Source organism: Physella acuta, unplaced genomic scaffold (assembly GCF_028476545.2).
Source record: "Physella acuta isolate Inbredline_101_S28 unplaced genomic scaffold, ASM2847654v3 ptg000029l, whole genome shotgun sequence".
Taxonomy (NCBI): Eukaryota; Metazoa; Mollusca; class Gastropoda; family Physidae; genus Physella; species Physella acuta.
The window spans coordinates 253,922-326,010 of record NW_026731549.1 but is presented as its reverse complement, the minus strand read 5'-3'; the positions used below and the strand labels follow the sequence as shown (position 1 = coordinate 326,010).

General features: G+C 37.6%; 3 protein-coding genes across 3 annotated transcripts in view; all 3 read left to right on the top strand.

Annotated features, from left to right (window-relative positions):
• LOC131941594 (galactoside alpha-(1,2)-fucosyltransferase 2-like) overlaps window positions 1–13,076 on the top strand; it is a 20,447-nt gene extending 7,371 nt beyond the window's left edge. The window contains exons 2-4 of the mRNA XM_059300914.1: window positions 6,799–7,198; window positions 11,758–11,919; window positions 12,524–13,076. Coding sequence (XP_059156897.1) covers window positions 6,852–7,198; window positions 11,758–11,919; window positions 12,524–12,989 — 975 coding nt within the window. The 5' untranslated portion in view covers window positions 6,799–6,851 and the 3' untranslated portion in view covers window positions 12,990–13,076. The remainder of the gene's footprint in view (window positions 1–6,798; window positions 7,199–11,757; window positions 11,920–12,523) is intronic.
• Window positions 13,077–29,873: 16,797 nt separating this feature from the next.
• LOC131941553 (uncharacterized) lies at window positions 29,874–34,346 on the top strand. The gene is made up of 7 exons (XM_059300848.1): window positions 29,874–29,919; window positions 31,110–31,147; window positions 31,799–31,855; window positions 31,926–32,140; window positions 32,285–32,539; window positions 33,232–33,424; window positions 34,076–34,346. Exons 1-7 carry the CDS (start codon window positions 29,874–29,876, stop codon window positions 34,328–34,330), a joined length of 1,059 nt encoding a protein of 352 aa, XP_059156831.1. The 3' UTR covers window positions 34,331–34,346.
• A 16,475-nt stretch (window positions 34,347–50,821) lies between these two features.
• On the top strand, window positions 50,822–65,632 carry LOC131941546 (uncharacterized). Its single transcript, XM_059300835.1, has 6 exons — window positions 50,822–50,972; window positions 56,920–57,117; window positions 59,899–60,843; window positions 62,422–62,534; window positions 64,438–64,542; window positions 65,446–65,632. The coding sequence occupies exons 2-6, from the start codon at window positions 57,028–57,030 to the stop codon at window positions 65,630–65,632; spliced, it is 1,440 nt and encodes a 479-aa protein (XP_059156818.1). The 5' UTR covers window positions 50,822–50,972; window positions 56,920–57,027.
• The last annotated feature ends 6,457 nt before the right edge of the window (window positions 65,633–72,089 follow it).

Genomic DNA, 72,089 nt, shown 5'->3' with positions numbered 1-72,089 from the left:
TTATTCACATACTTGCATCGGCTGTAAAGAACCAATTGTTGAGTGATATCATGAAAAACAAGTATTACGGTATCTTACTTGACTCAACTTCTTATCTAGGATATCGGGAACAGCTTTCTCAGGTCATTAGATTTGTGGATGAGGATTTTTAAACTAAAAAAGTAACTATCAAAGAAACATTTTTTGGTTATATCGAGATACATTCAAAAGACGCAGCAAACCTAGTGAGAGTCATCGTCGAGATACTGAAATTTGACAGCATACCTCTAGCTGACTGTCGGACACAATGTTATGACAATGCTGAAATCTGACGGCATACTTCTAGCAGACTGTCGGACACAATGTTATGACAATACCGCTGTGATGACTAGGTGTCAAGGACGAACATGTGTCAAAAATGACAATGCATTGTTTGTCAACGGTGATAACCACAACTTAAACTTAGCAGGAGCACACTCAGATAAGCAGGATCCGCTTGTCACATTTTTTAAAAACACTTGAAAGTATAAATTCATGTATCTCTCATTCAACAATTCGGATCCACTTGTCGTCACATTTTTTAAAACACTTGAAACTATAATTCATTTATCTCTCATTTAACAATTCGTTGAGAAGATTTTAAAAAGCTGCGCTTATCACAGTAAAACAGGAGTGTGAAACACCCAGAAGCTGTTAAAAATAGGGATAAAAGACTTGATGATTTAGTTGGGCTGCTGGAAAAAATTATCGGACTCAACTATGACGTATGAAACCAGAAGTGGCGCAGAACAGCTGCAGACGTGGGTATTGAATTTTAACTTCATAGTTTTATTACATTTATGGAAAGTCATTCTTTGAAAAATGAATCGTTTACAGAAGCGCTTAAAGGATCCTACTATCAATTTCAAGGAAGCAGCAACTGATATTTAATCTTTGGAGCAAGAATTGGTCAGGCTTCGTGATGATATAAGCCTAGATGCTGTTGAAAACGCCAAAACAAAATGCACAGCCTGGGGGATTGAGATGGACAGAAAGATTAAACGACGTAGGAAGATGCCTGGAGAACTGGAAAGAGATGCTAAACTTTCATCAGAAGAAGAAATTGTGGCGTTATGAAGGGCATATTTGATCGACTTTAACAAAATGGCGTAGGCCTTTTTACTTCCGGAATTGTTGCCGACTTTCTTTCATAGTTTTTAGTGATTTTCTTCAATTTTAAATCTAAAAAATCTAAGGGAAGTATTACTCATCCAACAGGGTTGAATATGTAGTTTAGTACTAAATAACAAGCCGGTTTTTAATGTAATATTTTATGTTTTTATTTTATGGTCTCTTCCATTGTTAATTAAAATGTAAACCGGATATCGATATTCTTAGTTCTTGTAGATCTTGTAGATCTGCTGATAATTCGTTTTTTCAATTTAATCAATTTCTATTGATGTCAGTATGAGTTTCTAGTTTCACTGGTGGGTGAAAATGTTAGGGACAGGTGTTGTCACCAGAAGCAGCAGAGCTAAGAAGTATCGTTTAAATAAAGAAAAAGCTATATCAAAAAAGATTTCTAACATTTATGCTGCGGATGATATTCATGTTCAAACGAAAGATGGAGGGCAATGCATTATTATTGCTTTCAAAAACTCAATTAGCTATGAAAAAATATAAAAAATTGATAAAAACAAAATATGCTGATGCTGTTGAGGAAAGATGCGATGAAGATGGCGCCAATGTTGAAGATATATACAAATTACCAGGGCTGTCTGTCCATCTTTACCACACAAATAACAAAATCATGGTGCAGGGTAAATCTAACGTTGTATCTGTTTGGGTGGAGACTGATTTGTGTAGTATTTTAAATACTCTCATTACAACCGACACATGTATTGACATGCCTCTACCCATGTCGCCGCCACTATCACTGTCACCACCACCTTCACTGTCCCCACCCAGAGAATTGGAGCTACCCATTTCGCCGCCCTTGATTATGTCACTGTCCCCACCCAGAGAATTTGAGCTACCCATTTCGCCGCCCTTGATTATGTCACTGTCCCCACCCAGAGAATTGGAGCTACCCATTTCGCCGCCCTTGATTATGTCACTGTCCCCACCCAGAGAATTGGAGCTACCCATTTCGCCGCCCTTGATTATGTCACTGTCCCCACCCAGAGAATTGGAGCTACCCATTTCACCGCCCATGATTATGTCACTGTCCCCACCCAGAGAATTGGAGCTACCCATTTCGCCGCCCTTGATTATGTCACTGTCCCCACTCAGAGAATTGGAGCTACCCATTTCACCGCCCTTGATTATGTCACTGTCCCCACTCAGAGAATTGGAGCTACCCATTTCACCGCCCTTGATTATGTCACTGTCCCCACCCAGAGAATTGGAGCTACCCATTTCGCCGCCCTTGATTATGTCACTGTCCCCACCCAAAGAATTGGAGCTACCCATTTCGCCGCCCTTGATTATGTCACTGTCCCCACCCAAAGAATTGGAGCTACCCATTTCACCGCCCTTGATTATGTCCGCTTCCAATAGTGACAAACAATGTGATGAGGTTACGATCACAACCAAATCGTTAGATTGTATAACACCGATCAATAACTATACATTTTCTTCACATCTATCTCAAACAACTGATTTGAATAGACCAAAAACAACACTGAATGAATCCTTTCATCAAACCACACAATTGGAGGACAGTTTAAGATCGTTTATTCTTAATGAGATAACCTGTGTTAAAAAAGCTTTTAAAGCGGAGAAACTGCAGTTTAACAGCCAACTAGAACAACTCCGAGGAGAAAACGCTTTCTTAAGGGACGAAGTCAAGAGACTATCTAATGAAGTGCATAGCTGCAAAGATATACACGTTAACCTTAAGAAGCGTTTGATTGATCAAGAAAATATTTCTGCGTCACTAAAGAAACTCCTCACAACCAAGAAACCCTCTTGCAGCACAATATCCACCTCAACATGTGAGGATAATCAACAACTAATAAATGAAACAAAAATCACATCGGCAGGCATCATGCAAGAAGCTCCGTTCCCAATCCCTGTTAAAATTACACAACGTGAAGACAGATCACATTTATCCAAACCATCGGAACATTCGAGTCCCAGCACCCTGCAACGACCACGCACTAAAAGTGATTCTACACAATACAGCGTCCCAACGGTCAAGGCTGTCCATGTCCCAGTTGTCCAACGCTCTACTCACTACGGCACTAATAGAGATAGCACACAGCATGTCGCCGCCCCCCCCCACACCAACCAAACAACAAAACACCATTTGATCCTTGGTGACTCTACACTTAAAGGTCTCCATCCTGATATAATGGCCACGGATCTTTACGAGCGTGTATCGGTAATAGCGCTGCCTGGGGCTAATTTTGATAAAATTAGTGACGTTATTAGTAGCCGATCACGTGACTCTAATACCACAACTGTAACCTTACATTGTGGTGTCAACGACAGTCTATCAAACGTCAGACTGTCACAAGCTAATAAGCTAGAAATTGTTAGAAGTATCACTCACAAATTTCCCAACGCAACAATCCGATTCTCATCCATCGTACCCCCATGTCGGGGCAAAGGTAGGCACTTGATAGAATTAAATAATAGATTTTTACATTCTTTCTGTATTAGTTATAAATACTGTTTTATAAACAATACACCTTTTTTCACTGCGAAGTCAGGTGCCCCGAGACAACGCTTGTACAGTGACTGTATTCATTTAACTAAAATGGGAAGCAGTATTCTCGCTAAAAATATAAAGTATCCCCAAAGAGCCGTTAGCTTAACAGATAAAGACCATGTGCAACTTTCAAACGTAAAAGGTACAAAGGCTGATTTGGTTTCGACTGTTGATATGCTTCCAACAATATCTTCAGATCAATTGATCTCTAGCCCAGGCTTACATCACTTAATGGGCTTTAGCCCTTTGTTGCTTCATCAAGCTCTAATGTTGTCGCTTAAGCGCCTTCCTGGAACCTAACTTTTTCACTTACTATTTACTGGTTTAGCTCACGGTACTATTTTAATTATAATACATACTGATACTATTATTGATACTCGCTGCTCTTCACACTGCCCTAATATCTTTCTCTCTCTCTCTCTCTCGCTCTCTCTCTCTCTCTCTCTCTCTCTCAAAATAAATACCTATATATATATATATATATATATATATATATATATATATATATATATATATATATATATATAAGAGCAGCGAGTGTTTTTTTTTATTGGGTGACTAAGTGTGTAATTGTAAGACAATTATATTGATTCTGTTTAATTAGTTCATTATATTGATTTTTGTTTATAACGTCTCTTATTCATTGATATTTTATTATCTTTATGTCTATATTCATCATCCTGGCCCTCACAAAGTGGGCTAAAATTGGGTCATTTAAATATTTTCCACATATTTAATAAACACCATGAAGTTCTAAAAATTTTAAACAATTCCAACAATCCTTTCCATATCTTTGGTTTCTCTGAAACTCGATTACAATCTTTTATAAATGATGTTGAGATATCCGTCTCTGATTATAACCTAATACGCCGAGACCCATCCTTACACAAAGAAACTGGCCTTTGTGTCTATGTCCACTCCTCAATTCGTTTCAAGTACAGGAAGGATCTGTCAACGGACAATATAGAATGTATATGGATTGAACTGGAAAAAAGCAAACACCATCCGGCAATTTTAATTTGCTTCCTTTATAGAAATCCCTGCGAAAACATGGATTGGTATGATCGTTTTTGCTCCATGATGGATACCGTTTTATCTACTAACAATGAATATATCATATTGGGAGATTTTAATATAAATTTATTAAAACCTCAAGGATATTGGCAAGATATTATTGATTCTCTGAATCTAAAACAATTTGTGCACACGGCTATCAGGGTAAATGATAAATCAAGTACAATAATTGACCACATATACGCATCACCTGACTGCAACCTAATAGAGGTCTGTGTCCCCTCTTGTGGTGTTAGTGACCACTTCCCTGTTTGTTGTACTTTTTCGACAAAAAGATTATGTGTACCTTCGCGGCAACACATAACTATAAATTATTGCTCTTTTAGAAAATTTAATGAAAATCTTTTTCTTTCGGATTTATTGGCTGCCCCTTCTGCAATGTATACAATTATAATTGTCCCGATCTTGCCATTTCTGAATGGCTGCGTATTTTCTATACTATATATGACAAACATATTCCTAAAAATCTCTAAAAGGGTTGAGACTACATACAAACCTTCTTGGTTTAACAACAATATCGAATCTGCAATTAATAAAAGAGACTGGCTTAAACGTTATGGAACTTCTGAGGACTTTTGTAGGCAACGAAATTATGTCAAACTGCTCGTGCGTAGGTCGAAGAAGGAGTATTTTAATAAGCTGCTGTCAGGCAAACCTAATTCCAAATCTATCTGGACTGCCATGAATCAAATAATTAGAAAAAAATCGCACATGTAATATCAGACCTATTTTCTTTTAACATAAAATTAAATCGTCGTCTTAATTTACCATCTATCTAGATCTGAAAATATATTCAAATCTAAACTAAAACTACACTTATTTAATGACCTCTCTAACTGACTCATTGTAACATTTCTCATTAATCTATTATATTCTCTTTTTTATCTCATTTTGTATTATAACTATGTAACACTATTTCATTATTCCACATCAGTACATTGACTGAGTAGGTCATGTACTATAATTTCTAGACATTTGCTTCTGTAAATACCATGTTTTATTAAAACTTAAATTAATTTTCGTATTTAATGTAATTAAAAATGTGATTAAACGGGGAGGGGGCTGGGGCACCCTCTACCCCTCCCCACCCCCCCCCCCATCTAAGAAAAGCTGCTAAGGGATTTTTGCCTGTCACAGTTTCTTAAGGGTATTTGTGTTGTAGTTACATAGTCAAGGTAGAAAACAGTTAAATCAGTATTTCATGGCTCTTAGCCGTTAGATTTCTAGACTTTCTGCTAAAATTAGCTCAAAATTTTTTTCAACCCGTCCCCCCCTCAGGGTCGGCGCCCGGGGACATATGTACTCCCTGCCCTCTTGCTACGCCTCTGCATTCCATGTCACCAGCAGCACCCACCCCAACCCCTGTGTCAATAGCAACCCCATCTCGTGTCACCACCAACCCCAACCTGTGTCACCACCAACCCCCACCCCGTGTCACCACCAACCCCACCTCGTGTCACCACCAACCCCATCTCGTGTCACCACCAACCCCATCTCGAGTCACCACCAACCCCATCTCGTGTCACCACCAGCCCCATCTCGAGTCACCACCAACCCCATCTCGTGTCACCACCAGCCCCACCCCATGTCACCCCCACGCTGTATTATCTCAACACGGTGTCACCAGTACCTCCACAATTGATCACCACTTCCACAGCTCATGCGCTAAACTATTCCACCATCTGTTCAAGGCGCGCGTTATCACCAGCCCAACATCTGTCGAGTCGCACACACACACACACATATGCACACACACACATATACACACACACACTCATACACACACACACATGACGCTCTATTGATTCATGTTTAATCCATGAAAGTATTAAGCGTTCAGCGCGCATTAATCCTTAAACAGGTCATACGTATTCTAATTTTTTTTAAAGCTTTCTTTTATTTTTTCAAAACGTAAAATTATAGCGTCAATGACCATGAAATTCTTACATTCAATGACCTTAAGATTTTTATCATGTGATTTTCGCTTAAAGTATTTTTTTTCTTACTGTATAGATATATACATATTCAAGTTTATATCACGCATTTTTCAGTATTGGATGTAACAGCCTGGAGCCCCTGAGCCAGAGGATATGACTCAGCCACAATGATTCGACCAGCACTCCGGCATTTTTTCTTCGTGATCACACTCATCACGAGCACGGCTTTCATGCTGTACTGCATGACGGATGTATTTGGTGGCACCGTCATAGAGCACCCGCAAACGGCACGACAACCGGAAGTGAAGTGGGCGTCAACCGACATCTCCAGACTTCCGGTGACGATCAACCACGACCAGGGCAGGCTGGGAAACAAACTCTTCAAGTACGCTTCTCTGCTGGGGATCGCACGGTCCAATGGACGGGTCCCTGTGGTCGGTCCCTACGTCGATGGGGTCAACTTGGCAGGGATTTTTAACCTGTCGCATGTTGACCCCACGCTGAACGCTAAAGAGTGAGTAGAGTTTTGTTTTTTAATTATTTTTTAAAAAGTTGTTATTAGTTACGGTAGGGGGGTGGTCAAGCGTTAGAGTGAGTTGGGGTCGGCGTGGTCGAGTCGTTAAAGCTCATGGTTGCTAAACCGAAAAGTCTCGAGTTCGAACCCTCGGGCAGATGAGGCTCGTTAGCTGGAGACAGCCACTCTTCTAGGAGAGACAACTCCAAAATCAAACAACTGCTGCCTTGTAGCTTGTTCTTGATTGGACAAAGGCTATGGAAGCAAATCCAAAAAGAAAAGCAGGCTGAAATCAGAGTCAATGGCCTCAATGGCGCATAACCAGTTGACACGTAATTCTTAAATGTGTGGGCATGTTTCTTCCCTAGTCCACATTTCTATGTGAGTACCTGTCTATGTGAGTACCTGTCTATGTGAGTACCTGTCTATGTGAGTACCTGTCTATGTGAGTACCTGTCTATGTGAGTACCTGTCTATGTGAGTACCTGTCTATGTGAGTACCTGTCTATGTGAGTACATGTCTATGTGAGTACCTGTCTATGTGAGTACATGTCTATGTGAGTACATGTCTATGTGAGTACCTGTCTATGTGAGTACCTGTCTATGTGAGTACCTGTCTATGTGAGTACCTGTCTATGTGAGTACCTGTCTATGTGAGTACATGTCTATGTGAGTACCTGTCTATGTGAGTACATGTCTATGTGAGTACCTGTCACTGCTATGTGAGTACCTGTCTATGTGAGTACCTGTCACTGCTATGTGAGTACCTGTCTATGTGAGTACCTGTCTATGTGAGTACCTGTCTATGTGAGTACCTGTCTATGTGAGTACCTGTCTATGTGAGTACCTGTCTATGTGAGTACCTGTCTATGTGAGTACCTGTCTATGTGAGTACCTGTCTATGTGAGTACCTGTCTATGTGAGTACCTGTCTATGTGAGTACCTGTCACTGCTATGTGAGTATCTGTCTATGTGAGTACCTGTCTATGTGAGTACCTGTCTATGTGAGTACATGTCTATGTGAGTACCTGTCTATGTGAGTACCTGTCTATGTGAGTACCTGTCTATGTGAGTACCTGTCTATGTGAGTACCTGTCTATGTGAGTACATGTCTATGTGAGTACCTGTCTATGTGAGTACCTGTCTATGTGAGTACCTGTCTATGTGAGTACCTGTCTATGTGAGTACCTGTCACTGCTATGTGAGTACATGTCTATGTGAGTACCTGTCACTGCTATGTGAGTACCTGTCACTGCTATGTGAGTACATGTCTATGTGAGTACCTGTCTATGTGAGTACATGTCTATGTGAGTATATGTCTATGTGAGTACCTGTCTATGTGAGTACATGTCTATGTGAGTACCTGTCTATGTGAGTACATGTCTATGTGAGTACCTGTCACTGCTATGTGAGTACATGTCTATGTGAGTACCTGTCACTGCTATGTGAGTACCTGTCACTGCTATGTGAGTACATGTCTATGTGAGTACCTGTCTATGTGAGTACATGTCTATGTGAGTATATGTCTATGTGAGTACCTGTCTATGTGAGTACATGTCTATGTGAGTATATGTCTATGTGAGTACATGTCACTTCTATGTGAGTACCTGTCTATGTGAGTACCTGTCTATGTGAGTACATGTCTATGTGAGTACATGTCTATGTGAGTACATGTCTATGTGAGTACCTGTCACTGCTATGTGAGTACCTGTCTATGTGAGTACCTGTCTATGTGAGTACCTGTCACTGCTATGTGAGTACCTGTCTATGTGAGTACATGTCTATGTGAGTACCTGTCTATGTGAGTACCTGTCTATGTGAGTACCTGTCTCCCCACTAATCCATACCCTTTTACCACCCCCTCCCCTAACCGCCAAGGCCACATCTTTATGGTGGTTACATATCCCCAATCGGAATAAAGCGGGAGTAATCTCCCCTAAACGTTCTCGAATATTCTTATATAACACTAAGGGGTATGTCAACTCGGGATATAGACATGATTTTTAATCCATTTTTCATTACTTAAACTATTTAAAATAGAATAGAATCTCGTAGAAAAAAGAATTGCACACCAAATGAACAGCAAACAATATGTGTATAACAGTGCGGAATATTATTATTCATTTTCGTTTTTTTGAGAAATCGGTAATAGCGTATAGTACTATTTCCGATAAATGGAAATTTCTCAAAATTTGACAGAAGGCGGAAAATTAGATCTTTTACATGTATGTGAAATTTCGTCAATAAAAGTACAGTTTCTTATCCCGTAAAGTATTGTGTTAACGGTATAAGAAATAAATGTAGTAATATTGGTACCGTATGAATTGTGATGATCAGTAAAATCTGGAATTCAACCGGTAAGAGGGTCTGCGCCGCTTCTTTACCGGGAATATAGATTCTAGTATAGCTTTACTAGAGGTAATAATATCATTAAGGTCTGATGACTAAGGGTCAATTCAATGCCCAAAGTTTACAGCCTTATTAGAATAATAATGGGTTTTACCAGGTCCGATGACCTCTTGTCTCTGGCAAGGGTTTACGGCCGGTGAATAAAATAGCAGGTCCGATGACTACGGGTCAACTCAATGCCCGCAGTTTACGGCCTGTAGTAAAATAGAATGAGGCTGTGTATAATATAATATCTACTGCTCCGTGGCTGACACACGTGCAGGATAAAAGTAGTACAAAAGGTAACTGAAATATCTACTCAACTGCCACGTGGAATTACGTCACAGGCAGGAATAGTTTAGGTCAAATAAGTATTTAAATGCCCTGTGTGCTAAGACACGGATATTGTAAAGTTTAGTTACGTAGATCAGGTAAGTTATCAACTGTCACATGGACTAAGCCACGAACAGGGTAACAGTGTACAGTAACAGTATGTAAGCAATAATGCATAACAGCAAGATAATATATATGATATTTATTGAAACTAGTTTTACAATGCTAATCAACTATGCATATGAAAATTGGTAAAGTAAACGTAAGAAATAATTAAGTAAAACCAAACCCAAAAAACACGTGGAGGTCGGGCCGACGGCCCCAACGCCGCGTGTGACACCACCAGCTGAGCTCAGTGCTGGGAGAGTGCGAGAATCCCTTTGTTGCATCCCCTTATATGCCTTTACATTGGCGGTGTGTCACGTGGACAAACTAGCCAACTAGAGAGGGGCCTGCGAGGGGGACGAAAGATAGGAATGTACGTAGTTGTATAGAGGGGGGGGGGAAAGTATAGAGCAGGTAAGGGGTGGTGTAAGAATAACGTGGAGCTAGGCCTAAACGGTTTTACCGTCACATATTGGTCTAAGCTCTAAGCTCTCTTAAACTTGATCAAGTATTGACGTTTTAGTTGGGAGTTGACTGAGCTCTCTGAACGACATCTGTCACACAACAGATGAAGAGCGAGTATAGAAGTACACAATTTTTAAAATTTATTCACGTCAACTCTGACCCCGGCACAGCCGGAAATAACCGGCAACCGGCTGTTTACGTTATCCGCGTACTAGTGACGGATGTCGGCCTGAGTTGTTTGTGCGTGTGCATATGTGTGTGTGTGTGCGTGTATGTGTGCATGTGTGTGTGTGTGTGAGTGTGTGAGTGCGTGCGTGTGTGTGGGTGTGTGCGTGTGTGTATGTGTGTATGTGTGTGTGTGTTTATCTGATAGCGAGGTCCTGGGAGAGTTGTTACGTGAGACATTGTTTATTTTCATTAGGAAAGGTGTCACATGGGGTGATTAGCCAGGGATATGTGGTGTTATGGTGTGGAACTGTGGTGGGTGGTGAGGGGCGGGGTTAGGGAAGGTGTCACATTAGGTTATTAGCAAGGGATATATGGTGTTATGGTGTGGAACTGTGGTAGGTGGTGAGGGGAGGGGGTTAGGAAAGGTGTCACATTGGGTGATTAGCAAGGGATATGTGGTGTTATGGTGTGCAACTGTAGTGGGTGGTGGGGGGAGGGTTTAGGGAAGGTGTCACTTTGGGTGATTAGCAAGGGATATGTGGTGTTATGGGGGGGGGGGGGGGGTGATGTGGCTGTTTGCGCGTGCTGCAAGATGAACTGGGGAGGGGGGTAGGATAAGTTGAGGACTAGTGTCAGAGCTAAAAGATTATCTAAGCTCTGCAATAGGTGACAGATGTTTTAAAGTTTAGAAAAGTATTTTCTTTTGTTTTTTACTCGAATAAATGCATCGTCTGAATCTCAACATCACAGCTTCAAATTAAATAATGTTTATTTTTGAGAAAAAATCCATTTCTTGTGCTTACCTGTTTGAGTAATTATAAAAATAAAATTTTCCATAAGAATTTATGAGTTTTCACATATAACTCGAAACATAAGGGAGATAACCGAAGTATTCGTTACACCGATTTTTTATTAACTTTGTTACCTCCCTTTATACATTTGATACATTGGTAAAACATGACTCGATCCATCACAATTAGAATTGCGTAGGTCTAAATGTTTATAACCTTGGTGAACTACTAGGCCTATCATGTGTATAAATATTTCAATTAAATTATACACGGATGTAAATTAAAATATTTTTTCTCCCACGATGACAGTTGGATGGAGATAAACGAAACAAACTACGCGGAGAGAGATGACAGATTTATGTCCCTTCCCCCTAGGCCCGTCAAGGTTCACGGGTACGTACAGTCGTGGCGATACTTCTACAACATCAGGGACGAGATCAGAAGAGAGTTTCAGCTGCAGGAGCGGTACAGGTAAATGTTGTGGTGGTGGTGGTGGTGGAGGTTGTAGTTGTGTGTATGGTGTAAATAGTGGCGTGGCTTCACCATTACTTACTGACACAGCAGCTTAAATTATATATGTAACTTATTTTACCAGCGATATATATATATATATATATATATATATATATATATATATATATATATATATATATATATATATATATATATATATATATAATGTAAGCTACATATATAAATATACATATATACATATATATAATTTATACAACATATATGTATATATATGTATATGTATATTTAGTATATAATTTATACGATATATATATACATATATATATATATATATATATATATATATATATATATATATATATATATATATATATATATATATATATATATATATATATTTACAGAGGTTTTTGAATATTGGATGTTTGTTCTCTTGTCTCTGTCTAAAGCCTTGCATAAAAATATAATATTTATAGATGTATTTTAACATATATTTATTGATGGGTGCATGGCTGTTTTATTTAATTTAAATTTTTTTATATTACACACTTAGCATTAATTAAAGTAATGAACTCAATCTATTTTTATCCCCCACCACCAGACAGGAGGCCCAGACCTGGAGGTCGTCCATCCTCGACTCTGCTCGCTACAACGCCGCCACCCTCGTGGCCGTGCACGTGCGCATGCGCGACGAGTTCTCCAACCCCAACACCACCGAGGCGCCCCCCTCCTTCTACACCAACGCCTTCAACACCATGCGGGCGCTGCTGCCCGGCGCCCGACTCCTCTTCATCGTGACCGGCAACAACCTGCAGTGGTGCCAGGACAACCTGCAAGCCGAGGACGTCCTGGTCCTACAGCCGGACACACCGGAAGTACATTTCTCCTTCCTGTCGGTGTGTGACCATGGCATCGTTTCCGCTGGAACTTTCGGCTGGTGGGCGGCGTGGTTGACCGGCGGTCACGTGGTCTACTACAAGAGGTTCCCAATTCCAGAGTCATACGAGGCGATAGGGTTTGTGGCGGAACATTACTACCCGCCATCTTGGATTCCTGTTGACCATTGAAGCGAATCGGAGACTGGTTCTGGTTGATGCATCTCTACAGTTAAACATGGCTGGTTTCATTGGTGGGATGGTTGAGTTGATGATGGGGTGAGGTGATGGTGTGATGAGGTATTGTGATGAGTTTATGACTCTATGAGGTAAAAGAGTGAAAAAAGATCAGGTCATTGGGTGATGTTGTCACGTGATTAGGTCATGAAATAATGAGTTTGTTTAATATATGAGAACAAGGGGAAGCGATCAATTGAATGTTTAAAGATCATCAAAACATTTTAGGATAAAACATGAAATATCACACATTATCAACCGTTGAAAAAAAGAACACCGCGTAAAATTTTATGAATGTATGTGTTTAAGATTTGTGCTAGCATTTTTTGTGACAGCCAGTGGATAGGAAGCATTTTTCGTGTGAAATATGGGACGTAAATTATTTAATGTGAAAAAATATTTAATGTTAACCATTTAATGTGAGAACCTTGGAATGTTAACTATTTAATAGAGAACTATGGAATGTTAACCGTTTAGTGTGAGAACTATAGAATGTTAACCGTTTAATGTGAGTACTATAGAATGTTAACCATTTAATGTAAGAACTATGGAATGTTAACCATTTAATGTAAGAAATATGGAATGTTAACCATTTAATTTGAGAACTATGTAATGTTAACTATTTAATGTGAGAACCTTGGAATGTTAACCATTTAATGTCAGAACTGTGGAATGATAACCATTTGATGTGAGAACTATGGAATGTTAACCATTTAATGTAAAACTAAATAATGTTAACCATTTAATGTAAAACTATAGGATGTTAACCATTTAATGTAAAACTATAGGATGTTAACCATTTAATGTAAAACTATAGAATGTTAACCATTTAATGTAAAACTATAGAATGTTAACCATTTACTGTAAAACTATAGGATGTTAACCATTTAATGTAAAACTATAGAATGTTAACCATTTAATGTAAAACTATAGAATTTAACCATTTAATGTAAAACTAAATAATGTTAACCATTTAATGTAAAACTATAGGATGTTAACCATTTAATGTAAAACTATAGAATGTTAACCATTTAATGTAAAACTATAGAATGTTAACCATTTAATGTAAAACTATAGAATGTTAACCATTTAATGTAAAACTATAGAATGTTAACCATTTAATGTAAAACTAAATAATGTTAACCATTTAATGTAAAACTAAATAATGTTAACCATTTAATGTAAAACTATAGAATGTTAACCATTTAATGTAAAACTAAATAATGTTAACCATTTAATGTAAAACTATAGAATGTTAACCATTTAATGTAAAACTAAATAACGTTAACCATTTAATGTAAAACTATAGAATGTTAACCATTTAATGTAAAACTATAGAATGTTAACCATTTAACAAGAAAACTTAGAGATGTTAACAGCATACAATGGTAAAAAGTTTGAAACTCTGACCCACATCTCACGCCTTGTCAGTGATATCTCTACACCACCTTCCACCATAACTTTCATGATGTGAATCTTGCACGAAGATGACACTTGGGCTAAGCAATAGATCGCACTTGTACGTCGGTTAATCCAGGATTATGAGAGCATGTAGGTTAGTTCACGAATATAACAAAAATCATCTACCCCTAATGAACTTGTTAATATATTTTGTTTTGCATAATGCTGTGATGTAGTGGTCTGTGGCGTTACGTCGGTTGTATGTCTGTGTGTCTATTTTATGTGTGTCTAGATATCTGTTATGTGCTTTTATATATATATATATATATATATATATATATATATATATATATATATATATATATATATATATATATATATATTATATATATATATGTCTGTTTTATAAATGTCTGTTTATATCTTCTTATGTGTGTCAGCATGTATGTACTTTGAATGTATGTCTCTCTCTATACTTGATTCATTTGTCCCTATGAAACCCATAGAAAAACGTGTATTCCAATGTGCCTGAACATAAAAGGGTTTTATATTTATGATGACAATACAACAGTTTCTAAGTGGCATCTTTGATTGCTAGCCTGAAGATCTCGAGTTCACACTTGTGATTTACGACGTACCTGAGTCCACCCAGCTCTATTGGGTACCTGACTTACGTTGGGGAAAGTAAAGGCGGCTGATCTCTACTTTATCTGCCCAATGGATCGTTAGGTCTAAAAATGAGCTTCACTTTCAGGCAACAACGTTTTTAACAATCTGTTTTACACATTTGACACGTCATTTTACATACTAGTGTAATGTTAAAAAAAATTAAATAATTAATAATTGCAGATATATGTTGTGGTTGTGTTTCACGAGTGACAAAAAGCACATTTAACTTTCTAAAAAAAGTTACTGGTACACATTTATTAATCACATGCATTGTTATAAAATAATATTATATGTTTTATTTATAAAGTGTATATAGGAGCTCCTTATTTTAAAACAATTTTTTATTGTTTAAATCTGTTTAATAACTTTATTTATACATATTAATCTGTTCGTGTTTATGCAACATTTTTCATGTAAAATGTTTGGAAGTGGTGGCCTAATATCTCAGCACCTTCATGTTTAGAAAAATTTGTCTGCAATGTGTTCATTCCCGAAAATTGGATCTCATATGTATTCATTTTATCAATTACTTATTATAGATCAATTAATTTTTTTAATTACTTATACATCAATTTATTTTTTAATGGAGTTGCCTTGTTGATGTATTTAGACATCTATACTTAAATAAAGCACACATAATGAACTATAATATATATGCTTTCTGTCTCTAAAATAAACTCAGCAGTTGTTTGAAAGTATTACAGATATTTTAGTTTGGTGGAGTGTTTGAAAGTATTACAGATATTTTAGTTTGGTGGAGTGTTTGAAAGTATTACAGATATTTTAGTTTGGTGGAGTGTTTGAAAGTATTACAGATATTTTAGTTTGGTGGAGTGTTTGAAAGTATTACAGATATTTTAGTTTGGTGGAGTATTTGAAAGTACTACATATATTTTAGTTTGGTGGAGTGTTTGAAAGTATTACAGATATTTTAGTTTGGTGTAGTGTTTGAAAGTATTACAGATATTTTAGTTTGGTGGAGAGTTTGAAAGTATTACAGATGTTTTAGTTTGGTGGAGAGGTTGTAATTATACCAACAGTGTTATATTTTGGTCAGGGTGTTAGCCAGTCTCATACACTCACCAACATACGTTTTGGTCAGGGTGTTAGCCATACACTTCCCAACATACAGTTTGGTCAAGGTGTTAACCATACACTTCCCAACATACAGTTTGGTCAGGGTGTTAGCCATACACTTCCCAACATACAGTTTGGTCAGGGTGTTAGCCATACACTTCCCAACATACATTTTGGTCAGGGTGTTAGCCATACACTTCCCAACATACAGTTTGGTCAGGGTGTTAGCCATACACTTCCCAACATACAGTTTGGTCAGGGTGTTAGCCATACACTTCCCAACATACAGTTTGGTCAGGGTGTTAGCCATACACTTCCCAACATACAGTTTGGTCAGGGTGTTAGCCATACACTTCCCAACATACAGTTTGGTCAGGGTGTTAGCCATACACTTCCCAACATACAGTTTGGTCAGGGTGTTAGCCATACACTTCCCAACATACAGTTTGATGTCTCGCCCACCCTTGACTACAATCTTAATCCAACCCCGAGTGAGCATTTATTTGTACTTTTAGCTACAAGAATAAATAAACCGGGAGTGATCTCCCCTAAACTTTCTCGAATATTCTAATATAACACTACGTGGGATGTCAACTCGGAATATAGACATGATTTTTGTTTACTTAAACTTTTAAAAATAGAATAAAATCTAGTAGAAAAAAAAATTGCGCACCAAGCGGGCACCAAAAACCGAATGTGCGTAATAGTGCGCAATATTATTAGTACTTTATAAATTTACATGCGTTTTTTGAGAAATCGGAAATAGCGTAAATTAGTACTTCCGGTCAACGGAAATTACTCAAAATTTGATAGAATGTAGATAATTAGATCTTTTACTTGCATGTGAAATTTCATTTATCTATCTGAATTAGTACTCAAGTTATAGGCTTTTGAAAAATTCAAAGTAGAAAAAGTACCACTTCCGGTTATCGGAAATCGCTCAAAAGTTGATACGGATCTACGATTTTGATATAATACTTATATATGAAATTTTATCAACCTAGCTGTAACGGTACTCAAGTAATCGTGTTTACACACAGACAGACACACAGACACACACACACACACAGACATACGGACAAGATTGCAAAATTATGTTTTTCCGTATCAGTGAGGTGTAAAACGTCGAGATTTGTAAAAATCTCGATTTTTTTTTGCACGATTACAATACTTTCTCTATACTACGTATATACGAGAAAGTAAAAAAAGACCAACATTGCAAAAAATAAAAAAAATGTGTGATTAAAAAATATTGATAGATTAAAATTAAATTTATTTTTAACATTTTAACAATTAATAGATCTACTTCAAGATATTTTTCGGCATCGTGTTAAACTCACTTGATAGGGGGGAGGGGGGCGCTTTTTCGCCAATGAGATTCACTTACTCGCTACACTGTTAATGCTAAGTTCTGTATAGAACGTTTATCTACCAACTTACTTCTTACACTCCTAATGCTACTATTTGTTCACAAACTTAAAGTAGCTTTCTTTTACTTAACTTAACTCAATTAAACTAAAATGCGGCTGTACAATAAAGTTGTTTACAACTTTTGCATAATTTATTTTATTCCCATTGCTCTTCTCTTCCCTGGTCCCCGCCCTTGTCACCATGTTTTTCTCACCTCCACCTGCGTATTGTTCAAAAAAACCGGTCAGGCGGTTTGTTTCGTCCCTCCCCCCTCCCTATTAGAATGTTACAGCATGTTAGATATGCATGTTTCATTTAAACGCTCTAAAGCGCGACTAAGTAACATGCGTTTTGAAGTGTTTTTGTCCACATGTGTGAAGCCAACTGTACTTCCTGTACCTTTTATCATTTGATCGACAACATGAATGTAAAATTTCTCATTTGTTAGGGTGATCGGTCGTTGAGTTACATCTCTTTCTCTCTCTCTCTCTCTCTCTCTCTCTCTCTCTCTCTTTCTCTCTCTTTCTCTTTCTCTCTCTTTTTCTCTCTCTCTCTCTATATATAAATATATATATATATATATATATATATATATATATATATATATATATATATATATATATATATATATATATATATATATATATATATATAAATATTTATGCAAGCACATACATACATCTACCTATCGTACACATATATACAAATACAAATTAGCAGCAGTGATTTGCCATAATTTCATGCTGTGCACTGGTTCAACTAGACGAGCCTAGTAATTAACCAACTTCCTGACAAACCAATGGATGTAGGCCCTATTTCTCGCAGGGTGAAACAGTTAGTGTCTGGTTTTCATGTATTGCATTAGTAATATCACATAGAGATCTATGAGTCTACATTTCTTCATCGTTCTTAAATTTATCTTTGGAAGTGGTTCTCCTAAACACAATTAAGGATACGTGTTAACTGGTTATACGTCATATATGCTGTTTACTCCGATTTCAGCCTGCTTTTCTTTTTGGATTTGCTTCCATAGCCATTGTCCAACCAAGAACAAACTACAAGTCAGCAGTTGTTCGATTTTGGAGTTGTCTCTCCTAGAAGAGTTACCATCACCCACTTCATCAGCCCGAGGGTTTGAACTCGAGACTTTAGATTAGTAACCATGAGCTTTACTGACTCGACCACGCATACCAATAACTGACATTTTTATTAACTGACATTATTATATTTACGATAGATTAGTTGTATTAGAATTGGATATCAAATACAAGATCACATATTGTCACCTACTAAATCACACAAAATGTCGTCTACTAAATCACACAAAATGTCATCTACTAAATCACACAAATGTCACCTACTAAATCACACAAAATGTCACCTACTAAATCACACAAAATGTCATTTACTAAATCAAACAAATGTCGTTTACTAAATCACACAAAATGTCACCTACTAAATCACACAAAATGTCACCTACTAAATCACACAAAATGTCATTTACTAAATCACACAAATGTCACCTACTAAGTCACACAAATGTCACCTACTAAATCACACAACATGTCACCTACTAAATCACACAAAATGTCATTTACTAAATCAAACAAATGTCACCTACTAAATCACACAAAATGTCACCTACTAAATCACACAAAATGTCACCTACTAAATCACGCAAAATGTTATATTAAATCACACAAAATGTCATCTACTAAATCACACAAAATGTCATCTACTAAATCACACAAAATGTCACCTACTAAATTACGCAAAATGTTATATTAAATCACACAAAATGTCACCTACTAAATCACACAAAATGTCACCTACTAAATCACACAAAATGTCACCTACTAAATCACACAAATGTCACCTACTAAATCACACAAATGTCACCTACTAAATCACACAAAATGTCACCTACTAAATCACACAAAATGTCACCTACTAAATCACACAAAATGTCACCTACTAAATCACACAAATGTCACCTACTAAATCACACAAAATGTCACCTACTAAATCACACAAATGTCACCTACTAAATCACACAAAATGTCACCTACTAAATCACACAAAATGTCACCTACTAAATCACACAAATGTCATCCACTTCCAGGTCGGGTGTTACCCAGTGCGGCACCTTTTTTTTGTCCGTGTCAATTTTCCTGTGGTTTACACCACCCCCCCCCCCCCCCCCCACCCCCACCTCCTGGTAAAAGCTTTCAAGTTTTCACATTTAATCTACTGATGTTATCTATAGTCGGTTGTTAATACAGCTGGGTGTAGCATTTTCTCTATAGTAAGCAGGTTACGTCATGCTGTCACCCCCCCCCCCCCCCCAATAAAGATAAAGATAAGAGATAAAGCAAGAGGTGAGATTTTAGACAACAGGTAAGGTAAGAAGTGAGACAACATGCAAGGTAAGTTGTGAGGTAAGAGATGAGATTTTAGACAACAGGTGAGCTAAGAAGTGAGACAAACATACGAGGTAAGTGGTGAGGTAAGAGGTGAGGTAAGAGGTGAGATGATAGTGAGACAATTAGTGAGGTAAGAAATGAGGTATGAGGTGAGGTAAGAGGTGAGGTAAGAGGTGAGGTAAGAGGTGAGGTAAGAGGTGAGGTAAGAGGTGAGGTAAGAGGTGAGGTAAGAGGTGAGGTAAGAGGTGAGGTAAGAGGTGAGGTAAGAGGTGAGGTAAGAGGTAAGGTAAGAGATGAGGTAAGAGATGAGGTAAGAGGTGATGTAAGAGGCGAGGTAAAGGTTGAGGTTAGAAGTGAGGTAAGAGGTGAGGTAAGAGATGAGGTAAGAGGTGAGGTAAGAGTCGAGGCAAGAGATGAGGTAAGAGGTGAGGTAAGAGTCGAGGCAAGAGGTGAGGTAAGAGGTGAGGTAAGAGGTGAGGTAAGAGGTGAGGTAAGAGGTGAGGTAAGAGGTGAGGTAAGAGGTGAGGTAAGAGGTGAGGTAAGAGGTGAGGTAAGAGGTGAGGTAAGAGGTGAGGTAAGAGGTGAGGTAAGAGGTGAGGTAAGAGGTGAGGTAAGAGGTGAGGTAAGAGGTGAGGTAAGAGGTGAGGTAAGAGGTGAGGTAAGAGGTGAGGTAAGAGGTGAGGTAAGAGGTGAGGTAAGAGGTGAGGTAAAGGTTGAGGTTAGAAGTGAGGTAAGAGGTGAGGTAAGAGATAAGGTAAGAGGTGAGGTAAGAGTCGAGGCAAGAGATGAGGTAAGAGGTGAGGTAAGAGTCGAGGCAAGAGGTGAGATAAGAGGTGAGGTAAGAGGTGAGGTAAGAGGTGAGGTAAAAGGTGAGGTAAGAGGTGAGGTAAGAGTTGAGGCAAGAGGTGAGGTAAGAGGTGAGGTAAGAGGTGAGGTAAGAGGTGAGGTAAGAGGTGAGGTAAGAGGTGAGGTAAGAGGTGAGGTAAGAGGTAAGGTAAGAGGTAAGGTAAGAGGTGAGGTAAGAGGTGAGGTAAGAGTCGAGGCAAGAGATGAGGTAAGAGGTGAGGTAAGAGTCGAGGCAAGAGGTGAGGTAAGAGGTGAGGTAAGAGGTGAGGTAAGAGGTGAGGTAAGAGGTGAGGTAAAAGGTGAGGTAAGAGGTGAGGTAAGAGGTGAGGTAAGAGGTGAGGTAAGAGGTGAGGTAAGAGGTGAGGTAAGAGGTGAGGTAAGAGATGAGGTAAGTGGTGAGGTAATAGGTGAGGTAATAGGTGAGGTAAGAGGTGAGGTAAGAGGTGAGGTAAGAGGTGAGGTAAGAGGTGAGATAAGAGGTGAGGTAAGAGGTGAGGTAAGAGGTAAGAGGTGAGGTAAGAGGTGAGGTAAGAGGTGAGGTAAGAGGTGAGGTAAGAGGTGAGACAACAGGTGAGACAACAGATGATGTATACAAATACAAATACCAATAAAGAGAAACTAGAGAAGCTTTTAACGAAAATATTTTTTTAGGTTAACACTTCATAAAATTTTCTTAAGCCTTTGAAAGCAATTTTATTATGTCTGGTGAATTTAGCTGCAGGGGACAGCCGAGATCCGGTTAGCGCATGTGAATCAACGGTCCCGCCCCTCTCCCCACATGCCTCCCCACTCCCTCACACACACACAATTAGAAATAAGAGTACAGTTGATTTATATCTAGGACATGGTGGGCTCGAACGTGTCTTGGAAAATTTATTCTGGACACACCCACACCCCACATTTAGACTGAATACACCCCCACCCCACACTTACACTGAACACACCCGCACCCACACTTTGAACATACCCCCACCCCAAATTTAGACTAAACACATCCCCACCCCACGCTGAAACTGAACACCTCCATCCCCACCCTCACTTTGAACACAACTCCACCCCAAACTTAGACTGAACACACCCCCACCCCACACGTAGACTGAACACACACCCACCCCACACTTAGACTGAACACACACCCACCCCACACTTAGACTTAACAACCCCACCCCCACCCACACTTTGAACATACCCCCATCCCAAATTTAGACTGAACACACCCCCACCCCAGACTTAGACTGAACTAACCCCACCCCCACAGTTAGACTGAACTAACACCACCACAAAGTTAGACTGAACACACCCACCCCACACTTAAACTGAACACCCACACCCCCACCCTCACTTTGAATACACCACCACCCCAAATATAGACTGAACACACCCCCACCCCAAACTTAGACTGAACACACCTCCCACCCCACACTTAGACTGAACACACCTCCCACCCCCACACTTAAACTGAACACCCACACCCCCACCCTCACTTTGAATACACCACCACCCCAAATATAGACTGAACACACCCCTACCCCAAACTTAGACTGAACACACCTCCCACCCCACACTTAGACCGAACATTGATACTTGAAATGCGTACAAAAAATATATTAAATCGTTAAATCTATATAAAATAAAAAAAAAAAAACTTAATACATTTTTTTTACATCAGCGGCGTGTAGACCAAACAAAAGCACTGGAGCATTTAACAATTTGCATTTGTACCTGCTTAGCTACATGTATAAAATGAGGAACATTTTTATAACCAGCCATTAAAAAAAACCTACAGAAATAAACAACTTATTCATAGCCTAAATTAAAGAGAAGGCTCGCATAAGAAATCCATTACATAAACACAGTGGCGTAGCGAGGTCGGGTGTCACCTGGTGCGGCACTTAATGGTGTCACACACCAGAGGCGCAGCGACCCCTCCCGGCGCCCGGGGACAAACTTTCAATTTTCGATTTGCGCCCCCCCCTTCAATCTTTCGCTTTGCAACCCCCCCCCCTCTCCCCACCCTCCACCCTTGTCGGGATTTGTAAATTTAGCTCTTTTCAACACTCGAATTAATCACTTAATTAAGTGGAATTATCATTTTTCTCTATATATTTAGCTATTTTTTGCCTTGGTGTCACCCCACTAAAAGTGTCACCCGGTACGGTACGCACCCCCGCCCCCCCCCCCCCCCTCGCTACGCCACTGCATAAACACATTTTTAAAGATTTTTTAAATGATAAAAGCTTTTAAGGAAATGCATGTTAATTTTCTAATTTTAGGTCTGTTTTCTAGTATTTGGATATTGAACAAATATTAAAGTCTATATTTAAATTTGGACAGCAGTATATACTTGATAATTTCTAAAGCCCCATCTTTGTTAGTTTGTCCCCTAGTCTCTATAATTCTGTTATTTATATTCGTTACATCAATGTATAATGATACATGATGTCATTAATAATATTCCTTATAAAAGACGTTTAAGCGAGAAAGATTTAGATACTTTTTGAATCATTAAATGGATTGATTGAATGAATATAGCAATAATTCTGTTAACTTTTATGAACTAAATAATTAATTAATGAATTTGAATAATTATTACCATAATCTTGCATTGTGTTTGAAATTTTTTTTAAGTCGCTAATTTGAAATGGGTGAAAATATGGATACAATGTTTAATCCCAATCCAATATTAAATAGACAAAAAAATTATTTTACTGATCCATTGGTAAGGTGCGTGCATTATTTTAGTAATTAAAAACTCAGTCTAGCATTTTGGGGGAAAAAAAGTATTTTAAAACATCTGAGTGTAAACATATTTTTAGAGCAATTTCCATTCTGGAGAATTGCGTTTATTAACTCGTCTTTTCTGGGAATGGATGGATGGATGGATGTGTGTCCGCAGCTTTAAGTCGTATCTCATCCTCAACGAAGCAATATCGAGGACTAGTTCCAAAAGCAATTATGTTAAGCAAGTTACGAGGATGAACATAGGCTATAAAAATTCCGGGTTTCTTTCATGGATTTCCCGGAAAAGCCAAAAAAACTTAAAAAAAAAATCAGTTTTTGGCCCATAACTCGGCAACCAGACCACTTAGCGACTTGAAACATGTACCAATCGATTTCTGCCATAATTTAGAACAATATTGCTGAAGAAAGTTTTCAAAAATATCCTTTCGTTCGGTCACAAAATTTTTTTTGAATTAATTAAAATTTGGACCGAATTAGTAGGCATTTTATGCAACCACACCACACGCGTCATCACGTTCAATAGCTGCGCCATCACGTTCAATGGCTGCGACGTCACGTTTGGTAGCTGGGCGCGCAATGGTTTTTAGTCATGTTACTCTATTGTAAATAAAACATGTAAAATACTGAAAAAAAATTAATAAAAAACGTTTTAATAACTAACCAATGGTTTTACTAACCCTGCTCTTGATTTACGCTACGACAGAGCTATTTTTAGATAACACAAGGAAATTGCGCTAAAATTGTCACTAGACTTTTTTTAATTACTTGTTTTCATAAAGTGTCTTGTAAGACGTCGATTAAGAAATGCACCAAACCAATACGTTTCAAAGTAATACTTACATTTTATTACGTAGCTATTGAAAACAGTAGCGTATATCACATGAGCGTATATGAAGTAAAAAACAGACCAACGGATTGTTTTACAGGTAAGGATTGATTGGGAAGAATATAAGCTGGCTCAGTGCATTTAAAACTTATGTTTTTAGTTGTGAAAGTTCATTGAAAGTTTTGGGTTATCAAAATTCTGGTAAAAGGTATGTTTTGGGTAGTCCAAGTTTGTTAAAAAATATGTTTTGTGTTGTTATTTCTGCTGCGTTATGATGTGTTGTGTTAAAACTGACCAAAGGTCGTATTTCCTTAAATAAATACCAAACGTGTGTGAAAAACCGAGGCACATTGTCAAAAATACTTTTAAAGGGTACTTAGGCTCAGTACACATGGCAAACTGTTTTCTCATCGGCAATCCACTTGTCCATATGGGGAAACTATCAGCCAGCCCCTACGCGTTCTTCACTACAGATTCACCGATTTACCAAGTAACGGTGGGCGTGTTTTGAAATTTTGCCGATCCTTTTTTTAATAGTTCATTAGTAAATGCATAACCCCAAAAAACGAATCATAAACAGCCAATGGGAGATTGTAAAGCTCTTGCAGATTGCCCTCATTTTTTTAGGGTTTCTTTCAAAGACGGCTGTTACGTCATGTTCTGTGTCTGTATATTAGCGGCCTTCCTTTTGAAAATAAATTGCATTACAGTTTCAACAAGTTGATTATAAAAATTGTTAAGGCTAAGTGGGGCGTGTGTTTTTATGTTTTGGAAGTTATCATTTTAAGGTAGTGTTTTATTATTTGGCGTGACTGTGGTTGCGCATTGCAATTCTTGTCCGTATTGAAACATTGGGGATTCATGTGACCGTCTAAATATAAGAAGCGATAACGTCTTTGTGTTACGGGCCAGAATGACAAACAAGATAGTAAGTACAAATGTGTAGACCAGGGGTCGGCAACCTTTTGAGACGGAAGAGCCAAAAGTTGCAATTTACAAAATTTACCAGTTTTCAAAGAGCCACTAACATTTTTTTTTTCAATATTTAAGATTAGGTATATATATATATATATATATATATATATATATATATATATATATATATATATATATATATATATATATATATATATATATATATATATATATATATATATATATAATTTAAATAAATAGCTTTAAATATGAAATAATATTTATTCATATTTTTTTTTTAAATACACATGTTTCACACAAAACATATTATAGTATTTTAGCTAGCTCTGCTAGAATAATGAAATTAGTAATCATAAAATATAACTATAATCATTGAATATTTGCATTAGTTACATCAATGTGAGCATTGACCTTGCATGCCGTGGAAGTTTGTATAAATCTGGCTCATCAATTCTTGTTTTTGAGGTTTCAAGCACGCCTCTAGATTTGTATTTGTTAGTTGGCTTCTTACTTAACTTTGTATTATATTCATGTAAAAGAACTCTTTCTAGCACGAATATGTTGACATAAAGATCGTCAGCACTCCAGATGTCAACTTCTCCACGTTACTGTACTATCCTGCGAATCTATTCTATGTGTCACGTATCAGTGCCTCAACTCGCGATATTTCTTTTACAGCTGTCCAGATGTGCAGCGTAACGTGCGTGTTTTACCGGACCTTCAACTATTTTTACTTGCTCTTGAGTTCTGTGAATTTTCCGTTCCACAAATGCTGAAGCAATTCATGCTAATAGTTACATTGGTTTCTAGATATATTTTTCTAATTTTTCGAAATCAAGTAATCTTGATTGTCTTCAATGAAAAAAAGTAATTTTTTTTTGGAAACATCTACTTCTCAAACAAGACATAGGCTGAGTTTTCATTTCCTTGCAGTTTTTATATTTTCTTTGTGATATCCACCATGAAGTTGAATGTTTCAATTTGGGATGAACAGTTTAATAGGAAGTACATTGAAAATAGGGATAATCTAAATATTCTAATATAATAGCGAGTGTTTAATGTTTATTAATATATAATTCATTGCCGAGTGTTGCAGAACAATATTTTATGATATTTGAAAATACAATAAAATAATTATTAATATTTGTGCATGGAGCCGAAGAGCCGCAACTTGACATCAAAAGAGCCGCATGCGGCTCGTGAGCCGCAGGTTGCCGACCCCTGGTGTAGACTGTAGACTAAAGTTGTTAACATGCACTTGTGCCGATGTAGATTTAGTGAAACAAAAATGCAATACCAGATTTGAAATATCGCATACATTTTTAGACCGGCTATAGATCGTAATATATATATATATAAATATATATATATTTATATATATATATATATATATATATATATATATATATATATATATATATATATATATATGAGCGGGTGAATGGATAATTTTTTTGTATTATATTTATTGGTGCGAATCTGTGCATGAATGGTCAACTGGACAGCGGCTACGGGTTTTTCCCCCTTCCGGCTGAACGGGTATAAAAGCCGACTGACCGCTCGGATATTTTTTTCTTTTTACCCGAGTCGAAAATGTAGATCTGGTCAGTTTCTGTGGGCGCTTGGCGCACCTCGTGCATGGGGCGATGTTGTTTTTGCAACTTGGCTGGGTGTTTTGTATGTTTTGAGTGTTTTGTTTTGTCTAGTTTTGTTTGTGGTCTAATTTATTTAGATCTTTATCTTTTCATTAAATTTTGGTTCCACATTTTTGTAAAATAAATTCTATAAATTGTTAAGCATTATTTTTGTTTTATTTTTAGCATAAGATTAAGATTAGGGCTTAACCTCCGTGGGTTTTACCACGGTTGCACTGACCGAACAGTAACTAGATAAGCCTAGAGAAGTAGATAGTATAGTTATCCCCCCCCCCCTAGCAGATATTGTGTGTTTGATTTGTTTGTTTGTTAATCACACCTATTGAAGGTAAGTAGCAGGGAAATTACTTTTGACAAAGTGTGCTGTTCACTCTCTTTTTAACGGGAAACTTTGAGTCAGCGCAATAATCGAGTTTCAAGTGACCGAAAACTGACCAAGAGTGACCGCGGCCATATATGTTCTATACATTTTTAAAAGTGCTTGAATTAAATCCACCACTTGCAGATGCTACAAAAAGTTGATATTTGGTAAGGAGATAGCTCTGGTTTTGTAGGCACCTGGAAATATACCAGATTCTCAGAAATGTTATACTAAGGGTTTAATAATTAAATGCTTTTACCCCTCAATTTTAAATGTTAAAAGGGCGTAAGCGCTTCAGGAATTCAAACTTTTAATTTCCTCCGTTCTTCAAGTACACGCAAAAATAAATGAAGAAAATATTTGGATAAAAGAAAAATCCTTTAAAATTTATACTAAACGGGTACCAAATAGATGTGAAAATAAATACAAATTAAAAATCTTTCCTCTCAATTATTCCCAGATAAAGTAATATATAACCTCGTTAAGAATAAAATTTTATTTTCCCCAGTTATTTGATTACACACAAAAAGAAACAATAATAACGTGTGGATGAAAGTATAAATCCTTAAATATTTGTTTTACACAATTTTCAAATAGGCGTGACAGTTTAACGAGCTCTAGTAGCTGCTATTTTAGGCTACTTGCAAAACCTGCTGTCTACTTTTTGAAAAAAAAAAGTTGCTCTTATACATTTCTTTATTACGTGACAATTTATGTAGTATCAGGCAAAATTGTATAACCACTATTATGATCAAACTAATATATTTTTGTACATTAAGAATGCCTTTAATTGAATTTTTTAATTAAATTCCCAAACATTAGGCAGCGCAGGGTATATAAAGCTTAATGAACATGTAAATTATGTAAAGTAACTTTTACCTCACACGCCAGTGCATGGCCTGGCCGGTACGGCTGGTATCTCTAACTGTAGACATACTAGCCGTACCGGCACTGACATTTGAGATAAACATTTGTAAACTTGTGTTCTCACGACGTTCGGAAATTTTTCAATTACGGAACATTGACGGCTGGGCACAGTGCTGACCATATTATCTCATCGTATGCCGAGGTCATTGGGCACAAATGGGAAAGATTTATATATATATATATATATATATATATATATATATATATATATATATATATATATATATATATATATATATATATATATATATATATATATATATACTAGCCGTCCCGCCAGGCCCTGCTCTGGCTTCTGTGAAAAACCTTTCTGTTAAAGACCATTACCTGTGTGTTTAGTAATCATCATAAACCCGGCATTGCCCACCCGGCATCGCCCACTCAAACCACAACCAACCAAAACAACAAAACGCAAACATAACGCTAACACAATTAGAAATACAAACGAAAACAAAAACCTGACAACAAACCCAACAAAAACCACAAACACCAATACGAACACAAAGAAAAAAACAAACGAAAAAGCAAACGAAAACAAACCAAATCCAAACGCAAAACCAACCACAAACACAAACCCAAAGAAAAAAACACAAACGAAAAAGCAAATGAAAACAAACCAAATCCAAACGCAAAACCAACAACAAACACAAATACAAACACAAACCCAAAGAAAAAAACACAAACTAAAACGAAAAAAGAAAGAACAAAAACGAACCAAATCAAAACGCAACCACTAACGCAAACCCAACCTAAACACAAAGAAAACACTAACGCGAACATAAACGCAAAGTGCTCACAGTCTTGCCCGGGGCAGAATCGCCTGTTTCAGCTTAATAATCGACTATAGTACCCCAACTTATTCATAGTCTTTTGCACTCACTTAAACGAACGTAGGTGCCAAACCAAACCAAATGAACAATTATAATACTCCAAGCTTATTCGTAAAATACATACAACATTTGCACTTGATCAATCCCGGCTAATTATGTAATTATTTTTTTCCCAACACCAAAACAAAGTAATAAAAATTAAATTCTTTTCCACTAATGTAATGTTTTATAAAGGGAAGTAATTGTGTTTTCCTAATTTATCAAAGGGAAGTAAGTGCTAAAGGACTAAATATAAATAATTTTCAGACATAATTGGAACTTTTGTTAATTTTTTTAAAAAATTGTGTTTAATGAACATGCCGACAATCATTACTATCAGTTTGAAAAATTAAAATTATTTCCCAACACTTTCAATAATAATTTTTTAACTCATACATTTAGACTATGAGCACGATAATAGTCTAACACTTAAATCCATATAAGTATGTCAACGACAAACAAACTTATTACATGTTACATACAGAATTGAGCTTTATATATATATATATATATATATATATATATATATATATATATATATATATATATATATATATATATATATATATATATATATGCATGTACACGTATACGTACACGTTCACGTATTGAAATAGATATATATGTTTAAAGATTTTTCTTAAAATCGCTGCTTCAGATTAGGGTTATGATCAGATTGTCTCTTATCGCCATAGTGATGGGCCTGAGCTTCATGTTGGTCAACTATTGCTTCACTGCTGCCGGTAAGTTCATGTTGAGTTATGGTAGATAGACGGTAACCAAGCAACAACAGTTGACTTAACGGTCATCTTGACCTCTCGTTTACATCTAGGCGAAGGCAGTTTTACAGTAATGTTATAGTTACATAAAATAAATTAAATTAATTTAAAATATAAGCAAAAAAGATATTAAATTGTTATATTTAGCATTTTCTTGTAGTCTTAGGGCTATCTTGTGTAACATTGTGTTACAATCTTTGCTACATGTACATTTCTATTTTCTCCTCTCCTATCTTAGCATTCTATTTCCCCTGCACCATAAGAATCTTCATTTTAAGGATTCAGTCAATTACCAAATGCGCAGAATTCTTATATTTCGGCATCGTCGTAGCTTGATGTTGGGACATTAGCCTGCACAATGGTGATGATGAAGGGCTAAGATCTCAAGCAAATGGTGATTTGTCTGCGGGAGAGCCCTGCAGCTCATGATGCAGTTGATATCATTTTTTTTGGATGAAAAAAACCGACTCCTTGCCCTTGTCTGTCATCTGGAACAGTTTGAGATCTTCCAATATGGATGTCTGCCCGATGTGTTTCCATCACACTTTACAGAGTCTGATGACATTCCATCATTCTTTGTTCGTTTTGTATAAGAGTTCTTCAAATTTACCTGTTTCTCTTAGAAATCGCAAATGCCGATTGAGATTTTTTTTATTGCGTTGATCTTAAATCTGGGTAGACCAGTGGTATATTTTCTATGTTCTACGAGGGTAATCGCGGGCCTTGTAACCCGGGCGTTGGATTTGGTTATGTGTCGTTTTATGAGATATGTCTCGGGTTAAGTGTCGCATGACGTCGCCCACCCCTCTCCTTGTCTGCCCACAACCGGATCTATCCATTTAGGTGGCTCGACTAGGTCAAGAACACGTAAGCGTTCAGGTTCATCTAGGAACTCTTGCGACTCGGCCGATGACATTTTTTTCGAAGCTCGTACGTCATGTGATGCCGTGTTAGCATCACTCCCCACATGGTTCGGTCTGCTATTGAAACGGTTGCCAGGATACGGCTGTTGCAGCCACACAATTGTAATATGAAAAGTCATAGTGGCTTCACAATACGCCAAACTATGTTTACGATACAGTCACAGTGTGATCGAGTAGAACACAGTTTGCGATTCACTTAACTTTTAACTCACTGTTGTTTATATTTGACAGACAGATTTAGATGGGAAAAGAAAGTAGTCAACAGAAAGGTTTGTGGTTTTTTTTTAAATCTTGTTATATGAAGTCTTAACCAGCACGGTTAAATACAATTTCATTTTGGGTTTGGGTTGATATGGCTAACCACTTTCTATCAAACCTAACACCTATTTACTACTTGTATTTAACAACATAAAGAATATGGTCAAGCACATATTCTGTTTATATTCAATTGCAGTTTCTTAAGACATATTTCTTGTACAATAATCATCATTATTGTCAACATCAGCATCATCATTCCTACGTACAATAGCAACACAACATCAACTCACCTTACTACTCTGTTTTGGGCGATTCCTCCAATTAGGGTCCCTAACATTTGGGATACTCGTGCTTCATTGACAACTAATATTTTCATATTTGTTTTGTTTTGGTCTTCTTACTTTCCTCTTTACTCGGGGATCCCAATTTAAGCCTGTTATGTGCTTAGTACAAGGTGAGATAATTCCTTCATAATTTGCGCTTTTTAAATTATTTAGTTTATTTATGTTGTTTTCATAGTTAGGTGTTGGTAATTATCTCAAATGCTCAAACACCTTGAAGATTTCACTTCTCGTACACATCCATTGTCTCTCCTATTTCTGTACAGTCTAAATGTCTGAATTTTGTCTTGTGTTGTGTTTGACTGGTTTCATCTCCCACAGATTGCCGAGCTACAGAAGTCTCTGTCACATCCTGATACAGGAGCCGCATCTATTTCAGTACAAATGTTGTCTGTGTGTTGTCTGCATTTTGTCTTGTGTTGTGTTTGACTTGTTTCATCTCCCACAGGTTGCCGAGCTCCAGAAGTCTCTGTACGACGAAGACAAGGACGCCCCCTCCATCACCATCGTGACCTTGTTCATCAACCTGGGCAGTTTACAGAAGGGCGGCGGCTCCAACTACAACACCCCGGACAAATATAAAAAATGGATGATCACGTGGGGCTGGTTGACCAATCACGTCGTAGCTTTTTTCGAAGATGATGAAACAATAGAGTATTTTAAGTAGGTTATTTTTTTTTTCAGTTGTCATTTTAAATTAAGTGATAAGGTTTGAGGTTGAGATATTTATAAATTAATATGTCGATTAAAAAAAATAATTTAGTTATTGTTATTTTATTAACTTTGAAACAATTTTCTCTATCCAAGACAAATCCGTTCTCAGCAGCCCGCCCACAGGACTGTGATTGTGAAAGTCAACAGGTCCCAGCTGGACGCCTTCAAGAACCTGGAGAGGATCAAACAAATTTACAGCAACAGCTCATACCCCAAACATTCACCCAACACCATCAACGCCAACTACAGCTGCACCATGAGTGCTAAATATGACGTCATGACCATGGCACTGGACATGGGACTGGTCAAGACAAAATATCTGGCATGGATGGATATTGGTCTGTTTAGGTATGGACATTGGTCTGTTTAGGTATGGACATTGATCTGTTTAGGTATGGATATTGTTTAGGTCTGGACATTGGTCTGTTTAGGTATGGACATTGGTCTGTTTAGGTATGGACATTGGTCTGTTTAGGTATGGACATTGATCTGTTTAGGTATGGATATTGTTTAGGTCTGGACATTGGTCTGTTTAGGTATGGACATTGGTCTGTTTAGGTATGGACATTGGTCTGTTTAGGTATGGACATTGATCTGTTTAGGTATGGACATTGGTCTGTTTAGGTATGGACATTGGTCTGTTTAGGTATGGACATTGATCTGTTTAGGTATGGACATTGGTCTGTTTAGGTATGGACATTGGTCTGTTTAGGTATGGACATTGGTCTGTTTAGGTATGGACATTGGTCTGTTTAGGTATGGACATTGGTCTGTTTAGGTATTGACATTGGTCTGTTTAGGTATGGACATTGATCTGTTTAGGTATTGACATTGGTCTGTTTAGGTATGGACATTATTCTGTTTAGGTATGGACATTGGTCTGTTTAGGTATGGACATTATTCTGTTTAGGTATGGGCATTGGTCTGTTTATTTATTTTGTAAACACATATATAATACAACTAAATAAATATAAGATTGGATATTTCAAAAATTATTCTGGCTTTTATCTTACACAATTCTGAACCCCTTAAATCACCAGGAATCTTCTGGAAGAGAAACTGAAACCAAAGAACAACAGCTTCACCATGGAGGTACCTGCAGACTTCAACAGCAGTCGAGTGGGGTTTACACAGGTGTCGTCAAGACAAGCCATGGAGAGGCTCAGCCCGTGGGAGTACATCAGAGATAATCATGTCTGGGTGGCAGGGGGTCACGTGATGGGGACCCACGAGGTTAGGCTTCGGTTAAAAATAACTTATTAATAGTTACATTTAAATTTTCTAAACACAACAAGGTCTCTGATTGGATAGTTGGCTTTGTGACGTCATCATCTTTTATGCGATGTTGATGACGTAGGAGACTCGCTATTGAGATGAAATAAGATGGGGTTGTAGAAAAGGCACAAACATAGCGTCGTGTAATTTATTGACGACTCCGTGTTAGCTTTCATAAACTTTGGCAGACCAGCCATTTTCATTGTCGTTTTAGCATTAGTTCATCAAGCGCATAGAGTCAGTAGCGTAGCGAGGTCGGGTGTTACCCGGTGCGGCACTTAATGGTATCCCCCCAGAGGCGTAACGACCCTTCCAGGGGACAAACTTTCAATTTTCGATTTGCACCCCCCCCCCTCAAACTTTCGATTTGTACCTCTTAAAAGAATATTTAACACTCGAATTAATCACTTAATTAAGTGGAATTATCATTTTTCTCTATATATTTTGCTATTTTTTGCATTGGTGTCACCTCCCTTAATGGTGTCACCTGGTGCGGTCCGCACCCCCCCTTCACTACGCCTCTGCATAGAGTATGTAGCCATGGATTTGAATATTTGACTCTTATATATCTTTTAAAATACTGTACAATTTACCTACAACCTTCCCCAGGTCATCCGCACGTTCATCACGTCGTACAAATATGTATCCCAGGAGCTGATCAAGGCCGGCATGTCCAGCACTGACCAGCAGGTGATTGGAGCCATGTACTCACCTCAGTTCCGACACCTGCAGAAGGTGGACATACAGGGGTACTCGTGTGTGGACGGACAGTTTGGTCTACATGGCTCAGACGTGCAGTACTTTTGTTTGAGTTATATATGCAAGGAGGCGGGGGAGAAGGCTAAAAATAGAACTTTTGTTTGAGTTATATATGCAAGGAGGCGGGGGAGAAGGCTATAAATTGTACTTTTGTTTGAGTTATATATGCAAGGAGGCGGGGGAGAAGGCTAAAAATAGTACTTTTGTTTGAGTTATATATGCAAGGAGGCGGGGGAGAAGGCTAAAAATAGAATTTATGTTTGAGTTATATATGCAAGGAGGCGGGGGAGAAGGCTAAAAATAGTACTTTTGTTTGAGTTATATGTGCAAGGAGGCGAGGGAGAAGGCTAAAAATAGTACTTTTGTTTGAGTTATATATGCAAGGAGGCGGGGGAGAAGGCTAAAAATAGAATTTATGTTTGAGTTATATATGCAAGGAGGCGGGGGAGAAGGCTAAAAATAGTACTTTTGTTTGAGTTATATGTGCAAGGAGGCGAGGGAGAAGGCTAAAAATAGTACTTTTGTTTGAGTTATATATGCAAGGAGGCGGGGGAGAAGGCTAAAAATAGAACTTTTGTTTGAGTTATATATGCAAGAAGGCGGGGGAGAAGGCTAAAAATAGAACTTTTGTTTGAGTTATATATGCAAGGAGGCGGGGGAGAAGGCTAAAAATAGAACTTTTGTTTGAGTTATATATGCAAGGAGGCGGGGGAGAAGGCTAAAAATAGAACTTTTGTTTGAGTTATATATGCAAGGAGGCGGGAGAAAAGGCTAAAAATAGAACTTTGGTTTGAGTTATATATGCAAGGAGGCGGGGGTAGAAGGCTAAAAATAGAACTTTTGTTTGAGTTATATATGCAAGGAGGCGGGGGAGAAGGCTAAAAATAGAATTTTTGTTTGAGTTATATATGCAAGCAGGCGGGAGAGAAGGCTAAAAATAGAAGTTCTGTTTTGTAAGAAAGTGTTTAAGGTAGAAGTAATAAGCTACGCACTTACTGCATATGACGGACTGTCTATGGGCGACTAAAGGCCGACATAGACAAAGTGCTGACACGAAATAAAGCCGACAGGAGATAAGCCAATAACGAAACGGCCGACTGAAAATAAACGCTAGCTAATTTTAGAAAACAACAAAACTCCAAGTATAAAAATGTTAAGTATTTATTTAAAACATGTTACGCAATGATTAAGTTAAGTACAAAAAAATAATAATTAATTAACTAAGACAGTTCGGTAGTCCCTCCCCCATCCCCATAATGTCGCTTTGATTTTATACATTTTGACATTTTTTTTTAAATAAACCAAAAAATAACAGATTTCACTTAATTCAATTTTATTTTATCAAACTTAAAACATATTTTAGCAGGTTGTAAGCTTCTGGGCAATACAATTTTCTTTTTTTGTGTGTTTTATTTCAATCAAGAGATTCTGATAACGCTCACAAATTTTGTCCCACAATAAAAGGAGGGAATTGTAAAACATGGAGACCTAGAAAGTAACCCGCAATGTTCGAGAAACTAGAATGCAAATAATATTTTGTCAGTATTTAACAAGTAGTCGGTCAATTGTTGGTGGTCAGTTTACTTTAATTGGTTACTTGGATTTGTTTTGATATAGCATCCTACACCTAATTGTTGTTATTGGGTGTGTTTAAGACACTCCGGTTATTTCTTTTAGTTTGATCTGATTTTTTCAACTATTAAGGATAGAAACTAGCATTGTCTCTTGGACCTTCCGCCTTGGGTGATACTGATAGTGCTGGCAACTTTTGTTTCGTTCTTTGACTGTAGTTTACAAGGGACGTAATAGAAATCTCTCTTCAGCGACTTTTTTTTCAAGATTTATCGGCCTTTTGATCTGATACTTTATTGTTTTTTGCCCTTGTGGACATTTTGGATGAAGACAGTTTGTCTTACAACGATCATCATTAGTGCAGGTAAAATAAAGTAAATAAGATAATTAATGTGAAATATTTTTCCAGTAATGCGCTACGGATATTTTTCAGACCTATGGAGTAATAATATTCGCTTGTTTTGAACATGATTTTATCTTGTTAACTGAGCATCTCGCTATATTTTTCTTTACCAAAAGTTTGTCGGGTTTAAACCTTTTTACTTACCATTTCTTTGCATCGTTAGATGTAAGGCTATATTTAAGCTTAAACATAACAGAATGAGCCTTTAAATAACACACACGCACACTTAATCAGTCACACGTACACACACACAGAGGCGTAGCGACCCTTCCCGGCGCCTGGGGACAAACTTTCAATTAGGCACCCCCCTCGGGAACAACCTTTCAATTTTTAATTTGCACACCCCCCCCCCCTCAAACTTTCAATTTGCAACCCCCCAACTATATATTTTAAAATATTTTTAATGAAAAACAATTTAAGGTCGGCGCCCGGGGACATATGTACCCCCCGCCCTCCCCCTGGCTACGCCTTTGTTGTTGTCTAGGAAAGTATTGATTTTAAAACATTCTCAAGACACAATAATTTTTTTCAATTACGGAATACAGTATTGTCACAGCCTGTTTGTACAGCCAACTTCATGGCACATGGTAAAGGCAAATACAAACCGCATCACTGTTGTGTTATTATATTTTAAGGTCTGATAGATAACATCAAACAACCTTTATCCTGGTGATTTTTACAATTTTATTGATATCACAGATACAGCAGCTACGCTACCAAAACAAAAAACCTCCTTTCTTCTTCTTTCCTCCACTTCCACTTTCTTTTGCGCATGCGCCTGCCCACAATATTTTTTAGATTTATATCGCCTTTTTACACCTCCACTCGAAACATACATTCACCCTACATTTGACTGTTACAAGTATAATAAATAGCAGTTTTCTATTGAAGATTGCAATGCATGGTTGACTCTTCTCAGATCAAACGCAGGAAATGCCTAGGAAAACCGACCACTAGAAAACTGGAAACTCGTGACATCTATTACTGTGTAGAATTGACACGTAGAATTAACCCCACGTGACGTCTGGCAAGAATTAATTAGCAATTCGAATTGACATAAATATTTAGTGGATGTAGCGTTGGAATCTTGAAGCTTTTTCAATTTGAAAGTTTAGAGATAAAAACTAGTCCTCCTGTCGTAGGCTACATTTGAGCTAACTTACTGCGAAATGTTGAATGTTTTTTTTAAATTGATGATTGCATTTGCCTTTAATACATTTCTTCGTCTTTGTTCTTAATTATATTGTTGGACCGGATTAGCTCCAACACAATTACATATTTCGTATCAACCTGTTATGCGCTGTATACTGTACAGCAGAATTTCATCAAGGCATCTCTTCCCCCCCCCCCCGAAGAAATTCTACCGCACTCCCCGAACTAAATGAAATTTATATAGAAAACTAGCCGTCCCGGCCAGGCCCTGCTCTGGCTTCTGTGAAAAACCTTTCTGTTAAAGACCATTACCTGTGTGTTTAGTAATCATCATAAACCCGGCATTGCCCACCCAAACCACAACCAACCAAAACCAAAACAACAAAACGCAAACATAACTCTAACACAATAACAAATACAAACGAAAACAAAAACCTAACAACAAACCCAACCACAACCACAAACACCAATACAAACACTAAGAAAAAACAAACAAAAAAGCAAACGAAAAAAAAAACCTAACAACAAACCCAACCACAACCACAAACACCAATACCAACCAATAAAAACACCAAAAAAAAAAAAGAAAAAGTAGACGAAAACACACCAAATCCAAACGCAAAACCAACCAAAAACACAAATACAAACCCAAAGAAAAAAACACAAACAAAAACGAAAAAAGAAAGAACAAAAACGAACCAAATCAAACCGCAATCACTAACGCAAACTCAACCTAAACACAAAGAAAACACTAACGCGAACATAAACGCAAAGTGCTCACAGCCTAGCCTGGAGCGAAATCGCCTGTTTTAGCTTAATAAACGACTATAGTACCCCAACTTATTCATAGTCTTTTGCACTCACTTAAACGAACGCGCCTGTTTCAATTTAATGAACAATTATAATACTCCAAGCTTATCCGTAAAATACCTACAACATTTGCACTTGATCAATCCCCGCTAATTATGTAATTATTTTTTTCCCAACACCAAAACAAAGTAATAAAAAGTAAATACTTTTCCACTAATGTAATTGTTTTATAAAGGGAACTAATTGTGTTTTCCTAAATTATCAAAGGGAAGTAAGTGCTATAGGACTAAATAAAGACATAATTAGAATTTTTGTAAAAGATGATATTTTTTTTAAAACTTGTGTTTAATGAACATGCCGAAAATTATTACTTTCAATTTGATAAATGAAAATTATTTCCCGAAACTTTCAATATTAATTTTTTAACTCATAAATTTAGACCATAAGGACTTTAATTATCTAACACTTAAATCCATTGAAGTATGTCAACGACAAACTTATTACATACAGAATTGAGCTTTATATATTAGATTTATACTTTTAACAGTGTCCGTCCCCCCCCACCCAAAGAAAGTCTACCGCCTCCCCCCCCCCTGGAAAATTTCAAGTGCCCCCCCCCCCCCCCCCCGGAGTAAAAAGTCTGGAAGAAACACTACTATTTAGCCGTTGACTCCGAATTCAGTCTGCTTGATACTTGTCATTATAGTTGACCAATTAATCATTGACCTCAAAGGTAGTCTAGTACTACAGAACTTGCGACCATCTGTCAAATGTCGAATTCCCAATGTCTTAAAGCCCCTTGGCTACTGCAAGTAAACTTTCTTATTTGTCTGTAATTACTTATGATATTTGAATTTAGAAATCTTAAACACAATTTTGATAGGTAAATAATTTACTAAATTAGTTTTTGAGTACTTTCATTAATGAATGAATACACTATTATAACAAACAACACACTCAATATATGTATTAGTCGTAGCTACGTAATTTCGAATGACGTCATCTAAACAGGATAATACGTTTCCTAGTGAGATGAGGTAATTATCTTGTGTTAGCTTTCGGGAGCCTGCCTAGAGGTACCCGAATTTTTTTATGAAGTTTTAAAGATCGTCAACGTTTATGTAAAAATATTTTGATATGTCAATACTATTTAAAGAGCATTGTCAAGCGGGGTCAATGACGTCACAAATGACAGGCGCTAGTAACAGACTTCAAGAAACACTGCTGCACCTTGAAATTAAAAAAAAATATTCTGGAATTTTCCCCTGATTCATATTTAAGAAGTAGGCCTACGCATTAGTTTTCGAACTTTAAATTTAATACTAGTATAGTAAGTGACACCAGCGAGTTGACGAGAATGCTACCATCATTTTTTTTACATGGCCAAAATTTGTGTTTTTGTCAAGTTTGCCTTCATAACGTCCGTAAAAACCCAGTTAATTAACTTAGGAAAAAAGTCTAAATTTAATATTTTAATAACCAATCATAGACATTGCAAATGTGGAGAATCTGAGAATAATATTTTGTGTTTAAGGCCAGTTAGCTCTGCCCCCCCCCCCCCCCCCGAAGAGATGTCTGGAAGAAACTCTGCACTGATTAAGTGACTTAAATGATTTAGTTAAAAATCTGGCTATTCAATGGTCATTATGTTGTTTTTAAGTAATTTGTATTAGTTTGACCAATTAAATTGTATATATTTCATAGCGTACTTCTTGATGAGTAGATCGATAGATCTAGATCTAAATCAAATATGAATGAATTAGTTCCTTTCTTTATAGTCTAAAATCGGAAGATTCATATATTAAAAAAAATAAAAAATTAAGATCGACTTGGTGTGTCTCGATCCCGCAACATCTGCGTGGTATTAAGTACACTATCATCTATAAGTTTAGGCCGGAAAAATTGTATTGTATACATTTCATAGCGTAGGTAGATCTAAATCAAATTTGAATGAAATAGTTCATTTCTTTTTATTCTAAACACGGCAGATGACGTCATTAGTTAATGTATAAACATTAGTGACGTCACAGTTTTATGCGTTCTTTTTCACAACTATAAATGCTTTTCCTGTTGCATAATTAAAACTGTTTTTCTACATTCGAATACGCCTTTATTTTTTATTTTTTATTCTTGAAATAAAATTGTGGTTATACATTTAAAACATCTACCATATTATTTTCAACAAAAGTCCGTATCAAGTTCTCCATATATCGCTGAAGATTCTGACGTGATATCCGGCGAAAATATTTTGCGGGCAGAGAGAGAGAGAGAGAGAGAGAGAGAGAGAGAGAGAGAGAGAGAGAGAGAGAGAGAGAGAGAAGTGCGCACATGGGCTTTTATATATTAGGATGGACTTGCCGTCCCGCCAAGGCTTTGCTCTAGCACGCTGAAACTGCTGCTACCATGTCATGTCTATAAGGGTGAAAGCGACACAGCATTGCATTTTGTGAGGCTGATTCCCAGTGGGATTCATTGAATACTGTACCCCTTAACGCTAGCTTAACACACACAAAAAATGTTTTATTTTGACGCTAAAGTTATTTTAACTCTACGTAGCTAACATAATCGAAATCTTAATCTTTTAAAAACTAAACATAAAACTTGCAAAATATCACCAAAATATAACATATAATGTAACATAAAATATAAGCTAAAAACTGCAATATTAATATCTGACTAAAATATAAACATGAAAGAAAGCAAGACATTTAACTAAGATATAAACTAAACCCAATCTTATCCAAACGCTAAATACTAAAAACAAGTTAATAAAAAGTCTAGTGACAATTTAAGCGCAATTTCATTGTTATCCATAACAATTTTAAATCGAGATAAATCATATATTCAGCAAATAAATAATGCAACACAAGTAGTTTTAATAATTCAAAACAAAATAGAAAAAATATTTATAAACGAGATTGAAAAAAAAAATGAATGTTTATCCTCCTCGACGCTTGATTATAGTACTGTAGTGTATTATGTATAATGTAATTTTAATTTTTTTTTTGTGACCAAACGAAAGGATATTTTTGAAAACTTTCTTCGGCAATATTGTTCTAAATTATGACAGAAATCGATTGGTAAATGTTTCAAGTCACTAAGTGGACTGGTTGCCGAGATATGGGCCAAAAACTGAATTTTGAGTTTGTTTGGCTTTTCCGGGAAATCCAGGAAGGAATTCCGGGAATTTTTTTAGCTCACAATCATCCTCGAAACTTGCGTAACATATTTGCTTTGGAACTAGTCCTCGATATTGCTTCGTTGCGGACACACATCCATCCAGAAATAACGAATTAATAATCGCAATTGTTCTTATGGAAATTGCGCTAAAAATAATCCAATATCAATTTCCTTAACCTCAATACTTCAATAAAACATCAGAGTTGAATTAAGCCGAAATCAATAATTAACCTAATTAGTCAGCGGAACTGTGTGGCTAAAATTTCATATATAAGTATTATATCAAAATCGTAGTTCCGTAGCAACTTTTGAGCGATTTCCGATTTCCGGAAGTGGAACTTTTTCTATTTTGAATTTTCAAAAGCCTATAACTTGAGTACTATTTCAGATAGATAAATGAAAGTTCACATGTAAGGAAAAATTCTAATTCTCTGCCTTCTTTCGAATTTTGAGTAATTTCCGTTGACCGTAAGTAGTAATTTACGCTATTTCCGATTTCTCAAAAAAACGCATGTGAATTTATAAAGTACTAATAATATCCCGCACTATTATACATATTTTATTTGGCGTTCACTTGGTGTGCAATTCAGTTTTTAAGAGATTCCATTCTATTATCAAATGTTTATATAATAAAATGTTTAAGTAATTAAAAAATGGATTTAAAATATTGCCTATGTCGGAGTTGTCATCTCCCGTAGTGTTATATTAGAATATTCGAGAAAGTTTAGGGGAGATCACTCCTGGTTTATTATTTTATCACATTTATCAAAAGTTTTAGCTTCAACACAATTTCTAAACACATTTCTTAACACTATATCGCTTTGATGAAACCTTTTCTATCACATTCATCAAAACTTTTCTATCACATTCATCAAAACTTTTCTGTCACATTCATCAAAACTTTCTTATCACATTTATCCAAACTTTTCTGTCACATTAATGAAAACTTTCTGTCGCATTCATCAAAACTTTTCTGTCACATACATCAAAATTTTCTTATCACATTTATCCAAACTTTTCTGTCACATTCATGAAAACTTTCTGTCGCATTTATCAAAACTTTTCTATCACATTCATCAAAAATTTTCTGTCGCGTTTGTCTCAATTTTTCATTAACATTTTTTCAAAATATCTGTATCAAGTTTACCAATGTTTTCTACTATACTCATTAATACACGATTTCCACATAAAAGGGGAAATAATTGGAATCCAATTTTTTAAAAATCGTATTTCCTTTGTACATTTTGATGTTACGGAAATTGAGATTTTGACTCTATTGATTTATAGTCCTATTAAAAATTACTATAGTATAAACTACGAGCCGGCCCGCGGCATATCATATGCCGCTATTTAGTTGTTTTATTTTCTACTTTTCAGTAATTCATAATTTGTGAATTCGACAGTACCAATGCTGCCACTGAAAATATTTGCTTTAAAACACTATCAGTAGGTCGTTAAGAACGATACTACCCCCCCCCCCTCCTTTCCCCCAACCCCTACCCCCACCCTCCTTTCCCCCAACCCCTACCCTACACCCCCCCCCTCCGTGAAAGCAGCCTCGTCTTAGTTACCTCCCCTAAGTTTAAAACCGTTTCAAACTAATAGCCGTCACTAAACCCGGCTCTACGAATGTAAACATTTAGCGTGAACCACAGCTCACCAGACCATGTAATTGTAGGGGTTGGGTGGTAGGGAGCGCGCTTACAGCTTGTTTTCTAGCGTCTCCAAGAAGAGAATTATATATATAGATTTAATATAACCCTTACAAAACAGCAGAGAACGAGAATTTTTTGTTATGTCCTTTTACCCGCAGTTTTATACAGTTACAAGTATCTTCAATTCGGGGTGGTAGAGGGTTCGACTACAGACCCGAAGGTCTCGAGTTCGGATCTCGGTCTGGACTCGGTCCCTGAGTCTACACGACACTGATAGTCAACTGACAACCGTTGAGGAAAGTAAAAGGGCTGGGCATCAGAAGCCTAGCGACCCTTCCCGGCGCCCGGGGACAAACTTTCAATTTGGCGCCCCCCTCGGGAACAAAAGTTCAATTTCCAATTTGCACCCCACCCCCTCACTTTCCATTTGCACCCCCCCCCATATACTTTTTTATATGTATAATGCAAAACTGCACCTAAAATGAGATTTCAATTTGTTTTTCTCAACCAATTATGGCGCCCCCAATGTCACCTACTAAATCACACAAATGACACCTAGTAAATCACACAAATCACACCCTAAATCACACAAATGACACTGACTAAATTACACAAATGACACCTACTAAATCACTCAAATGACACCTACTAAATCACACAAATGACACCTACTAAATCACACAAATGACACCTACTAAATTACATAAATCACACCCTAAATCACACAAATGACACCTACTAAATCTCTCAAATGACACCTACTAAATAACATAAATCACACCTACTGAATCACACAAAATATAACCTACTAAATCACACAAAATATAACCTACTAAATCACACAAATGTCACCAACTAAATTACACAAATGTCACCTACTAAATCGAACAAATGACACCTACTAAATCACACAAATGACACCTACTAAATCACACAAAATATCACCTACTAAATTACACAAATGACACCTAGTAAATCACACAAATGACACCTACTAAATCACACAAATGACACCTAGTAAATCACACAAATGACACCTACTAAATCACACAAATGACACCTACTAAATCAAACAAAATGTCACCTACTAAATCACACAAATGTCACCTGCTAAATCAAACAAAATGTCACCTACTAAATCACACAAATGACACCTACTAAATCACACAAATGACACCTACTAAATCAAACAAAATGTCACCTACTAAATCACACAAATGTCACCTACTAAATCACACAAATGACACCTACTAAATCACACAAATGAGACCTACTAAATCACAGAAAATATCACCTACTAAATCACACAAATGACACCTATTAAATCACACAAATGACACCTACTAAATCACACAAATGACACCTACTAAATCACACAAATCACAGCTACTAAATCACACAAATGACACCTACTACATTACACAAATCACACCCTAAATCACACAAATGACACCTACTAATCACACAAATGTCACCTACTAAATCACACAAATGTCACCTACTAAATCGCACAAATGTCACCTATCATATAATGTCATCTACTTCCAGGTCGAGTGTTACCCAGTTCGGCACCTTTTTGTCCGTGTCAATTTTGCTGTGCTTTCACCCCCCCCCTTTCCCCCCCCCCCCCCCCTTTCCCCCCCCCCCCCCCCCACCTCCCGGTAAAAGCTTTCAAGTTTTCACATTTTATCTACTGATGTTATCTATAGTCGGTTGTTCATGCAGGTGGGTGCAGCATTGTTTTATTTATAGTTAGCAGGACACGTCAACCTGTCAACCCCATAAAGATAAAGATAAGAGATAAAGTAAGAGTTGACATTTTAGACAACTGGTGAGGTAAGAGGTGAGACAACAGGGGAAGTAAGAGGTGAGACAATATGCGAGGTAAGTAGTGAGGTAACAGGTGGGTAAGAGGTGAGGTAAGAGGTGGGTAAGAGGTGGGTAAGAGGTGGGTAAGAGGTGAGGTAAGAGGTGGGTAAGAGGTGAGGTAAGAGGTGGGTAAGGGGTGAGGTAAGAGGTGGGTAAGGGGTGAGGTTAGAGGTGGGTAAGAGGTGAGGTAAGAGGTGGGTAAGAGGTGAGGTAAGAGGTGGGTAAGAGGTGAGGTAAGAGGTGGGTAAGAGGTGAGGTTTGAATCGAGGCAATGAGTGAGGTAAGAGGTGAAGTAAAGGTTGTGTAAGAGGTGATGTATGAGGTGATGTAAGAGGTGAGGTAAGAGGTGAGGTAAGAGGTGATGTATGAGGTGAGGTAAGACGTGAGGTAAGAAGGGAGGTAAGAGGTGAGGTAAGAGGTGAGGTAAGAGGTGAGGTAAGAGGTGAGGTAAGAGGTGAGGTAAGAGGTGAGGTAAGAGGTGAGGAAAGAGGTGAGGAAAGAGGTGAGGTAAGAGGTGAGCTAAGAGGTGAGGTAAGAGGTGAGGTAAGAGGTGAGGTAAGAGGTGAGGTAAGAGGTGAGGTAAGAGGTGAGGTAAGAGGTGAGGTAAGAGGTGAGGTAAGAGGTGAGGTAAGAGGTGAGGAAAGAGGTGAGGAAAGAGGTGAGGTAAGAGGTGAGCTAAGAGGTGAGGTAAGAGGTGAGGTAAGAGGTGAGGTAAGAGGTGAGGTAAGAGGTGAGGTAAGAGGTGAGGTAAGAGGTGAGGTAAGAGGTGAGGTAAGAGGTGAGGTAAGAGGTGAGGTAAGAGGTGAGGTAAGAGGTGAGGTAAGAGGTGAGGTAAGAGGTGAGGTAAGAGGTGAGGTAAGAGGTGAGGTAAGAGGTGAGGTAAGAGGTGAGGTAAGAGGTGAGGTAAGAGGTGAGGTAAGAGGTGAGGTAAGAGGTGAGGTAAGAGGTGAGGTAAGAGGTGAGGTAAGAGGTGAGGTAAGAGGTGAGGTAAGAGGTGAGGTAAGAGGTGAGGTAAGAGGTGAGGTAAGAGGTGAGGTAAGAGGTGAGGTAAGAGGTGAGGTAAGAGGTGAGGTAAGAGGTGAGGTAAGAGGTGAGGTAAGAGGTGAGGTAAGAGGTGAGGTAAGAGGTGAGGTAAGAGGTGAGGTAAGAGGTGAGGTAAGAGGTGAGGTAAGAGGTGAGGTTAGAGGTGAGGTAAGAGGTGAGGTAAGAGGTGAGGTTAGAGGTGAGGTAAGAGGTGAGGTAAGAGGTGAGGTAAGAGGTGAGGTAAGAGGTGAGGTAAGAGGTGAGGTAAGAGGTGAGGTAAGAGGTGAGGTAAGAGGTGAGGTAAGAGGTGAGGTAAGAGGTGAGGTAAGAGGTGAGGTAAGAGGTGTGGTAAGAGGTGGGTAAGAGGTGAGGTAAGAGGTGAGGTAAGAGGTGAGGTAAGAGGTGAGGTAAGAGGTGAGGTAAGAGGTTACACAACAGGTGAAACAACATATGATGCAACAAATTCGAGGAACCTATAAAATAGAGACACTTTTAACATTTTTTATTTGTGTTAACACTTCATAGAATTTTCTTTAAGCTTTTGAAAGCAATTTTATTGTCTGGTGAATTTAGCTGCAGGGGACAGCCGAGACCCGGTTAGCTTATGTGAATCAACGCTTCCGCCTCTCTCCCCACATACCTCCCCCCTCCCTCACACACACAATTAGAAATAAGAGCACAGTTGATTTATATCTGGGACATGGCGGGGTCGAACGTGTCTTAGAAAATTTATTCTGGACACACCCCCCACCCCAAACTTAGACTGAACACCCCCACCCCACACTTAGACTGAACACACCTCCCACCCCACACTTAGACTGAACACCTACACCCCTACCCCACACTTAAACTGAACACCCACACCCCCACCCTCACTTTGAACACACCCCCACCCCACGCTTAGACTGAACACACCTCCCACCCCCACACTTAGACTGAACACACCTCCCACCCCACATCTAGACTGAACACACCTCCCACCCCACATCTAGACTGAACACACCCCCACCCCAAACTTAGACTGAACACACCCTCATCCCACACTTAGACTGAACACACCTCCCACCCCACATCTAGACTGAACACACCTCCCACCCCACATCTAGACTGAACATGCCTCCCACCCCACATCTAGACTGAACACACCTCCCACCCCACATCTAGACTGAACACACCTCCCACCCCACATCTAGACTGAACACACCTCCCACCCCACATCTAGACTGAACACACCTCCCACCCCAAACTTAGACTGAACACCCCCAACCCACACTTAGAATGAACATACCCCCACCCCACACTTAGACTGAAAACAACCCCACCCCACACTTAGACTGAACACCCCCACCCCACACTTAGACTGAACACAACTCCCACCCACAATTAGACTGAACACACCTCCCACCCACACAATTAGATTGAACACACCTCCCACCCACAATTAGACCCTTTATAATGCCCGTCCTATCCATATAGTTACTACAGGACATGCCGTATATTGTTTGATACTTGAAATACGTACACAAAAACATATTGTTTGATACTTGAAATACGTACACAAAAACATATTGTTTGATACTTGAAATACGTACACAAAAACATACTGTTTGATACTTGAAATGTGTACACAAAATATATTGTTTGATACTTGAAATACGTACACAAAAACATATTGTTTGATACTTGAAATACGCAAATAAAAACATATTGTTTGATACTTGAAAAACGTACACAAAAACATATTGTCTGATACTTGAAATACGTACACAAAAACATATTGTTGATACTTGAAATACGTACACAAAAACATATTGTTTGATACTTGAAATACGTACATAAAAACATATTGTTTGATACTTGAAATACGTACACAAAAACATATTGTCTGATACTTGAAATACGTACACAAAAACATATTGTTTGATACTTGAAATACGTACACAAGAATATATTGTTTGATACTTGAAATACGTACACAAAAACATATTGTTTGATACTTGAAATACGTACACAAAAACATATCGTTTGATACTTGAAATACGTATACAAAAACATATTGTTTGATACTTGAAATACGTACACAAAAACATATTGTTTCATACTTGAAATACGTACACAAAAACATATTGTCTGATACTTGAAATACGTACACAAGAATTTATTGTTTGATACTTGAAATACGTACATAAAAATATATTGTTTGATACTTGAAATACGTACACAAAAATATATTGTTTCATACTTGAAATACGTACACAAAAACATATTGTCTGATACTTGAAATACGTACACAAGAATATATTGTTTGATACTTGAAATACGTACACAAAATATATTGTTTGATACTTGAAATACGTACACAAAAACATATTGTCTGATACTTGAAATACGTACACAAGAATATATTGTTTGATACTTGAAATACGTACACAAAATATATTGTTTGATACTTGAAATACGAACACAAAAATATATTGTTTGATACTTGAAATGCATACACAATATACATATCTTGTTTTATTACATACACCAAATAAATCTATTCTTTGATTGTTAAAATACGTACACCGTATAAATATATTTTTTTCTTTGATTGTCAAAATACGAACACAGTTAAATATACATTTTATTGTGAAAATACGTTCCGCAGATTAATATATTTTTTAATGTTGAAGTACGGAGCCTACACTATATAAATATATTGTTTGACTGTTAATATACGTAACTCATATGAAAATATATTGTAAATATATTATATTATATTGTAAATATATTATAAATATATTGTTTGAATGTTAAAATACGCACACCATAAGCAGATATAGGTGGCAAAATGCCACCCTTTGTGTATATGTTGCAGAAAAATAGACATTACAGTTTGTGCTCTATCAATCGTGAAATCTGTATAAAGTTAAAATGATAAAAACTTTTAATATATTTTTTTTACATCAGCGGCGTGTAGGCCAAACAAAAGCACTGGAGCTTTTAACAATTTGCATTAATTTGCATTTGTACCAGCTTAGCTACATGTATAGAATGACGGAATTTTTATAACCCGCCATTAAAAAAACTTACGAAAATAAACACTTTATTTATAGCCTAAATAAAAGAGAAGGCTCGCATAAGAAATCCATTATATAAATTAGTGGCGTAGCCAGGAATTGGTCATGGGAGGGGTTTAAACATTTTTCCAACTGTATACAATCCTATATATATATAGGCCTATATATATATATATATATATATATATATATATATATATATATATATATAGGCCTATATATATATATATATATATATATATATATATATATATATATATATATATATATATATATATATATATATATATATATATATATATTTATATATAAAGGGTGGGGGTCCATAGGAGGGGTTATAACCCCCAACCCCCCACCTGCCTACGCCAATGACATAAATACATTTTTTCAAGATTTTTTTAATGATAAAAGCTGCTAAGGAACTGCATGTTAATTTTCTCATTTTAGGTTTGCAGGTGTCTGTTTTCTAGTATTTGGATATTGTACAAATATTAAAGTCTATATTTAAATGATTATTTCTAAAGCCCCATCTTTGTTAGTTTGTCCCCTAATATCTATAGTTCTGTTATTTACATCCGTTACATTAAAAATAATGATATATGATGTCATTAATAATATTCCTCATAAAAGTCATTAAGCGAGTAAGATTTAGAAACTATTTGACTAATTAAATGGACTGATTGAATAAATATAGCAATATTTACGTTAACTTTTATGAACAAATCAATTAATTAATGACTTTGAATAATCATTGTTTAATCATATTTAATCATATTCTTGCATTGCGTTCTGATGGTTTTTTAAGTCGCTAATTTAAAATAGGAGAAAATTTGGGTACAAGGTTTAATCCCAATCCAATATTAAATAGACAAAAAAAAATTATTTTACTAATCCATCGGAAAAGTGCATACAATATTTTCGTAAATAAAAACTCAGTTCAGCATTTTGGGGGAAAAAAAAGTATTTTAAAACATCTAAGTGTAAAGAAATTTTTCATAAAGTGTCTTGCTAGACGTCGATTAAGAAATGTAACAAACCAATACGTTTCAAAGTAATACTTACATTTTATTACATAGCTATTGAAAACAGTAGCGCATATCATATGAGTGTATATGAAGGAAAAAAACAGTCTAACGGGTTGTTTTACAGGTAAGGTTTGATAGGGAAGAATATAAGCTGGCTCAGCGCAGTTAAAACTTATGTTTTCAGTTGTGAAAGTTCATTGAAAGTTTTGGGTTATTAAAATTCAGGTAAAAGGTATGTTTTGGGTTGTCCAAGTTTGTTAAAAATTATGTGTTGGGTTATTTCTGCTGAGTTATGAAGTGTTGTGTTAAAACTGACCAGAGGCCGTATTTCCTTATATGAATAGCAAACGTGTGTGAAAAACTGAGGCACATTTTCAAAAATACTTTTAAAGGGTACTTAGGCTCAGTACACATGCCAAACTGATTTTTTTTATCTACGTCGGCAATCCATTTGTCCATATGGAAAAACTATCGTCCCGCCCCTACGCGTTCTTCACTACAGATTCACCTATTTACGTAGTTACGGTGGGCGTGTTTTGACATTTTCCCGATCCTTTTTTAGACTTAACTGTTCATTAGTAAATGCATAACCCCAAATAACGAATAATAAACAGCCAATGGCGAAGTGGAAACCTCTTGCAGACTGCCCTCGTTTTCTGCTTAGGGTTTCTTTCAAAGTCGGCTGCTACGTCGTGTTCTGAGTCTGTGTAGTTGCGCCCTTCCTTTTGAAAGTAAAACTACATGTGTTTTTATGTTTTGGCAGATACCATTTTAAGGGCCGTGTTTTGCGATTGTGCGGGGCTTTCGTTACACATTAAAATTCGTGTGGGTTTGAAAACATTGAGGAGTTACGTAACTCAGTCTAAATATTAGAAGAGAAAACGTATTTGTGTTACAGGCCAGAATGACATGCAAAATAGTAAGGACAGATGTGTAGAGTGTAGACTAAAGCTGTTTACTTGCACTTATGCCGATGTAGATCTAGTGAAATAAAAGGTAATACATGATTCGAAATATCGTATACCATTTTAGACCGGCTTTGATCGTAACATTATATATATATATATATATATATATATATATATATATATATATATATATATATATATATATATATATATATTCTGGTATATATATATATATATATATATATATATATATATATATATATATATATATATATATATATATATATATATATAACAAACAGACCAGAGGCAATTTATTCTATCAAGGTGGAGATGCGACGGTCAAATTTTTCGGACCCCTATATATAGGCCTATATATATATATATATATATATATATATATATATATATATATATATATATATATATATATATATATATATATATATATATATATATATATATAAAATCAAAGTGGGTGATGTTTGTTTTTTTGTTTCTTTGTTACTCACTTCTATTAAATCGGTCCTTGCTGGGAAATTATTCTTCACAAAGTTTGCTGTTCACTCTCTTCTTATCAGGACAATTCGAGTCATCTCAATAATAGAGTTTAGAGTGACCGAAATCTGACCTAGAATGACCGCGACCTTATATAAACTCTAGATTTTTTTAAAGCGTTTGAATTAGATCGACCACTTGCAGATGCGACAAAAAGTTGATATTTCGTATGAAGATAGCTGTGGTGCCGTAGGCACCTGGAAATATACCAGATTCTCAGAAATGTCATATTAAGGGGTTAATAGGTGAACGCCTTTACTCCTTAACTTTAATTATTAAAGGGGCGTAACTGCGTCAGAAATTTAAACTTTTAATTTCCCCCGTTGTTTAAAGAAGAAAATAATTGGATAAAAGAAAAAAAAACTCCTTTACAATTAATTTATACTAAACGGTTTTTAAATACATGTGAAAGTAAATACAAATTAACACGTTTTCCCTATTATAAAGGGATATAGCTTTGCAAGGCATAAACTTTCAATTTCCCCAGTTTTATTGATTGTACTAAAAAAATTACGGCCTATAATTTGTGAATAAAAGAAAAATAATTAAATACTATTCCACATAATTTTCAAAGAGATGCGAAAATTAAACTATCTCTACCAACTAATATTTTAGAAGGCTACTTGTAATACCTGCGAAGTCCACTTTTTGAAAAAAAAAGCTGATATTATAGTCTTTTTAATATGTAGCAATCAAAGAATTACAACTTTTTTTTTTCAACCATCTGGCTATGCGGTGTATATGATTCGTCATGAGCGCATAAGTTACGCCCCCACCCCCACCCCGAACGAAATAGAATTTATATAGAAAATATATACTTTTACCAATGTCCACCCCCCATCCCCGGAAATTTTAGTATTTTAGTCCGCTCCCCCCCCCCCCGCCCCAGAAAGTTTCAAGTGCCTTCCCCCCTCCCCCACGGAGTCAAAAGTCTAAATATTCATCGTCACCCTAGCTAGTAGTAAACACAACCGAAGTCTCACACAAGATATAACAAACCCTAACCTAAAGTTAAACTTTGTCTTTACCATTACGCACTTACCTCTAGATCAGGGGTTCCCAACCCCGTGCCCGCGGGCGCCATGGCGCCCGCCGAACGATTCGTATGTGCCCGCCTCTCACTATTCGACAGAGACACAATTTATTTCATAAACATTATTGAAAGGTTGAAGGGGATGGAAATCGAAAGTTTGAGGGGGGGGGGGTGCAAATCGAAAGTTTGAGGGGGGGGGGGGGCGGGGTGCTAATCGAAAGTTTTAGGGGGCGGGTGCAAATCGAAAGTTTGAGGGAGGGGGGTGGGTGCAAATCGAAAGTGTTGTCCCCGGGTGACGGGAAGGGTCGCTACGCCTCTGGAAGGAGTTTGTCGATTTACAATAGGTGGTGCCCGCCACCCTACCGATATTTTAGAATGTGCTCTAGAGTAAAAAGAGGTTGGGAACCCCTGCTCTAGATGGAACTACTGCCAGCTCCGTATCGAGGCAACCGACTTAGTATATGCGGCGTTGTCTGCAACAAACAAATTGATCGAATTTACTATGCGGGGCTTAAAACCATTAGAGTTTATGTAGAGCTGTTTCGTCTGTTTAGAATATATACCGCAGTGTTTTAGGAAAAACTTGAAGGATTTTTTTAATCAGGTGAGTTGATCAAAGATAACGTTATTCTTATTAGTTAAATGCCTATGTGTCGTTTGAAATATACTTTCGCAGTATGTTAAGGGGTTAGAAGCATTGTCCGGATAAAAATTTATAATGTGATCACAGACGGATAATGACTGTCAATCTTTATCTCGCCATATATATATATATATATATATATATATATATATATATATATATATATATATATATATATATATATATATATATATATATATATATATATATATATATATATATACGTATAATGGTAGCGGACTAGGTTTCAGTGTCACGCTTGGGAAAATAAGTTATTTTATGGATCTCTATAATACTCACAACCATAGCGTGGTCGAGTCGGTAAAGCTCATGATTGCTAAACCGAAAAGTCTCGAGTTCTAACCCTCTTCCAGATGAACCCCTCTAGGAGAGACAACTTCTGCCTTGTAGTTTGTTCTTGGTTGGACAAAGGCTATGGAAGCAAATCCAAAAAGAAAAGCAGGCTGAAATCGGAGTCTATGCTCAATGGCCTTGACACGTATCCTAAATTGTGATAGAGGCGTGGTCGAGTCGGCAAAAGCTCATGGTTGATAAATTCGAAAAACTCTCGATTTCAAACCCTCTGGCAGATTAAGAACGAAGAAGAAGAAGAGGAACATTTGTATACGCTTTTAATTTTATTTAATTTACAATTTGAGTGTGTATATTTGTTTCAAATTGTAACTCAATTTTACCCACTTTCAATGCAGCGATCTCGTTCAAGCTTTCTAGATACACAAATCTCCAATGAAAATGCAATAGTATCTAATTTTTAATCTTATTAAGACATGGTTAGTGATTAAAAATGAAAATTAAAACTTACCCAATTCAAAGATAAAAGGGGAGATAACAAGATTAAATACTAGCAATAGCTCTATCACTTGGCCGTCGACAGTGTACAGTTTTGTCATGGTTGGTTGGTTTCTTGCCTGAGATCCCACCATAGACTAGATAGGGACAGTCTATTGCCTTTTATGGATAGCAAGCTACTGATTGAGTTTTTGGGCAAAATTTTTTGCGGTAGACTCTTATATGCTGTCGATTTCATAAAAAAACGAATGTCTAGAAAAGGGAGGGGGGGGGGGGGGAAGGGGGGCACATCTACCTCCCCCCCCCCCCCGAATTTCCTCAAATTACACAACTAGCAGGCCCAACAAACACAACTCCACAACTAGCCGGCCCAACAAACACAACTACACAACTAGCAGGCCCAACAAACACAACTCCACAACTAGCAGGCCCAACAAACACAACTACACAATTCGCGGGCCCAACATACACAACTAGCGGGCCCAACAAACAGAACTACACACTCGCGGGCCCAACAAACACAACTACACCCTAGCAGGCCCAACAAACACAACTACACAACTAGCGGGCCCAACAAACACAACTACACAACTAGTGGACCCAACAAACACAACTACACAACTAGCGGGCCCAACAAACGCAACTAGCAGGCCCAACAAACACAACTACACAACTAGTGGGCCCAACAAACGCAACTACACACTGGCAGGCCCAACAAACACAACTACACAACTAGCGGGCCCAACAAACACAACTTCACAACTAGCGGGCCCAACAAACGCAACTAGCAGGCCCAACAAACACAACTACACAACTAGTGGGTCCAACACACTGGCAGGCCCAACAAACACAACTACACAACTAGCGGGCCCAACAAACAAAACTGCACAGTGTGTAGTTGTGTAAATGTTGTTACTCTAAAACCGCTGAATGTTGCTACAGAATATTGTAATCACACTATGTTCTATTCAAAATAAAAGATTTAAAATAAAATAAAAAATTGTATAAAATTTAGGAAAACCATCTTCAATGAATGAAACTACATGTCAGAAAAAAGTATTAAAATGTTAAATCTGAATCAATCCTCACAAATCGATTCTGAAAACTGTAATTCTAAATAGAACATCGCAAGGCACACTGACGCTGTTAATTACATGAAATTGATCTTGGAATTATAACAGGGAGGGGAGAGGGGCTGACCGTAGAGGTGTATTGTCCCTGACCCAATTTTTATATTAACAAATTACATTTTTTCCATGTAAACGTTAACCACTAGTCATACAGATTATCATTCTTTGCTGTCCAGACTGGGAAAGTCTTCGCTTGATCCGACTTGCGAATAGTTTCCTTTTTATTTCTTTTCTTTCTTTACCTGTCGTTTCATCTCGTGTTTAATTCAAACTTCTTTCAAATTTCTTGGCCAATAAGTTGAATGGTGATTTGAATTCGTATCGAGCTGGGTTTTATAAGATGTGACTTTGATGAATCGATAGATCCGGGGTAACCAGATCAATAATTGAGACGACGGGTTGGAAACTCTGCCGTAGCGTTCTCTGGTGCTTTTGTATTTAATAAAAATAATCGCCACTGAGTCCATTTACATTTCTGTATAATTTTAATTTAGAATTCCGTTTCACGCACGTTGATTACACAAATTATTTACATCTACCCTATCTCGATATCCTAAATTATTCATATCCACTACGATGTTGATAATACATAGTACTAGACTACCCGTTATCCTTGGATAACTAGGTTTCGGGGGTCGTCCATAAAGGACGTCACGTTTATTTGATTATTTTTATCTTTCCCTTCCGTCCGTTCTGTCACACATCGTCACAAAAAGCTACACCCCACATTTAAAAGACATCACATCTCAGACATGTTTTTGTCTTTTAAAAACACCGATTTCTGCTGAGCACGGGTCTGACCATACTATCCCTTCTAATCCTAAGGACACAGGTGAACTCTACTTCACCTGCTGAACTCTACTTCAGTGTATCGCCAAGTCCAGATAGACAACTTTATCATTCACATCTAAAGGAAGTCACACCTCAGCTTACATGTTTTTGTCTCTTTAAAAAATTGATTTATTTCTGTAATATTTTCTGAGCTCGAACTTCATTTTAATAATAAATGAATAAGTTATTAAACCTGACGTCAGACTAATATTATTGAATTAGAACCAATTACGTGTGTTGTGATTTACACTTTGCATTTAGCTTTGTAATGTGTTAAACTTTCGAATGGGCAACATGGCCATTTCTTGGAAGATGAAAAGCGTTCACCGTTCACCCCGGGCGAAACAAAATTTATATACAAAATATATACTTTTATCAGTGTCCGCCCCCTGGAAATTTAGTCCGCCTCCCACACCGAAAATGTCAAGTACCACCCCCCCCCCCCCCCGCACCCCTCCCGGAGAAAATAATCTGGAAGAATTACTGAAACAAGCAATCTGTAATGATCTGTACAGATAGAAGTTTCTTCAATATAAAATTCCTACATGATGACAGGGACTAAAGTACAGTCAAGCGAGACCATTTAAAACTGTATGTACAGATGCCTCAAATTTGATGGTTACACTAGGCCGGGTTCAATCTAGGTTTGATTTCTATCAATTCAAAACGTTTATTCAGATAAATTCTAACTTTGTTTTCTTATTTGTTTGAAAGTACACCCCGTGTCGCTTACCAAAAACCCACAAAAGTTTGACAGGAAGTCTTAATCATCAGTCTTTGTTTTTCTTTGTATTATTATATTAAGTCAATTTGAACTTGACATTTTCAGAATGCGTCACTTACGCTTAGAAATCAAATATCAAACGTGTTAGCGATTTTCTAATGAATTTAACTAAATAGAGTTTTGTTTGATTCGAGTGTGTGACGATTGATGATTAGTAATTAGGAGTTGTAACAAATACCTAGAAGTTGAATCAAATACCCAGAGATAAAACAAGCTAACCTGAGTTGATACATTCATCCCAAATAGCAATGAGCTACCTAGGAGTAAATGCAACAAGATAGAGATGTAATCAGATCAAGGTTCAGATAGCACAACATCTTGTCTACACCAAAGTGTCTCAACCTCCAAGAAAACATGCCGGTGATGTCGAAAAAGTGCCAGCTAGGGGCTCTGGTTTTGGTTATTTTGGTTCTGACAATCAGGCTTTGCTCCAACAACTGGGTGGTGAGTCATTTAATAAATTTGTTTAATTAAGTTTAATTTATTAAATTGCTTTGCAACAAACTATTAAGAACAAAGATAAGGCGAAGAAGAATTTAAAACCGAAAGAGAAGAAACACTCCTAATTTATGCTACAGAATAAAAATCATTAGAAAATATCAAATGTATGCGAATTCGTCTCAAATGCCGATGCTGCAAATATGTTGTCCATGCAAGCGAAAACGAGCGGAAACGAGCAAATTGAAAAATGTCTTGGTCGAATTTGACAAAGGCTAATCAGTCACACAACAAAAAGATCAATAATGGTTTAACGGTTTCTGCTGAGGTGGTGAGGTTGTTATATATATATATATATATATATATATATATATATATATATATATATATAAATATATATATATATATATATATATATCTAATATATAAAGCTCAGTTCTGTATATAATGCATATGTTTGTCGTTGGTCTTGGATGAATTTAAGTGTTAGAAAATTATCGTGCGCATTTGTCTAAATTTTTGAGCTAAAAAATTACTATTGAAAGTGTTGGGAAATAATTTTCATTTTTCAAATTATAGTAATAATTGTCGGCATGTTCATTAAACACAAGTTTTTAAAAAATATCATCTTTTACAAAAATTCTAATTATGTCTTTATTTAGTCCTATAGCAATTACTTCCCTTTGATAAATTAGGAAAACAAAATTACTTCCCTTTATAAAACCATTGCATTTTTTGGAAAATAATTTACTTTTTAATTACTTTGTTTTGGTGTTGGGAAAAAAAAATTACATCATTAGCGGGGATTGATCAAGTGCAAATGTTGTAGGTATTTTACGGATAAGCTTGGAGTATTAAAATTGTTCATCAAATTGAAACAGGCGCGTTCGTTTAAGTGAGTGCAAAAGACTATGAATAAGTTGGGGTACTATAGTCGTTCATTAAGCTAAAACAGGTGATTCCGCCCCGGGCGTTTATGGTCGCGTTAGTGTTTTCTTTGTGTTTAGGTGGGTTTGCGTTAGTGGTTGCGTTTTGATTTGGTTCGTTTTTGTTCTTTCTTTTTTCGTTTTTGTTTGTGTTTTTTTCTTTGGGTTTGTATTTGTGTTTTTGGTTGGTTTTGCGTTTGGATTTGGTTTGTTTTCGTTTGCTTTTTCGTTGTTTTTTTGTTGGTATTGGTGTTTGTGGTTGGGTTTGTTGTTAGGTTTTTGTTTTCGTTTGCTTTTTTGTTTGTTTTTTCTTTGTTTTTGTATTGGTGTTTGTGGTTGTGGTTGGGTTTGTTGTTAGGTTTTTGTTTTCGTTTGTATTTGTAATTGTGTTAGCGTTATGTTTGCGTTTTGTTGTTTTGGTTGGTTGTGGTTTGGGTGGGCAATGCCGGGTTTATGATGATTACTAAACACACAGGTAATGGTCTTTAACAGAAAGGTTTTTCACAGAAGCCAGAGCAGGGCCTGGCCGGGACGACTAGTATATATATATATTTATATATATATATATATATATATATATATATATATATATATATATATATATATATATATATATATATATATATATATATATATATATATATATATATATATATATATATATATATATATATATATATATATATATATATATATATATATATATACATATACATATATATATATATATCTAATATATATATATATTTATATGTAATATATAAAGCTCAATTCTGTATGTAACACATAATATGTTTGTCGTGGATCTTCGATGGATTTAAGTGTTAGATAATTAAAGTCCTTATGGTCTAAATTTATGAGTTAAAAAATTAATATTGAAAGTTTTGGGAAATAATTTTCATTTATCAAACTGAACGTAATAATTTATGGCATGGTCATTAAACACACGTTTTAAAAAAAATATCATCTTTTACAAAAATTCTAATTATGTCTTTATTTAGTCCTATAGCACTTACTCCCCTTTGATAAATTAGGAAAACACAATTACTTCCCTTTATAAAACCATTGCATTAGTGGAAAAGAATTTACTTTTTATTGCTTTGTTTTGGTGTTGGAAAAAAAAATAATTACATAATTAGCGTGGATTGATCACGTGCAAATGTTGTAGGTATTTTACGGATAAGCTTGGAGTATTAAAATTGTTCATTAAATTGAAACAGGCGCGTTCGTTTAAGTGAGTGCAAAAGACTATGAACAAGTTGGGGTACAATAGTCGTTTATTAAGCTAAAACAGGCGATTCCGCCCCGGGCTAGACTGTGAGCACTTTGCGTTTATGTTCGCGTTAGTGTTTTCTTTGTGTTTAGGTTGGGTTTCCATTAGTGGTTGCGGTTTGATTTGGTTCGTTTTTGTTCTTTCTTTTTTCGTTTTTGTTTTTTTCTTTGGGTTTGTATTTGTGTTTTTGGTTGGTATGCGTTTGGATTTGGTTTGTTTTCGTTTGTTTTTTCGTTTTTTTTGGTAATGTTATTGGTTGGTATTGGTGTTTGTGGTTGTGGTTGGGTTTGTTGTTAGGTTTTTGTTTTCGTTTGTATTTGTAATTGTGTTAGCGTTATGTTTGCGTTTTGTTGTTTTGGTTTTGGTTTGTTGTGGTTCGGGTGGGCAATGCCGGGTTTATGATGATTACTAAACACACAGGTAATAGTCTTTAACAAAAAGGTTTTTCACAGAAGCCAGAGCAAGGCCTGGCCGGGACGCCTAGTATATATATATATATATATATATATATATATATATATATATATATATATATATATATATATATATATATATATATATATATATATATATATACATAATCTACAGATTAATGTAATTGGCTACAACTCTCAAAAAGAAATAAAAGCATTTCAATTAAGTCAAGCTGTTAAACAGAACAATCAGATCAACACACAAACTCCAATAAAATTTACTGCACCACCAACAACAACACACGAAGTTAAGCCTCCGGTTACTCGCACTCGCCCTTTCACTCGGGTCCCAGGCGAAGATACATACATCTACTCGGCTATAGCCAACATTGAATACGAGGAGAAAAAGAAGCAGCTGGAAGCTAAAAATATCACCAGCTTTGACCTGGAGCTGATCCTCACGACGCTTGATGCCACTAGACACGGTTACAACTGCTGCGTCATCTACCATGACCCCGAGTCGGTGACTCTAACCGTAACGCCGGCTAGCCACTACTTCAGGGAGTTTATTGTGGGTGGTCCGTCCAATGAAAAACTTTATGCCGCACGGCAATATGTCTGTCATGGAACAGTCTCTACTGCAAACAACATGCCGGAATATGTCACACTGACCTCGAGTTCCAAGTGCCCAACACACACGAAAGATTATCTGAAAGTCTTGTACCCAATCAAACAACCTGGCATTGCACTTTGTGGTAAAATAGCTCACAGTGGAGGTGTAGAACCTCAAAAAGCCATTGAATGGTTTGAAATGCAAAAACTTCTGGGAGTTGATAAAATTCTGATCTACGACTTGGGAAATCCCGAGGGTTTAACGAGGGTGTTTAGACACTACCAACAGGAAGGGATTCTAGATCTGCAGCCTTACGAACTTCCGGGGGAGCCGGAATCCCGATCACTTACAGAGGCGTACAAGCACACGGCACAGTTTAATTATGACGAGACTTTGGCGGTCCTGGAGTGTAGGCATAGGATGGCGGGCTATGATTACGTCATCAGTCATGACATGGACGAGATGATCATACCACGACAGGCAGTCGATTTAAAAACGTTTTTTCAGGTTAGATTTTTAATTTACTGTAAAAAATTAATTTTTTTATACGAACACACATTATCTATCTATCTATATAAAAAGCAACGTATGTGAGTCTGTGGGCGTTTGTCTTTCATCTGATCGCCATGAAACATTGGGAAGTTGTCTGTGAAAAAGAAATTTCAAATTCGTAACGATTTGATTATCCGCTATATACGTTATATAAAAAATAAAAGTCGATTGCGGTTTGACACCGTTCATCCGACCGCGATCAAACTTTGGGGAGTTGAAGAGGATACTCCAGAGAAGGGCTATCGCGTGAGCGATATTGCATCTACGTCTGTTTAAACATTGCGGAAGACTATGCATATGATTGTATTTTAGAGTCGTCACTAAACATAATCTGGCGCATCCGCTGGCGCCCCCGGTTGGGTGCGATTTGGCGTTCCGGGTTTTTAGTGTAGGTAAAGCCTTGCTCCAATAAATATGATCCAAGCGCAGGCATTGTTAACATTTAAAAAACTCAGTTTTAGAAAACAAGGTCACGCGTCTAAGAATATACGATTTGTAAAGCACTGATGAAACCCTCCAATTATATTTCGTCACATTTTATTTGTCTTTTATGCATTGCTACACCTTTCATATGATCTCCGTAAAACTTTGGAAAGTTGTTGAGATTACTCATGGTGAGGTTTCTGGGAAGAAAAAAAAAATTCAATTTCGCACGATCGGCACCCCGGCGGGTGAAATAGGGCGTTATGAGTTATCCTGTGAGCGCTATGGCGCCTATGTTAGTTTTAAACAGTGCGATAGAATCAATCAAATTGAATCAATCGCATTCGCCGGCGCCTGACAGTGTGCAATTTGGCGCCCCGGGTTATCCCGTTTGCGCTATAGCGCATATGTTCGTTTTAAAGAGTGGTAGAATATGGATAAGAGGAAGTATTACAGTCGTTCACTAAACGTAATCAGACGCATCCGACGGCGCCCCGGCAGGGTGCGGGTTTGCTGAGTACTGAAGGAAAAATGGTCCAATCAGTGACTTCCATTTCAATGTTGTGTATGACAGGAAAAATGGTCCCAGCATTATACTTTCTATGTTGTGTATGACAGGAAAAATGGTCCCAGCATTGTACTTTCTATGTTGTGTATGACAGGAAAAATGGTCCCAGCATTGTACTTTGTATGTTGTGTATGACAGGAAAAGTGGTCCCAGCACTGTACTTTCTATGTTGTGTATGACAGGAAAAATGGTCCCAGCATTGTACTTTCTATGTTGTGTATGACAGGAAAAATGGTCCCACCAATGACTTTGATATCTATGTTGTGTATGACAGGAAAAATGGTCCCAGCATTGTACTTTCTATGTTGTGTATGACAGGAAAAATGGTCCCACCAATGACTTTGTTGTATGTTGTGTATGACAGGAAAAATGGTCCAAGCATTGTACTTTCTATGTTGTGTATGACAGGAAAAATGGTCCCACCATTGTACTTTCTATGTTGTGTATGACAGGAAAAATGGTCCCACCATTGTACTTTCTATGTTGTGTATGACAGGAAAAATGGTCCCACCAATGACTTTGTTGTATGTTGTGTATGTCAGGAAAAATGGTCCCAGCGCCCGACGGCTTCAGCTCTTTTCTTCCACACGGAATTTTTTCTCACCACCTGGGAGCCGAGCAATCCTGAGGAACAGCTGATGGTCAAACGGTTCAGGTGAGTCAAGGTGGTTCAGGTGGTTCAGGTGAGTCAAAGTGGTTTAGGTGAGTCAAGGTGGTTCAGGTGGTTCAGGTGAGTCAAGGTGGTTCAGGTGAGTCAAAGTGGTTCAGGTGAGTCAAAGTGGTTCAGGTGGTTCAGGTGAGGCAAGGTGGTTCAGGTGAGTCAAAGTGGTTCAGGTGAGTCAAAGTGGTTCAGGTGGTTCAGATGAGTCAAGGTGGTTCAGGTTGCTCTAGGTAGTTCAGGTGTGTCAATGTATGTATTGTGGCTCTCATATATCCACATTGGTTTTGTTGAACAAATAAGTCACAGCGGGTTGGCTCCTGCAATGTTTCTTTTAGATCTTTTTTCCGAGGGGGCACTTGAAATTTCTAACATTTCTGGGGATGGGGCGGCCACTTGTAAAAGGATATATTTTCTATATAAATTCTACTTCGATTTCGGGGATGTGGGGGGAGGGGGAAGGTAGACGTTTTTCGGAATGGGGGGGGGGGGGGGGGGAGGCGGGCTCTGAAGAGATGCCTGGAAGAAACTTCTGGCTTTATCTTAAGAAAAACGTGATTATTCTTTGATACATTTTTTAAAATCTCATGTTGCTCTTACATCTATCTATATACTACTAAAAATCAAGTTTGTTTACATGTTTGAATATTTATTTGTTTGTTTGTCTGATTTTGTAGTGTAGATGATCTACGCTATATGCAGAATTGTAAAATAGTATGTGCGTAGAGAACAATTTTTGTTTTCAGACAGACTGTTAATTACAAATTTATTTAAAGACGATAATTAATTTATTAATTTATTCAAAGGTAGATTAACCACATTAATTTTAAAGTTTTAAAACAATGGCTTAACTTTGACTGAATAGTGACGTTTGATAACTAATTTTTTCGTTTGTTTGTTTGTTTAATTTGTTATTGGGGAGAATCAGCATTATGTGTAGAGCTGTAAAATAGGATTTTGGGTGGTAAATATTGTTCTTTCTTACAAATACAATCATGTCTGAGACTTGTCGGGGCAGTGGGCAGGTGAAGTAGAGTTTAGTAGAGTTATTTAAAATATAAAAAACGTCTTTAAGAATGTGGGTTCTGGTTTTTTTGGGATGATAAGTGCTGACAGACGTGATGTCCTTTTTGGATGACCCCCCGAAACCCACAGTTATCTAACTAGATAACGGGTAGTCTAGTATACTACTAAAACTCAAGTTTGTTTACATGTTTGAATATTTATTTGTTTGTAAGGAAACTGCTCTATATGGGGGGGGGGGGGGCTGTAAAATAGTATGTAGGTAGAGAACAATTTTTTATTGCAGACAGACTGTTAATCACACATTTATTTAAAGGCCTATATGGGAATGATAAGGTTGACTATCAGGACCTTGCGGGGCACAGGGTAGGTGAAGTAGAGTTCACATGTTTCTATGTTCTCAGCATATGAAGGGATAATGTGGCCAGAGCCATGCTCGGCCGGAATCGTTTTTTTTAAAAATACAAACATGTCTGAGACTTGGCGGGGCAGTGGGCAGGTGAAGTAGAGTTTAGTAGAGTTATTTAAAATATAAAAAACGTCTTTAAGAATGTGGGGTCTGGTTTTTTTGGGATGATAAGTGCTGGCAGACGTGATGCCATTTATGGATGACCCCCCGAAACCCACAGTTATCTAACTAGATAACGGGTAGTCTAGTATCTATTACAATTAGTACAATTAAATTTTACCATGCTAGTTTGAAAATGTGCCAATGTTGCATCGAAAATTTTTTTCAACTATTTGTTTAAATACAAGGAAGAGTTTTTCATAGTCTTCAATTTGTTTTTTAAAAAATCAAAATTTGAATATTTAGCTTTGATCTGGTGTGTAAAAATGTGTACTTGTAACCGTTGAGCTAATGAGTGACGTCATACAGGAACACCACAGTGCCAAGGTGGGAGTGCTACAAGTACGTGTACAAGCCGTCACGTGTCATCACGTCCATTACTCACACTGTGTTCTCTAGGAGTGCGTTCAAAACGTGAGTGATTTAGTTCATGACTTGTTTCGATGTACTTCCTCTACAAGAGTTACTCGAACACGTGAATATGAAGAGAGACTTTTTAGACTTTTATAAACGTGTTAGTAAATCCAGCCCAACAACTAATGCTGACAACAAAGATGTGCCTGTCTTGTTGCATTTTCAAACCGTTTGGTCTCAGTCCAGCTATTGCACTTATTTTAAAGATGTATGAATTAAGAGAAATGTTTTACATAACGTTTACCTTTATGTACTTAATGTTTGTTTCAGTGCATTGGTGCGCTTTTTTATTCTGTCTGTATGCTACGCGAAGAAGTTACATTAGAACTTTGAAAAAGTGTTAGGATTCACCAGTGGCGTAGCGAGGTCGGGTGTCACCCGGTGCGGCACTTAATGGTGTCACCCCCCAGAGGCGTTGCGACCCTTCCCGCCGGGGACAAACTTTCATGTTTTCGATTCGCACCCCCCCCCTCAAACTTTCGATTTGCACCCCCCCCCCCTCAAGTTTTTCTCTATATATTTTGCTAGTTTTTGCCTTGGTGTCACCCCCCTAAATGGTGTCACCCGGTGCGGTCCGCACCCCCCCCCCCCCGCCCCCGCCCCCCCTAGCTACGCCCCTGGGATTCACAATACATTCGAGATACACGCTAAACCTACATTGTTTAGTTAATCTAATCAATATATTTTATTATACTTGCACATCCACGTCTTGAAAGAGTTTAACGTCGATCACTCTAAAGAAACATATACTATTAACATTAAGTAAATAGCAATTTTAATTTAATAGTTGATTATATAATAGCGGTTTCTTAAACAGTAATTTTCTATTTAGTGAAATTTGCTGAATATTTCTAGAGGCTGTACTAGTTTAAAACGTCACACACTACATTTACTCTACGCCAGGATTAACATTGAACCTAACGAGGCCATCTTACATCATTACCGGAAGTGCCCAGAGGACACCTGGAAGACCTGCAGCGTACCTTCCAAGATCGATGACGTCATGACTAGGTACAAGGACCTTGACCCGAGGGTCGTCAAGGTCAGAGAGGTCACGGCCACCCCGCCGCTGTATAAACCTCGTCAGTGAAATCCACTCAAGTGGAAGACTGGAAGAAAAAAAAATCTACTTACGAAGAAGACTAGCCAAAAAAAATCTATTCACGAAGAATAGACAAAATAAACTTACCCACGAAGAAGACTAGACAAAAAATGTACTTACGGGAAGACTAGACAAAAAAGAAAGACATAGGAATAAAATCTACTCTCGAGAAAGACCAGACCAATGAAATAAAATCTATTTACGAGGTAGACTAGACAACGAAAATCTACTTATGTTCTCATACATTATAAAGGGTAGGGTTGATGTATGGGACCATCGAGTTGTACAGTATACAGGTTTACGTAGCTGCCTTGTCGTCGTCGTACTTTAGACTTTTGTGACAGGGATAGGGCAGGTTGACAAAAGTTCATGTAGCATATACTGTTGTGAACACACGGACACGCCTTTCTGGTGATCCGATGAGTGGCGCAACATACAAGACAGCCAACCACAAACGGGTTACAAAACAAGACTGAATGAAACAAAGACTCGTTGAAACTAAAAGAATGTAATAGTATCTGCACTATCTACACCTAACACAATCTATTCTAAACACAAAATACACAAGCTAGTAAAACTATAATACAGTGGCTAAAAACTAGTATAAACCTAACCATTACTAACCTTGGAGATCTGGACAAAACTGAGGCAATCACACACGTTTTCATACACCTTATATACCCTTTCATCAACTAGTACAAACCGGACTATTACAACTCACAGCACGAGAACTGAACAAGGACGAACGGGATAGGGTACCTAGTAACAACAACACTCACCCCCATTCATCCCCTTCTCTCGTTCACTACCAGTGTTTCTTCCAGACTTTTTCTCCGGGGGGGGGGCACTTGAAATTTTCGGGGGGGGGGGGCGGTAGACTTCCTTCGGGGGGGCGGACACTGTTAAAAGTATATATTTTCTATATAAATTATATAAATTTCATTGCGGTAAAAAAATTTCGGGGGTGGGGTGGGGGGGGGGGGGGGCGGAGAGATGCCTGGAAGAAACTCTGTTCACTACATCTACTTTTTTATATTTTTTTCGTTAAAATTCTGTTTGTCTTTTATTAAAACACCTCACAATTTTTAAAATTTAAAATAAAAATTTAAAAAAAAAACGAAGCGACATATTTCAATCAATTTAGAGCATACTTTGGCACAATACGGCTACATATCAAACTGCAGTGCACCCGATAACCCTTGAGTCACATGACGCATGCTTCTTAGACAGGTTGATTGATTTTCTATTTGCATTTGTTTTTTAATTTTTCTAACAATGCATGTCTATTGTTCTCTATTAAACGTGTCAAAACCTTCAGCCCCATCGATTTGTGTTGTGTGGAATCTAGTCTGATCGAAGCCGACCATTGTGTGCTTTGTGTAGAGGGTAGATGAATGCTTGACATGAAGTTGGTGTGTCAGAGTTTGAGCGATCTTTTGTTTAATCGTCAAAGGGAAAAAAACATGGTGGGCCCTTTGTTGATGTCTAGAAGTTCAATTATAAATGGATCCACTGTTTGAAATGTTCACAGGAAACCATACACGAGATGGTTTCACATGGGTACTCATGTTTATAGAATTTTTTCATGGAAATAAGAATATGTCTCGACCGTTTAGTACTTCATTTTTTATTTTCTCAGTTACATCGACAAGTGTATTCGAAAATAATGTGTTATTGTCGCTACGCTAAAGCTAGCTTAAATCCTAACTTTTAAGTTTTAGTCCTGACCATAGAAGTCCTGGTCCTGACCATACATGTCCTGGTCCTGACTATACATGTCCTGGTCCTGACCATACAACATGTCCTGGTCCTGACCATACATGTCCTGGTCCTGACCATACATGTCCTGGTCCTGACCATACAAAACCTGGTCCTGACCATACATGTCCTGGTCCTGACCATACAAGTCCTGGTCCTGACCATACAACATTTCCTGGTCCTGACCATACAACATGTCCTGGTCCTGACCATACATGTCCTGGTCCTGACCATACATGCCCTGGTCCTGACCATACAACATTTCCTGGTCCTGACCATACAACATGTCCTGGTCCGGACCATACATGTCCTGGTCCTGACCATACAACATTTCCTGGTCCTGACCATACATGTCCTGGTCCTGACCATACATGTCCTTGTCCTGACCATACAAGTCCTGGTCCAGACCATACAACATGTCCTGGTCCTGACCATACATGTCCTGGTCCTGACCATACAACATGTCCTGGTCCTGACCATACATGTCCTAGTCCTGACCAGACATGTCCTGGTCCTGACCATACATGTCCTGGTCCTGACCATACAACATATCCTTGTCCTGACCATACATGTCCTTGTCCTGACCATACATGTCCTGGTCCTGACCATACATGTCCTGGTCCTGACCATACAGCATGTCCTGGTCCTGACCATACAACATATCCTTGTCCTGACCATACATGTCCTGGTCCTGACCATACATGTTCTGGTCCTGACCATACAACATTTCCTGGTCCTGACCATACATGTCCTGGTCCTGACCATACATGTCCTTGTCCTGACCATACAAGTCCTGGTCCAGACCATACAACATGTCCTGGTCCTGACCATACATGTCCTGGTCCTGACCATACATGTCCTGGTCCTGACCATACATGTCCTGGTCCTTACCATACATGTCCTGGTCCTGACCATACATGTCCTGGTCCTGACCATACATGTCCTGGTCCTGACCATACATTGACCATACATGTCCTGGTCCTGACCATACATGTCCTGGTCCTGACCATAAATGTCCTGGTCCTGACCATACATGTCCTGGTCCTTACCTTACATGTCCTGGTCCTGACCATACATGTCCTGGTCCTGACCATACATGTCCTGGTCCTGACCATACATGTCCTGGTCCTGACCAAACATGTCCTGGTCCTGACCATACATGTCCTGGTCCTGACCATACATTGACCATACATGTCCTGGTCCTGACCATACATGTCCTGGTCCTGACCATACATGTCCTGGTCCTTACCATACATGTCCTGGTCCTGACCATACATGTCCTGGTCCTGACCATACATGTCCTGGTCCTGACCATACATGTCCTGGTCCTGACCATACATGTCCTGGTCCTGACCATACAAGTCCTGGTCCTGACCATACAAGTCCTGGTCCTGACCATACAACAAGTCCTGGTCCTGACCATACATATCCCGGTCCTGACCATACATGTCCTGGTCCTGACCATACAACAAGTCCTGGTCCTGACCATACATGTCCTGATCCTGACCATACAACAAGTCCTGGTCCTGACCATAGAAGTCCTGGTCCTGACCATACATGTCCTGGTCCTGACCATACATGTCCTGGTCCTGACCATACATGTCCTGGTCCTGACCATACAAGTCCTGGTATTGACCATACATGTCCTGGTCCTGACCATACATGTCCTGGTCCTGACCATACATATCCTGGTCCTGACCATACATGTCCTGGTCCTGACCATACATGTCCTGGTCCTGACCATACATGTCCTGGTCCTGACCATACAGCATGTCCTGGTCCTGACCATACAAGTCCTGGTCCTGACCATAGAAGTCCTGGTCCTGACCATACATGTCCTGGTCCTGACCATACAACAAGTCCTGGTCCTGACCATACATGTCCTGGTCCTGACCATACATGTCCTGGTCCTGGCCATACAACATGTCCTGGTCCTGACCATACATGTCCTGGTCCTGACCATACATGTCCTGGTCCTGGCCATACAACATGTCCTGGTCCTGACCATACATGTCCTGGTCCTGGCCATAAAACAAGACCTGGTCCTGACCATACATGTCCTGGTCCTGACCATAGAAGTCCTGGTCCTGACCATACATGTCCTGGTCCTGACCATACATGTCCTGGTCCTGACCATAAATGTCCTGGTCCTGACCATACATGTCCTGGTCCTGACCATATATGTCCTGGTCCTGACCATACATGTCCTGGTCCTGACCATACATGTCCTGGTCCTGACCATACATGTCCTGGTCCTGACCATACATGTCCTGGTCCTGACCATACATGTCCTGGTCCTGACCATACATGTCCTGGTCCTGACCATACATGTCCTGGTCCTGACCATACAAGTCCTGGTCCTGACCATACCACAACTCCACATCGGTTCCAAATCTCAACCTTGACCCAGCGATATCCTAAGGCACAGGCAATGTTCAGTCCTATCCGGGGATAGAACAAAACATGAACAAAATAAAACAAACTCCCATCATATGTTGATGTTTTACAAACTGTTTCTGCATATGTCCAGCACATTTAACACTAAAATATTTGAAATCTTCAATGGTTATTTTATTAGGATAGCCATGAACTCAGATGTTAGCTTTTAACCTTAATTGTGACAGTCCACAACCTCAAGGGAGGTGGTTGCTCTGTCCCAATTGCACACTTAAGTGGATGGATTTTTGTATGATGGTGGGATTTTAATTATAATCAATTTTTAATTAATGATTATTGTTACATATATATATATATATATATATATATATATATATATATATATATATATATATATATATATATATATATATATATATATATATATATATATATATATGTGTGTGTGTGTGTGTGTGTGTAAGGGGAGAACCGAGGGGTGATAATGTTATTCACTTCTTCTTCTTCTTCGTTCTTAATTATTAGTGTTGAAGGGGATCGAGATTTATCGAACAGTGGGTTTGAACTCGAGACTTTGTTTAAATTTATCAACCATGAGCTTTTTGCCGACTCGACCACGCCTCCAACACAGGCCATTGACTCCGATTTCAGCCTGCTTTTCTTTTTGGATTAGCTTCCATAGCCTTTGTCCAACCAAGAACAAACTACAAGGCAGCAGTTGTTTTAATTTTGGCGTTGTCTCTCCTAGAAGAGTGGCTGTCCCCAGCCAACGAGCCTCATCTGCCCGAGGGTTCGAACTCGAGACTTTTCGGTTTTAGCAACCATGAGCTTTACCGACTCGACCACACTCATCCGTGCACCCTCGTTGTTACAAAGGGGTCTACTAGACCTGAGCAAAACTACTTATACATCTAAACAACACCAATATTAAACTAAAAATGAAACTTGTTAACCCACAGTGCAATACATTTATTACAGTCATTAAACGTCACACAAAAAATTCAAGTCAAAAAGACAAAAATAATCAAACTGACATGTTTAGATACAATGAAAACAATACAAATGAGACACTGTTTGACTTTCACATTTAAGATAACATCCTTGAGAAAATAATACAAACACGGTCAGTGGCGTAGCCAGGATCGTCTCAAGGGGGGGGGGGGGGGTCCAATTTTTACCCGGGGACAAACTTTCGATTTGCACCCCTCCTCAAACTTTCGATTTGCACCCCCCCCCCCCGCCCTCAAATTTTCGATTTGCACCCCCCTCATACTTTTTATATATTTACCGAGGACACTGGTTAAAGTGGTAAAAGTAAATGTTTTCTATATAAATTTCATTTTGTTCGGGGTGAGGGGGGGGGGTTTAGACTTTCTTCGGAAGAAACTGCTCTGACACTGTCCATTTGCTTATCTTATCAAACGGGCCTTTACTTTTTTAAATCTAGACGACTCGTGTTGCGTAGTGAATACACATGTTAATATGTGGCCCATGTTAGTTGTTACCCATGAGGCTCTTGGAAACGTGTGTATCCAATATGATTGGAATGAAACAGATTTTCCCCCTTCCTCCCCCCCCCCCCCCCTGTGAGTAATAGAAACTAAATATGTTATAACTCGCCCATCTAAGTCCTGGAAGTTGAGATTGCCAACTTCCCCCCCCCCCTCCTGAAGACAATGCCTGAACCGAGTAGAACTATGATACAGAAAGAAGACAAAAAAATTACATACATTCAACAATGGAGAATGTTTGTAACCGTAAATAGAAAAGAACCAATCAATTTTAAAACTGGTAGTTCCAGTCCATGTAACCTGCCTTTAAATCTTACTGTCCATGAACTGGGTTTAGAGTTTACCTGTACCGCGTGACGCAATGCAGGTAAAAAGGATAAAGGGCTAAAAGCGACGTGGTTCGTCTATCGACCGCCCTCGACTCAGCCGTCAGCCAATGGTGTGATAGCGGCAGTAACATGCGCACTAACACTGTGCCCGCCTTTTCCCTGCGCGAAGGTTACGTCATGAATTAAAGTAGTAAACATATTCTTATGAAATCATCACTGGTCTAAGATTTTAAAAAATTATTCTACCAACTTTACCCAATCCCTTTTTATTATTTACTTCTTTTCTAATTTGCTATAATAATTTTATGCGTAGCTGAGATTTTAAAGAACTTTTCATTCATAAAGAATGTTTTTACAATCGTGTGATAATATGTAGGCTACTATGAGAACGTTGGTAGCATATAGTAGCTTATTTATCACGATATTTAACAAGCCAATGGTTAAGGGGGA

What these genes read in the sequence shown, in the direction of transcription:
- LOC131941553 (XM_059300848.1), top strand. Translation starts at nt 29,874, where the DNA reads ATGGGCCTGAGCTTCATGTTGGTCAACTATTGCTTCACTGCTGCCG. An exon ending in ATGGATATTGGTCTGTTTAG is followed by an intron (nt 32,540 to 33,231) that starts GTATGGACATTG and finishes TTAAATCACCAG; the next exon opens with GAATCTTCTGGAAGAGAAAC. An exon ending in ACGTGATGGGGACCCACGAG is followed by an intron (nt 33,425 to 34,075) that starts GTTAGGCTTCGG and finishes AACCTTCCCCAG; the next exon opens with GTCATCCGCACGTTCATCAC.
- LOC131941546 (XM_059300835.1), top strand. Translation starts at nt 57,028, where the DNA reads ATGCCGGTGATGTCGAAAAAGTGCCAGCTAGGGGCTCTGGTTTTGGTT. An exon ending in ATTTAAAAACGTTTTTTCAG is followed by an intron (nt 60,844 to 62,421) that starts GTTAGATTTTTA and finishes TGTGTATGTCAG; the next exon opens with GAAAAATGGTCCCAGCGCCC. An exon ending in CTGATGGTCAAACGGTTCAG is followed by an intron (nt 62,535 to 64,437) that starts GTGAGTCAAGGT and finishes GACGTCATACAG; the next exon opens with GAACACCACAGTGCCAAGGT.